We start from the raw sequence: 72,089 nt of genomic DNA, 5'->3' as shown, positions 1-72,089 counted from the left end.
ACCCAGCACCTCCACCAAGATGTTACGGGGAGGCAAACACAACAGGAAAACGTATTTACAGTATATTTACAAGGCGAGCAAGCGTCAACCATATGGCGGAGAGCGCGCGCCCGATCATCAGCGTCTTCTTCATCGATGTTGGCGTGAATCATATCGTGACAATACGTACAGGCTAGGGACGTCGCACCCCAAATCTAGAGCTGGCGTCACCGCGGCAGCTTGCGCAACAGTAATCTTTACAGGAAAACGTATGTGAGGAGTGCTACTGGGGAATGGACCATTGCTTACGGCGGTACGAGCCATTAATGATGGCAGTTTTCGACACGCTGTCCTGCATGTTGTGTGCGTGATAAAGACAGTATGCACTCTTCGCTTCACTTTGCTGAGTGCTTCTAGCCTCTGCCTTACGGGGCTATGAGCCATTGCATTTTTTGCCTGGTTACGAAGGTATGAGCCACTGATGATGATAGTTTTCTGTCGACGGACGCGACAAACATCCCGGGATCCCAGCCATAGACAGTTTTGCTGTAATAAGTTATCTAGTGAATTAATGTCTAAGTGAAATCGATGAAAGGCAGTGTCTTCCTTGGCGAGTTGGGGGTGACAATGGGGTGTATTAACCATATCATTTATTCTGAGAACCGCGGCGACACATCGAAAACGTTTTTCGACGTCCACTAGAGAATAACTGACCTTAGAAAGTTTTGTAGTCAGTTATCTTCTTCATTAACATCATCATCATTATACTCAACGCAATCATTATCATCATAGTCACCATATACCCAGTGATACCAGTTCATCATACGCAGGGGCACATACCCAATAACCAGGTCGTACTTACATCCCTGTAGTTCATACCCAGTGGCAATAATATTAATACTTTATAAACTTCTGGACGAGGCCATGAAAGACGCTAGAAAAACTTTAACAGGCCATACAACGCCTAAATTCCACCTCACAAATCGTTCGTAGCACTGTGGAAGCTGCAGAACTCCCTAGTCGATGGGAAGGCCGAATGCCCCTCGAGAGGTGTTCATCCGCGCAGCGTCGTTGGCTCCAAGCCATATTAATTCGCGGCACACCACAGGCATGCGCAAAAGCACTAGCATGTCGCGTATCGCTTTAACGTATCATGTACCCAGCATAAAGGTCGCAGTTTCGCTTCTAAGGCGAAGCATCGATTTCGACAGCAAATTAGTGGACAGCTATACGAAGTAAGGATAATAGTCTTACCGGCCCTATAAACTTGTAAACATAGGTAAACTAACTATATTAACTAGTATGGTGTCGCGCGTACACAAGCAAGCATGAACAAATCTCACTCGATGGCCGCGGAAGCTCACTGTCAAAACGCTAGAGTAAGGAAGCGTGGCAGCAGCAGCGAGCGAATTGACCTTCGTGCTGCCTCTCCCATCAACACGAACTAAGCCGCAATAACAGAGCGCACGGCTGACTCTGTCTCCGCCGCAGATGGCTTCCGAGACTGAGCCGCGATCGCCGACTCACCCTCACACGCTTTCACACGCACATACAGCATACGGCGCGCGGCGACGGTTTTATCGCCCTTGGACTTTATGCGCAACCTCACTGCGACGGCAGAGATGCGCTTGGAATGTCCATAGAATTACTATAGCAATCAAATAAAGTTGTCTAACTACGCCAATAATCAGACAGCAATACCCGCAACAACATTCCGCTGCGCAAGGAGTGTGCCTCATACCTCCGGCAGCGCTGCAAACGACTTGTGAGATGAAGCATACGAGTAGTTGAAATCGATGAAAGGCAATATCTTCCTGGGCGAGTTAGGGGGGAGAATGGGGTGTATGAACCGTATACATTGTGAGAACCACGCTGGAAAGACAACGTTTGATCAACGTCAAATAGAGATTAAATCTTTTTCCAAACTTTAATGTTTTAGTATTCTTAGGCTACATCCCATACTTTCCGGGGCTAACTACCTGTCTATGCGTTAATGCCTTAGCCTTCTTTTGGTACTTAAACGCACCTTCCGGGGCTAGCTATGTATGCATGTTTGTATCTCACCGTTTCCCGCCCACATGGGTCACAGGGTATTCTGTGGGCGAATGGGTAGCACATCGGGCTGCTGTGTTGATGTACCAGGGCACGAAACCAACCAATGGGCCAACCAGGGGGCATTGTAGGCCGCGCGCGCCCGCTGGGCCGCTGTATCTTGAAAGCCACCTGCGGCGGGTGCAGAGCCCGCCCTGAGGTGTGTTCTCGCGGCCTAGTTCGCATCGATGCGAGTGGCGGCACGAATGCCAATTCGCTCGAGGCTGCAACCGCGCTTACTCACTCCAGCGCTTTGACAGGGAGTTTCTGCGGTCATCGAGTCAGATGCGTTCATCTTTGCTCGTGCGCGCGTGAGACCATGCTTCTTAATTTAGTTAGTATATGGCTATGTTTGCAAGGTTATATGGCAGATAAAACTACTATGCTTACTTCGTATGGATGTCCACTAATTTGCTATCGCAATCGATGCTTCGCCTTTCTGGCGAAACTGCGACTTTGCTTTTGATACAAACCTGGGTCACATGTTATGTGCCAAGTTACCGAGTCTTGCCGCTGTATAATGAACGTCTTCGACGCCAAATTAGTTAACTATGTGTGTGCCAGTGATAATGTGAATTAAAATGACGAAAAACACCCCTAACTTTCTCCGGTGCTAAGCGGAATCGAATCCATGTCAGAAGGGTTCCTCAAGAACAGCCAACCGACGTATTAGCAGGCTGCTACACCAATGCATTGAGTATGTGCCGCTCTTCAATTAACCTCTCGCCAAAATGGTTAACTGAGTATGTCTCACTGAGTGTGCGGAAAGCCTGGGAACAATTATCAAAGTTCGCAGGCACCGGTTCGCCACGCTTCTCGTCTACGAGGCCGCGTGCGGACTTCTCGGCAGTGCCACTAGATGTCACAAAGAGCCCAGAAAGAAGCGTGAGAGAGGAACCCGGTTGCCGCATGACGCGTTTCTCAGCACGCGCACGCACCGGTGCGCCATTCATTTCGGAGGCCGCGCGCAGGCTTCCCGGCTGCCGCGCTAGATGGTGGCGAATGTTCTTAGAGAACCGCAAAAAAGGAGTCGTGCTGCAGTACACACCTCATATATTACTCGTTTCGATGGTGGCAATACGTTTTGTCCCTATATTGATTCAATGCTGGCGCATTACTGTCGAAAGTCATCTTGAGGTAGGTTCTGTAGCTATTTTATGTATGTTTGTATGGGACATTTATCCCGCTAACCTATGTCACTGTGTATTTCATGGTCGAATGGTTAGAGCATAGGACTGCTCTTCAGGGGAGACAAGGTTCGAAACCAACAGTCGGACCAACTTGAGTCACTTAGTATGTGGCAAGATGTACATATGTTGCACTCTTCAACGAAGCTCTTTCACGCCGACATGGGTTAATGTAGTTGCGTTACTAGGTATGCATCGCTCTTCGATGAAACTCTTTGACGCCGACTTGAAGCAGTGAGTACGGGCCACTCGGTCTGTGCTAGCCTTCAATGAGCTTCTTTCATACGGACTTGGTGTGTGGTAGTAGGTGTATGCCACTTCGCAATAAAAACAACATCGTTTCAATTTCTCCGATGCAGGGCGGCTTCGAAACCACATCACACGGGTTCCTCAACGACAGTAATACGATGTTTTATCAGGCTGCGCCGCAAGTACATTAGTAACGTACCGCTTTTAAATGAACATGTCGCCAACCTCGGTCCCTGTGTATGTGCCGCCGGTTGTGTGGGAAGCGGGGAAACAATTCTCGGCGTTCTCTCGCACCAGTGCGGCACGCTTCGCTTCTCGCAGGCCATTCGCGGACTTCTCAGCAGCGCCATTACATAGCGGAAAGTTTCCAGAAGGAAGCTTGAGAGAGGAGCCTGGTGACGTCGTGACGCCTTTCTCAGCGTTTGCATGCATCAGCGGGCGATGCATTGCGGAGGCCCAGAGCAGGCTTCACGGCCGTGCCGCAAGGTGTCGCCGAGTTTTCTTGAGGAAAAGTTGCTCTATATGCTACCACAGGTAGCAGAGTTACACGTAGGTCCGCAATATTATCTATCAAGCAGCCAAAGCTATGCGGCGAAGCTGCAGTTTCTTTTTGCAGGCGTGGCCTAGCGTATTCGATCGACCATGGGAGCTTTTCGGGAGCTTTTCCAGTGCTTGTGAACCGCGTTTCACCCTAATTGCATACAAAACGCATCTGAACAGCTGACCAGATAGCCTAATCACGAAAAAAAGACAAAAAAAAGACGCTGCTCTTCTCAGCGCACGGCGTTATATGCGGCGCAAATATTATGAGTTGTTGTTTGGACTCGATCGCACTTTGTGCATAAATGTGTTCGCAGATTATTCACCCGGGCACCATCCCCAAACGTTTGATCAGCTAATTTAGGGGCGAACTGAGTATTCTATATAATCTGGCTGTCACGGCTGTCACCCGTTCGTCGTTGGCGCGAAGTCGATCGACGCGGTATACTAGCCGGTTGATCGTTCAATACTCGAGCTAACACAGTGAAATAGTCAGTGTCGGGAGTAAACAAAAAAAAACAAGATATTTATCGGCTGATAAATGTACACAAATTATTAACATAAAATAATAAAAATAATGACACAAGAAAACTAAAACACTTGAACTTCATATAGCTGGATGACCACAAAGCAATAGGACGAGCAATTAACAGAAATGAAACCATTTCCGAAAACAAATGAACAGAAAAATGAAACAGGGCGCGGATCAAATATACTTGAATACACTTAACAGTAGTTCACTAAAATAAAGTTCAAAAGAAAAGAAAGTTCAAAAGAAAACAACGATGTCATACGCGTGGCCGGGCAGCAGCAGCAAGTTCATAAACCTTGAAGTCGGCGCGCAGAGCTTTCCCGAAGAATGCTGGTGCGCCGATCTTGCTGAGGTATATGCGATTGCTGGGCTGTATTTCCCGGGAGTCTAGATCTGACGACTTCCCTCAAGCAGGTTGAGCTAACTTGAGGTGAACTACCATGAGCTTCGTTGCAGACGTTGGTTTGTCGTGTCGTACCAACTAGTTACTCGGAGTTCCGACGCGGGTAGGCGGCCCAGGTGATACTGGACGGCACTAGCCCCCCGACGGCTTCTCAGCAGCTCTTAGGTTCAGCATCTAGACTAATTAGCAGGACCTAAAGCCTGCGCTTAAATAGCCTCTTCTTTCCCTAGTTCTCTATATCGAGGAACTGCAGGTATGCAGAGTTCACCCAATTATTTCGTAACTGCTCCCAAAAGTCTCGGCCAAGCCCCTTTTATTCAGGGGCGAGACACAGTTGATTACCCCCTCACTGTCCGAGGTCCGCCCCCCCCCCCCCCCCACTGCACCAAAAGACACACACGCGCACACTTAGGTCCGTTAATCGGCGTGTTGCTATTTCGAAACTATATGCCGCATCGTGAGACCACGACGTTTTTGACGCCCATTAATCGGTGTGTCGATGATTCGAAACTATGCCTCTCCGTGACACTGGCCAAATGCAGCTTTTATTCATCTCGACGATTACATTAGATCGCACTCCCACTAGCCTCAAGAAATGTGTTGATAATGTTATTTTATTGAGCCCGCATATCTACAAATAGTCCTGAGTGAAAGTCACATAAAAATGAGTCTAAGCTTCATCATAAAATACAGTTTATTTAAAACTTGATAAACGTTGGCCTTGGAGGTAAACAGATACCCATCAAACTAACATATGTTTTCTTTGATTAAAACTGTGTGGCATTCTGGTTTCATATCAACAGAGATAAATGAGCGAATCAAAGCAGCTCAGTCTTCTGGTCTAGCCTGTGGACGAAAAAGCGGTGATCTGCAACTCCAACATCTTTTAGGCAATAAAACGCCAATGCAATTTGCAGAAAGAAAAAAAAAGCTTGTGTTTTTATATAAAATACGATCACGGCACAACATAGCCAAATATTTTGATATAGCGAGCTGTATCAATGATAGTTCATGATCTCTTTCAAACAGAAAACTGTACTGAGCATTATGAGGTCTATAACTAGTTATGTTCCAAAGCTCTCAACATCCAAGTCTTCTAAGAACATTTTACTGCTGAATCAACGTCCCACTATTGTTATATAAACTTTCGTGCACCTTCAGATTTACCGTACAATGTACCCACCTACCAGCCGGCACTTGGTATCACAGCCACACTTCCAAGAAAGCAATTTTATCATGTGCCTTTTCACTTTCGGGTTTCCAAGAGTAACTGTCTGTGCGAGTGTAGCGAATTTTACAAAGTTTTCTCTCAGAGCAAATATATGGCTGCGCTGCCTAATAAAGCAAAACTGGCAAATCCCCTACCATATGTTACATGACGACACACCAGCCTATTTTGCCTCCTGCTCCAGATAAGGAATAGATGAAATATCATTACGTAGTAATAATATGTATTGTCTCCGCAAGCAACATCTGAAGCGGTGCATTATTAAGAAAAGGAAATGTGAGCTCGCTTTTTGACAACACTTCCGCGAAAGCAGTGTGGGGCATTCCATGCACAAAACCGGTAATTGCAGCTATTCCGGTAATTGCAGCTATGCTAAGAGTTCACAGTAATTTGCAAAAATGCAGATTTTCAGTAGGCTTTCATCTTCACCCTCTGAAGTTTTTGAGAGCACAGCTGTCAAAAGCACCTTGCTTTAATTGTGTCGAGTAATTTCATTAGAACCACACTAGATGTGATTGGTAGGTGATAAAAAATTAATCGCTTCAGGCAAAATGTGAAGAACTTTGAGTAATTTTACAAAAGGAAGAACAACAGTTATGCAGTAAGCTGTAACTGAGCAGGTTTAGCTTATTCTCTTATGTCCAAACACGATCCTAAAAACTAGCTACCCTTGCCTCTCCAACTTGCCAGAAGTTTGGCTATCCACAACACAAGCATGTTAAGCATCCAGGCCCAGTATGGCAAATAAGTGAAGTGCATGCACCCACTACAACAAGCAAGCATCAGTGCCCATGGCAGCAGCCTTCATTTGGGTCGTAAGAGAAATGAGAGGAGCTTCTATTCACTTTGAAATGAAATCTAAATTGTGTATAGCTTATACCAAGATAACACACAAGCGTTGTATCTGTATGAGAAAATCACAGTAATTCATGTTGATTGCAGGCCCAAACAACTTATCAATGAGACCCTGCAGAAGTAGGAAATAAAGGAGCTGGCCACACAGAGAAGATGAACAGAATTAGTAGACACCAGCTGGTTCAAAATTCAAGTAATCTTTATTTTTAAATTACCTACTGAAGATCCGTATCCTAAATTTTGAGCTGGATTGCTCTAACAGTCAATTATTAGCTGGCCAACGAATCATCGAGCAATATTATACATTTTAACAAAATTGATACTAGAACTGGAGACTGGCTTTTGTCATTTGGAATAAAGGCATTGAGAGGTGTAGGTGAGGCAGGATAGGGGCTAAACTAGCCACTATAGGCTGTTCACAAAGCAGAATCACTTGGTAAGTTTTCACTGCACTGGTCAGTGTACATAATAGGCTGCATTGCGGTCTACCGGCATGTCGTAGTAAGCCTGTCGTTGCGTACAATTGCCCTGATACAATAACCAGGTAATGAAAAAAAAAACACTTTTGTTGCTTACAATGGTGCATCAAGTGGAGAAATCATGCTCAGAAACAATGCGCTTGTAAAACAGCTAAATTCTTAGCATAGAAAAACCCAATATGTGCCTAACCTAGGGAAGGAAAAAGAAAAAAAAAACGAAGGAGGAAAGAATGAAAATATTGAATGGTGTCCATCTGCAAATATGTCAAAAAGTTGTAAAGAAATACTAGAACAAGAAACAGCTTGACGCTTTCGTGGTCAATATTGTACCTCTGCATGCTCAGAATAAGCTTAAGCTTCTTGGTTGAGTACGAGCTCTCGACATTGACAAATGTCCGTTGAACATGCTTGTACTTCCTCCATACGTTCATTGTATTCGTGCTCTCTGAAATCCTCAAATTATTGGTACTCCAGAAAAAATCTGTAAGCAGTTCTTTCCAATTGTGCCACGGCATCTGCAAAAACCAATGAGCGTGAGTCCCAAAGATATGAGCCGCTTACGCTGACATATTCCTCGTGAACAGTGGCCACTTCTGCCTAACACACTTTCTGCCCCCGAGCAACCTACAGCTCGCACTGCACCTTTCTCAAAAAGGTGTACTTAGGCACACGCTTCAACAGGCATGCGCAGCCACCTGAAGAAGACGTTTGCGAAACCATGAGCTGACATCTGTCCAGTGTGATCGCTTGTCCTCTACATTGACCCATAAGGAAGACAGCAAAGTTCACATCCCATGGTTCGAAAGTGTATTTGCTTAAAGACGCTCCGCCGGGGCATCATTTTTCACAATTCTAATGTACGACTCGCTTTAATTCATGTGGTCCTTTTGCGGGCATGTCCAGGCTATAATATGTTAGAAAACTTTGTGTTGTAACATGATGCGCACAGTAAATAGTAAGTTGCGTACTGCAGTGAAGATAAATGTAGTAATAACATGTCGAGCAGCTTTACGTAGGAATGATAACTTGCGTCAAGCTAATCGCGGGCAACATTTAAAAGCTCGGTTAACGCTGACTGTGGAAAGAGCATCATTGCCTCGTCACACTGCCAATTGCAACTCTTCGTGCAGATACGCTCGCAGAATCGAGTGCCATAAATCATCATGATCAGCCTATTTTTATGTTCACTGCAGGACGAACACCTCTCCCTGCGATCTCCACTTCCCCTGTCTTGCGCTAAATGATTCCAATTTCTGCCTGAAAATTTCCTAATTTCATCACCCCACCTAGTTTTCTGCGGTCCTCGACAGCGTTTCCCTTCTCTGGCACCCTTCTCTTCAGCAACAATGGGTACGAATTACAACAAATGATTGAGGACCTTAACCGAGAAAGTGTAAGAATGGGGTTAAAGATGAATATGCAGAAGGCAAAGCTAATGGTAAATATCCTGGCAAGAGAACAAGAATTTAGGATGGCCAGTCAGCCTCTAGAGTCTGTAAAGCCGTACGTTTATCTATGTTTGTTACTCACAATGGACCCTGATCACGAGAACGAAATTTAGAGAAGAATAAAATTGGGTTGGAGTGCTTACGGCAGGCATTGCCAAATCCTGATGGGAGCTTACCACTGTAGTTGTAAAGGAAAGTGTGTAATCTTTGCATTCTACCAGTGCTAACATATGGGGCAGAAAGTTGGAAGCTAAATAAGAAGCTGGAAGCAAGTTAAGGAGAGTACAAAGAGCGATGGAACGAAATGTGCTAGGCCAAACGTTAAGAAAAAGGAAGAGAGCGGTGGGGATCAGAAATGAAACGGAAGAAACCGATGTCCTAATTGGCATTAAGAGAAAAAAATGGAGCTGGGCAAGCCATGTAATGCGTAGGGTCGATAACCGATGGACTATTAGAGTTACAGAATACGTGCCACAAATGTTTAAGACTTAGAGATTGACTCCAACCAAATAAGAAAATTTACTAGCCCGACGTTTCGGAACCAATTCGGCTCCTTCTTCAGGGGGTATTCTTCGGAGGTGGCGGTGTGCCGCTTTTGAAAGGTCCGTCGTAACAAAGGAGAGGAAGCGGGAGAGAGCGTAAGGTGCGGAGACACTTGGCAGGGCGCCTGTTCTAGACAGACAAAATAGGTGGTGGGGGTGGGGGAAAGGGGGGGGGGGAGGGCTTCAGCGTCGCTGGTCGGCTGGGTTGACCGATGCTGGGCGCCCTTTAGTCGCGGGAATGCGTTGACGAGGGACAGGGGGGGGGGGGGGGGGGGCGGACGAGTTGTTTTGGTGTTGCTGACCTAGAGTGGGGGGTCCTTTCTTCCCTTCGTCGCGTCTGCAAGGCCATGAACATACAAAGAAGGAAGAATGCCCTTCACGCGGTTTATATTCCCCGCCGTGTTCTGAATATGCCAAGGCTCCAGTAGTAACCTTTTTTCGCCAGTTTGTCTCTGTTTGAAGGATTTGGGTTTCTTGGAAAGAAATCTTGTGGTCGGCATCTTCCGAATGTTCGGCGACGGCGCTGCGTATTCGGTTGAATGTTCTGACGTCGTTTTCATGTTGTCTGATTCTTTCTTTCAGATTTTTGGTTTCACCGATGTACGACGCCGGACAGTCGGCACAGCTGATTTTATAGACGACGGACGACGCCTTGAGCTTTTTCTTTTGGTGGACGGTCTTTTGGTTTAGGAATGAGGATATTCAATGTGTTCATCGGTTTATGCGCGACTTTTAGGCCTTCTTTTTTCAATATTCGGCTGAGAGCTTCGCTGGTACCTTTGACGTATGGGATGGACACTCGTTTCTGGTGGTCGCGCATAAACCGATGAACACTTTGTATATCCTCATTCCTAAACCAAAAGACCGTCCACCAAAAGAAAAAGCTCAAGGCGTCGTCTATAAAATCGGCTGTACCGACTGTCCGGCGTCGTACATCGGGGAAACCAAAAATCTAGAAGAAAGAATCAGACAACATGAAAACGACGTCAGAACATTCAACCGAATACGCAGCGCCGTCGCCGAACATTCCGAAGACGCCGACCACAAGATTTCTTTCCAAGAAACCCAAATCCTTCAAACAGAGACAAACTGGCGAAAAAGGCTACTACTGGAGTCTTGGCGCATACCGAACACGGTGGGTAATATAAACCGCGTGAAGGGCATTCTTCCTTCTTTGTATGTTCATGGCCTTGCAGACGCGACGAAGGGAAGAAAGGACCCCCCCGCTCTAGGTCAGCAACACCAAAACAACTTGTCCCCCCCCCCCCCCCCCGGCGCCCAGCATCGGTTAACCCAGCCGACCAGCGACGCCGAAGCCCCCCCACCCCACCCCCACCACCTATTTTGTCTGTCTAGAACAGGTGCCCTGCCAAGTGCCGCACCTTACGCTCTCTCCCACTTCCTCTCCTTTGTTACGACGGACCTTTTAAAAGCGGCACACCGCCACCTCCGAAGAACACCCCCTCAAGAAGCAGCCGAATTGGTTCCGAAACGTCGGGCTAGTAAATTTCCTTATTTGGTTGGGGTAAATCTCTAAGTCTTAATCAATTTTCCCAACCAGACAGGAAATTCTGTCGAAATGTTTAGCTTCAAGTCCCATAAATGTGCAAGTATATTCAGTTAGAGCCAGCTCTAGAAATCCATATGGCCAGTTTTTCTTCTCATGACAAGAACCACATTGAACAAAAATTCCTAGGCCGTTCCACTCCGTGAGGGTGGTTAACCAGCGAAGCTGAAACGTGCGGTCCCGGTGTTTATCACTGGGGTTAATCACGAGGGTTCATTAAAGTACTTCTCAATTATGAGGTTACACACACGTTCGCGTGGGACCGAAAAAACGACGTCACTGACGGTATGCCCGCAGTCCACCGTTGTCGCTTGCGTTCGACGTCTCGTGTTTGGTCGGTGTCCTGGTTAGCAGCATACGCCCACCCTTTGCCGCTCGCGATTCTTCAAAATTAAATTGGTTCAAAATTAAGTCTGCCCATTACGTAAGACAATGAAGTGTTCATATCCCCTTAAGCAATGGCTCATACCCCCGTAAACGCGGCCTCCCCATTACGACGAAAGAAGAGAAGTGAAATTCTACGCTGGAATGATGAGCGGCAAAGCAGCCACCAATGGAAGACGACGACGAACGCGGGAGCAGGGGCACGAGCGCGTGCCGAGTACGAGCGCAACCCGAGGAGCGCCAACGAGCCAACTGCGGAAGATAACGACGCTCGAGCCAGTTCACCTAGCCATATACGATTTCGCCTAGGCATATAAAGCTTCACTTCGAAAATCCGGCTCCATTCCAACCTGTGAACGTGTATGTACCGTGAAGCTATTGCCGACGTTAGAGACGCGCGACCGACGTTAGACGACGTTTGACAAGCTCCACCACCGCGAGCGACGTACGTCACAAGCGCACGTATGTGTGCGGAAGTGCAGCCTCATTCTCCTTGGCTTTTCGCCAAGCGCAAGTGCGTTACTTAACTAACTGAATTTTTCAAGGTAAATTCTGTCAGAAAATTTAAGGAGGGCCTACGCCCAAGCTTCGGATTGTAATTACAATATACGAGAATAACGGCATCGTCACGTGATGATATCGCCTGATGACGTAGTATGATGACGTCATCACGTCAAACGTGACGTCACGCGATGAAGTCTTCGCGAACTGACGATGTCACCTGATACGTCATGTGATGTCCCTTGGAGAAGCAGCACACTGTATGCTTCCCGCTTCTTTGCACAGTCTCCGGGATCGGCCCACATTTTTGTGTGAGCGAGAGCCGCGCTCGCGGACACCCATAATCTCTGCTAACTAGAGGCTAACAGCTTCGCTATAAAAAATGAAGGCTGCCAGAAATTTACATTCATGACGAAGCACCATACGTATTCCGATATATAACTTATGAGCTGCTTCATCGATTCCCGCCACCGATAGAGGTGTCGTAAGATCCCGAGATATAGCCCACCTAAAATAGAGTGAAAATATGAGGTGGGCTCACTTTCAGTGTGCACTAAAAGGTGTGCAGTAAGAAGGTGTGCAGGTGGGTTATTTTTCGGGGGCGGGGCATCTCTCGCGATATTATGGTGCCTACAAATGTGCCGTAACAACTTTTGAAACAAACGATACATGTACGAAGCAGTTTCAAAAACCGGTTTCATAGAGCTGCTCTATCACTGTACGTGGGAAAACGAGGTTGGCAAATCTTATTCACGGGTCATCCTCAGCGCACATGCACTTCTAACAAACGAGCACGTTTACTGCTTTTACGTCTAGCAGCACTGAGACACATCGCACATATACGTCTCTCACGATTTGCAGCTCGTGAACACACTTCCTAACAGCAAGCACACGAACGCTCGAATGAATCGGACGTGACGCGGTCACTACGCGAATCGCAGCCGGCAAAATGGCTCACACGCAGTAGCGCATGACGAATGACGGCGATAACAAGTCAATAAAGGTTATCGCTACTGATCGTGTCATTAATTCTGGAACTTGCAGAGGACTGGCGTTCACCAATAACACAAACACGTACTCGCACATACTTCCCTGCGATGAATCACCATACACAGAACACACAATTCGCGTGCGACGACCTGACATTTTTATTTCCGATGCATATTTAACATGTATCGTGCCTAAAATGCACGTAAATTGGATGGAGTTTTCGTTTCCAATGACACAGGAAGCACTGCACACGAAAGCACGCAGGCGACGGCTTCACATAGTTCTTCCGAAGCTCGCATAACACAACGCACTTCCGGCACTCCGTCTGTTTCCGTTGGCAGTGGAACGCACCATCTCATTCCGATGGAACCATGGAACTGCTATGGAACAACCATAGGCAAAGATGCTGCGAACATTTACAACGAACGCGAAAAGGGCCGAATTCGCTTTGAAATTGACTGGCGTTAACTAGTGTCGATGCAGTTTGCTGCAGCGGTGGTGTCGGGAAATATTTACAAAAATTACTCGCCATCCCGGCCCTGCGAAAGTGGTGGTCCAGCTAAGCTGTGGAGAACCACCACTACTGCTGAGGGGGTATTCTTTATAAATACAAAATCATTATATAGCCCATGAAGCGAAATATCGGCGTTAACATCGCATGGTGCGAAAACCCATGTGACCAAATAGTGACGTCAGGTTTGGCATGATGACAAAACGTGATTACGTCCTCATCTCAAACGTCGCGTGAAGAAGTCATCACACCAAAGGTTGCGTGATGACGCCAAATGTTAGGTGCAAACACGTCAAAAGTTACGTTACGTGATAACGGCATCGTCACGTTACGATATTACCTGATGACGTCATGTGATGACGCCATCACGTCACATGTAACGTCACGCGATGACGTCAACCTCAAGTGACGTCACCTGATGACGCGATGTGATGCCTCTTGGAGAAGCAGCACACTGTGCACTTCCCGCTACTTTGCACTGTCTCCGAGATCGGGCCATGATGACGAAACGTGAATACGCCATCACCTGAAACGTCGCGTGAAGACGTCATCACACCAAAGGTCGCATCATGATATCATCACGTCAACCATTACGTTCCGTGATAACGGGATCGTCACGTTACAATATGGCTTGATTACGTAATTTGATGACGTCATTACGTCAAACGTGACGTGACGCGATGACGTCTTCGTCAAGTGATTATGAGCAAAACGAGAACAAGGTCCACTTGTCGAAACGTAGGCTTCTGCTCTCGCCTTGTTCTCGTTTTGCTCATCGTCTTCAATTTCCATCTCCCGCATTCCCCGTGTTTTCCTTCAAGTGATTATGTCACCTGATAACGTCATGTGATGCCTCTTGGAGAAGCAGTACACGGTGCGCTTCATGCTTCTTTGCACAGTCCCCGGGATCAGCCCACATTTTTGTGTGAGCAAATGTCGCGCACGCGGGACAAGAAAAATGCCGACTAAATAGTGGCTCATGGCTTCGCGGTAAAAAGTGGCCCGAGCGCCAGCTTCTCCGCAGTCTACGGTTGCTTGGAACCCAAGTGATAGCGTTCTGCCAATACAGGCGAGAACGGCATTTGGAAAACAGACGTGCAACTATGCTACCTTTGCTAGCATATACAGTAACTCCATTAAGGAAGTGCGAAAGAAGAGTGCGGAGTGCAATACACGCCTCATACATAATTCGTTTCGACAGTGGCATACGTTGCGTCACTATATTATTTCAATGTTAAACGCATTACCGTCGACCGTCATTACGAGATGGGCCCTGCCGAATTTTCTATCGTCAGTTATCATCATCATTACCATAATCGCGCTTATTATCATCATCACACTCATTATCATCCTATACTCAATGACGCCAGTTGATCATAAGCAGTGGCACGTACCCAATAACCCAGTGGCTGTTATATCCCTGTTGATGCAACGCAGTGTCATGTACCTACATCCCTTAGGATGTAAGATGTGGGATGTAAGGGCCTTAGAGAGGCCCTTACATCCCAGAGGACCATTTACACTGGCACTCATACTAAGACTTGTGGATCGGCCCACGAAAAAGGCTAGAAAAAAGTCAGCAGGCGAGTCAATATCTCTTGGAAATCGATGAAAGGCAGTTTTCCTGGGCGAGTTGAGGGGGACGATTGGTTATAAGAACTGTATATTTTTTGTGAGCCCCGCTGGAGTGACAATCTTTGAGCGACGTCATCTAGACCTTGAATTTTGCCTTCCAAACTTTTATTGCGATAGCAATTATATGGACACTCCAAAGCAGATTTCTGACGTCGGCGTCGCCGTCGTCGTCGCCGTGACGTTCCGTATGACGTCAATGGAGATGAAATCGTCGCGGCGCGCCGCCGAACACTGTATGTGCGAGTGAAAGGGCGCGAGGGACGCGCGCTTTCACGGGGAGCGAACCCACGGCGGAGAACAAACGCGCGTTCTGCGCCGTGCTCCCTTAAGGATTGCAGAAGTAGGCGTCTCTTTCCTCCTTTAAAATCACCATATATGTAGAGCAAACGCGCCTTCTTCCGATGCGCGAAAGGCCGTGGGGGGGAGGGGAAGGGAGGCGACGTTTAGCTGCGGCACCAAGTGCCTACTTATATCAGAGGCTCCGGAAACAGTCACCAACGCCGCACGCATTTTGTGCGAACGCGGACAAAACGCCGACGGCGTCGACAACAGTTCTGCGTGTTGCCGGTGCTGCTGCATGTCCAAGTTTATACAGCTGATAAAGCTACTATCATTACTCCGTATAGCTCTCTACAAATTTGCTATCGCAATTGATGCTTCGTCTTTCAGGTGAAACTGCGAAAACTTTTTTTCGTGACTTAGAATCATCATTACCATTATTGTCGCCGTCGTCATCATCATACTCATTACATACTAGTCATACGGAGTGGCACATGCCCAGTAACCCAGTGGCAAAATATATCGCAGCGGATCATACCAAGTGGCACTAATATTTAAATTTCACAATCATCGGAATCGGCCCACGAAGGAGGCTAGAAAGAGGTTAGCAACAGTGTTACCATTTTTAGCGATTTCGTCACTATATTTAGCGATTTTATGGTCTGTTTAGCGAGAAAATTCTCTGTTTAGCGATATGATGAAACATTTAGTGACTTGAAAGTTATGAAAGTTGCGTTGAATATTGCTATCTAGAATGTACTTTATTACTGGAAATCTATTAACCGAGAAGGGCTTAACAGCGTGTGGGCTCCGTAACCATGATGAAGCAACCGTTGACTTCACATCAGTAGTCGTCCGCTGCTCCCAATTATTTTGACAATATAGACGTTTTTTTGTTACCTTGCAAACGAATGTTAATGGGCTTTAACGGCACGGATTGTGCCGTATCACTGGATACGTTCAAGTTGTAAATGCTCGCAAGCGCAGCGGTGCAATCAATTAGGCAATCTTACCAGAACTTATTTCAATAACCTTTATTGCGAGAAATAGAATGCAGCAGCTGAATTATGAAATCGACTGCAGAAAGGCGTGCCCACCGGAACGACTGGGCTTGTGAGCGCGAATCTGAGCGAAGTAACCCGCTTCCTTGTCTCACGGCTTTCACACAAATCAAAGCTGCACGGAACTTTCTGGTTGATCAAAGGGCGGAAGCGTTGTATTGACCGATATAAAGATCACGTAATTGCAATCGCCTTATTAACAACACACGGCTGAGCACGTTTCGAAGAATTGAAGCTTTCCTTTCATTAAGAACTAGAAAATTTGCTCGGGCCATGTCTAGAATGTGCGTTTTCATACTAGGAGCATCAGTTAGGCGGTGCTTTCTTAGCGTGCTTTAAATTTTACAGTCTGAAGATGAGCGCAGAATTTCAGCAGCTTCAATTATTACATTGTAAATATAATCGTAAAGTAAGAGCCCTGTACACCATGCCGGTAAAGTTAATTTTTACTGCTCATGAACGTGCAGGACATGACACAAACGTGAAACGCTACGGTAGATAATTTACGGAAAGTTAGCTCATGGTATAGTGTTCCGAAACGCCTATGGTATTTAAAATTCATTAAACTGTCTTAGCAACAATTTTAGCAAGTTGAAGCAAAATTTAGCGGTAATTCTGCGACTTTTATGTCCCGTTTTAACGGCATGCTTCATAAACATTTGGCTACACTGGTTAGAAACAGGCAAAACACATACAGAGAAGTGGTGGTAACTCCCCAAAGAAGACATTGGCTTGAGAAAGCTTCAGCTGCATCCAAGAAATATGCAGGGTTTGTGTCGAGGACTACGTCGGCGGGAATATTACTCCAGTTGACCGCGTTTTGCGAAAGGAAAGAAATAAGATTAAATTTTGTTGACGCGCGTGCCCGGCACGCGCGTCAACAGATATGCGGAGTGCTAGAATGGTGAAGTCGTTGTACTTGGTGTGCTATAAAGTAATTTATGAAAAAGGGGAATTCTATAACTGAAATAATTTTATATCTGAAATATTCATGAAGGATATTTGCATGTTAGGAAGACCACTATTATTTTGTGCAGACTTGGAGGAAAGGCTAGTTTCTCATGTAAAAGTATACCAGCATCATGGCTAACGTTATCGAAGTAACCTTGATAATGAGAAAGACAGCAACTGTTAATAGAAGTGACATATTTTATGTTCCACAGTGGTGGTAATGTGAACACGCTGCTAATTCACTTCAACGTGGATCATAACTGCAGAAAGTCGCGCCTGGTACGCAGTAGTCGTTTTTCAGTTCAGCGCCTGCGCTGCTTTTTCAAATACATCAATTAAATTAGAATATGTCACAACATATGGTCCCCACAACGAATTCGATAGCAGAAGCCGCGCTGGAGGCGACACCAATACCGTGTGCATTATTCTCAACGTAGTGAGTGGCTAAAACTGCCCGCCGCTCTCGCATAAATTGTGTTATCGTTGATTGCTTATATACGCAGCTAAACGGCTTATGTTTTTGCAGATGGGTGAACGACAGTGACCTACTTCAACTGCCGCTTGGCACATATGGCTGGAAAAACACTAGCCGGCGGTTAAAGATAGCACATTTGACTTCCTCCACTCGAGCCGAGCTGGATAGTTCAAGAGAGGCAGTCCACTATCTTTTCTAGAAAATACATAGACTATCAAAAATTTTATAACTATTTTCTTTGTGAACCGAAGTAGGTTATCGCCGAAGCTGCTGCCGCTGATTAACATAAGAACAGTGAAAGTGCCACAAATAGCTTTGCAAGTATATAACGAGTATGAGCATGGGGTCGCCTATCTACATAGTTTGAGCCACTAGCCTGGTCCCTATGTTCTCGCTTATGTGGAAGGTCCTGCTGGGTAGTCAGAAAAACGATTTCTCTGGTGGTGCAACGTAGAGAGCACCATTAAATTATTTGCCGTCAATGCTTCCATTGCTCCGGACGGAGACATGCAGGATTGTCACCGGTTAACTGAGGCAAGTTTAGCGACGGGAAGCTCACGCATGTAGAATGTGCTAAGGAGTCGTGAAGTAATTATCAAACCGATTTCACGCGTTTGAGTGTTGATGCATGAGCGAGCGGAACATACACGCTGGCGTATGCTGCCAGAACCAACGCCAATTCAAGGCGATGGCAAGTGCATGCCCCAAAAGATACAACTCAAAAGATGCTAGTTCATCTTCAACAGAATGATGATGCCATCTGTCACCACGTACCATGTGTTTCCATGCCACCGTTCCGTTGCAATGACATAACGAACTGCCTCTGTGTGACCATAGGATATGCCGGTTGTGCCCTCATCCCTCGGTATCGTGAACCAATCAAAACAAGACGACTGAAATAACATCTGAACTTTGCTGCCGAGGTGAGCTAAAGCGTAGAGAAACTATATACAATACCATTAACTTTCTGTGAAAAAAAGCAAATACGTGAAAAACGGCTACCCCTTTGGCTTGAAGTGGGCCAAAGCCCGCCATGTCCGGAGATGGCGTAATTTCTGTTGCATATGTAAGCTTGTGGGAGTCCTCGACAAAAACCGCTGCAGCGGTAAAGCATTTTGTGATTCGAGATCAATCAACGTTGTCGAGCAGTAGTAGGTTAGAGTTTCCCAGCACGGATTAGGGTGAGCCGCAGAATGGCAGCAATCAAGCCGTTCGGCTTGCGTCGAGCTCTGACTCAAGCAAACGCTTTAATCAAAATGAAATTCACCCTACTGACAACCGTGTGCTCCGGCTACCATTTTACTTCGATACGTTGCATTTTGGTGTCGCACTTAACGGATTTGACTTCTCGGGCATTTTTATGGCGGCTTCCGTCTTTCCTCATCTCAGTTGAGCGGCCGCGGTAAATCAGAGCTGCTGGCACGGCAGCTCAGTTGGCTTGCAGCAATCAATCCTCTGCTCTACATCCTACAGATTGCGGCCACTCTGCTGCTGATACCATCAGAGTGCGGTGAACCGCGCCGGCAAGCCATAATCAGCGCCATGCCGGCGACACCCCGTCAGGCCTTTGCACGTACCGACTGCACAAATGGGATTCCAAATAAAGGATAATTAACTTTGGCCTTCTACACAAGCAATAATCAATGTTTGCCACCCCCCCCCTTCCAATTTCGAAAGCGGGCACTTTCGGCTGCACGCTGGAAAGTATAACAAAACTACAGCTGAAGCTAACTTTTCGTTAACACAGCGGCCGCGTAAGTAATGCTTTTCTTGAGGTATTTTTTGCCTCCTCGAGATGCGCTGCAACGGACGACGCGCGGGATCCGCCATGCACGCTCGCCTTGTAGAGAAGGTGTGCTGCTGGGCAGTTCCCACCCTAACAAATGAAAGTTGCACTACTTGCAACATGCCGAGCTCATCATGCTCGTATTTCGTGGAAAGGGGAAAAGGTTCACGAAAAGTGCAATGTGCGACAAATTTTTTTACGCTTCTTGGTCAGTTATTGACCCTTTTCGCGGAGCAGTTTGTTCTAGAGAAACGAGATGGCGCTTACGGCGGCGCGCCATACGTTGCCTCAGCGACAGCGCACGAATACGAAACCATTACCGCTTCTACCTTGCTTCTATGCGATCAGCTGTCTGAAATGCTACTGAGTATTCACTAAGGCACTGTGCTCCATTCATGCTGGTTTTTATAATCTGGATTGAAGACGCGTGCAGTAGTTGGGTGCAAAAATAGTGACTGGCATATTAAGGAATGTAATGAATAAGTGTGCCAAGTTCGCGGACCGCTGCTGTAACTGTCCGTTCGTGTTTCCGGCGCTTCGATATGTACGGCTTTTCTCAAGGATACACAAATTTGCTCATCCTCCAGCGTTGTATCGCTAACCTTCAAAGTAAGGGCTTCAGCCCCGGTACGTCGGCAAGACTAAGCACTGCTCCTTAAACAATGATAAAGGGAGTAGCGCTGCTCCCTTTGATAGTAGGAGGTTTCGCGCACAGTATCTATACCCATCTACCACAACGGGCACGGGAACTTACGCCCACTCTTTCGCCAATGTGTTAGGAATAAGCGAATGGGCGCACACTTGAATATCTGTGCACTCTATACACACAATAAATGACGGGCTACACCGATAGCGCCCGAATGGCCGAAGCTGACTGTTTTGTGACAGTCCACGAAAGTAAGCGAGTTACTAGCGATAATACATCTTCGCTACAACGTATTACAGTGTACAGAACAGCTACATTTAAAGCCTTGTGCACAGCAAGAACAAAGGTAACGAAACTGAGCACAAACGCGAGCGATTAGGCAGAAAATAATCAGATAGTGACCGCATGAGAAACTTTACTGAGTCAGAAATATGACAAGCCACTGTTTCAATATATTTGCCAAATAAAGAATGGAGAGCAAAACACTAATCCTGATTCATTTCATGAGCGGAAAGTTTGGAATTATTATTTAGCCCAGCTTTTAGAGTAAGCCCCGTGTACGCTGCTCGCGCCGTTTGGACGTAGCTGAATCATCACCGAAAGCTCTTTTGCATGTTCACTGAAGCTGTGGCCAAAGCTTCGTGTCCTCCACCCAGTCACCGTCTTCAATATCTCCCGAAACACAGGTTTGCTAAGCCGCACCGGCGTCATACAGATCCATTGTAAACACGGAGGCAACGGAGGCAAGCAATGAACGCGTCACCACGTGATCAAACATGGTAGTGCCCATGGGTTCGCCGCGAAAAGGGTCAATAAAGCTTGCAAATTATGACTGAGCTATCGTTTCCCCCTATTTTCATGCGTCATAAGAGGTTCCTACATGGTTTCAGCGTTGTCATCTGTGAACTAAACAAGACACTTTGTTTATATTTAGCAGAAATAAAGGGCGTGTTATGGGTGATATGCAGGTAAACTTCAAAGACACGGGACCAAATATGACATTTGCAGTAAATTACGCATGCATGCGATCTGGAGCTTTGTGAATGTGTTTTACGAACAAAGCAGAATTTATTCCGCTGCTCTAGAACTGTGAACTCCACCGATATATCTAGCAGAAATGAGTCGAGGTAGAGAGGAAGGGAGGGAGTAAGAACACCATGGTAAATGTTATGGCGCTTAACATGCGTATTGATAAGTTCCTGCCTTTTTAAAAATTTCCAACAAGAAGTGCTGCAAAGGACAACATGCGGACAATCTTTCAAACAGACCAGTCATATATATGGGCAGCTTTTGATGCAAAAGCATCACATGGCCCATTGTGCGAAAAGGCCGGCGTCGTCTGCAGCAGCAAAACGACACCTAAACAACCATTGGCTGCAACGCCACGTCACAAGCGCGCCTCGACCGAGCAGAGCAGGCGAATCTGAACGCCTGCTGCCGCCTTAGCGTGCTATGTGTTGCTTGAGGGGAGAGGCCATCGCCGAAATGCCACGACATCAGCGCACCTGGATGGAGCAGATACGGTGACGCGACGCAGGACGTCTTCGATATGCAGCGAAGTGTGGCTTGAAAAGGCGAAGCGGAGCGGCGTCGAGTGTCGATGATGAGCCACGAGGAACATAGTGAACATTTAGCACGGAAACGCGAAGTGCAGATGCGTCGCTCCGATGCAGTGAGAGAGCAGCGGATCTACTAAACTGAATGACATACCCTACAGAAAAACTCTAAAACATTACTCGCAGCACAAAACTCGAAGGGCAGCTCAGCGGCGTTCAAATGGACGTTAATACCTTTGATTTCACAACTCATAAAAAGTACTTAGGTGTCCTGGGATTTTCAAAGTATGGGGTATAATTGCAGGAAACTGAAAGTTTTATTGCAGCTGTTCGAAACAACCAGCGTCGCTGGAAATTGGGTTGTTATTAGACATCTGCTTTTTTTGTGAATATTACAAGTGATTTATGTTGATTGTACTTTGTTGTGTGTAATTTCGACAATACTATTACCTAAACTAGCGATACATTTCTGTTGTCCACTTAAACAGCCAGTACAGTCATTTGGGTAATTATTAAAATTGGTTGTAGCAAGTGACAATTTTTTATGTGCGCTGTACTGCTGCTACTCAGCGGGATCAGGGACCTCTGTCAGGCACTCATTGCCTTTTGTCCCTGTATCATCTTCAGATTTTGTATAGTTCCTAGAAATAAAGGCAAATTCGGATAAGCTTTCAGGCCCCCACGTCTCACCATGTGTGATGGATAAATTGGTCTATGTCAGTTAAATGCAAAAAATAACTGACCGCCGCATTTCACCCAATTTTGATGAAATTAAACTTCATATTCTGCAGTCACGCTTTCGTTCTGCCAGAGACAGAAAATATCCTCACCAGCAGCAGCAGCTAATATGTATCCAGTGCACGACGAAGGTCTCTCCCAGCGATCTCCAATTACCCCTGTCTTGTGCTAGCTTATTTCAACAAAAAATATGGGAAGTCGTATCTCCCTGACAAGTTTATTACAGTCCAAACAACAAGTAAAAATGTTTCAAAGGAAGCGGTTGAATGCATTGGCTAGACGAATGACACAAATATAAAAAGTAGCCCTTAATTTCTGAATTCTCTCTTTATTTTCTGTATTACTCCTGGTTGGCTCAGAGCTGGCTATCCGCCCCCCACCAATTTTCCTATTTACATGTGTTACTCAGAAGCCGTGCCTAATTTACTCTCAAACCCCATTTAAATCTTTTGTGTGTGTGTGTGTGTGTGTGTGTGTGTGTGTGTGTGTGTGTGTGTGTGTGTGTGTGTGTGTGTGTGTGTGTGTGTGTGTGTGTGTGTGTGTGTGGTGTGTGTGTGTGTGTGTGTGTGTGTGTGTGTGTGTGTGTGTGTGTGTGTGTGTGTGTGTGTGTGTGTGTGTGTGTGTGTGTGTGTGTGTGTGTGTGTGTGTGTGTGTGTGTGTGTGTGTGTGTGTGTGTGTGTGTGTGTGTGTGTGTGTGTGTGTGTGTGTGTGTGCTCCACTAATTATTTTGGTAGTCTTTTTATTTTTCTTCTCTCTTGCTCAGCTTCCGACAGAATGTGTAAGCATGTTGTTTTATTTCCAGTTTATATTGATACGGGTAGCCGAACGCGGATTGCTAGAAATCTGCTTCTTTTGCCCGGTTTCCTTTCGACCCCCCCCCCCCCACTATATTTTCGAATACGGAATGAATTTCTTCATCTTCCGTCTTTCTTATAAAACCGTAGACATTAGATTGGCAGCGCCAACTTATACGCCAAATTTTTTATTGCCTGTTTTTATCTCCACTGCTTGTAAGGACAAAACACCAGTACTCTCACCTGTTCCCTTTTCTATCACAAAAACAAACCATCATTTTCCTTCTTCCCTATCTTTTCCAGCACCTTTAAAACACTTGCTTTTGAAACGAAGAACACCTGTACTTCAGTCGCCCTACTCTATGCACCGGCTTCCTCGCCTCCGCCTGCGCGGTTACGTCCGCGCAGGCGGAGGCGACGAAGCCGGTTGGTAGAGTAGGGGACGCTGCTACAGAAAACAGTTGCAGCTCCAGCAAAGCCAAGTCCTTTTGTCAAAACGTTAGCTCCGGCGACACCCTTGTTCAACTACTCTTGATCACGTTAACACCTAACCAAAGTGCGATACACGACAGCAGTGCTGAAAGTTCAGCTCACGTAATAGTTCTCGAAGATAGTGCTAGACACTGAGCATTTGGAAAGTCCGGTTGTTTTGCAAATGCACCAATACTCTTCATGATCAAAATTGCCATAATCGTGGATATGCAGCACGCCCGTGCACAGCCGTTACATCCAGAATTGTTGTCAGTCTCGCTGAACACCCGCAATGTATCCTCACAAAAGCAACAGTACCAAGTCCAGGCAGCATGCATTGAATGTCTCTGGCCAGAGTCAGGCTATGTCTGGCTTTCGTAACAGGGTTGAAAGGAAAACCTTACATTCCATGCACTACACGTATGACACTCAATGCTAAACGCTACTCAGCGAGGCTTCTGCACTCTCAGTTATAAACACCCTCTATAGTGACGCGGAGGCGGAAAACGTTTAAACCTGCCTAAAGCATTGAATTGATAATACACACTCGGGGCGTCTTGTAGGAAAGCGAAGAATCTATATATTCTAAATGAAAGGAGCAAGAAATGGCAGCCGAACCTGGGACCCGGTACACAGCCACATGATGTCTCTCCGCTCTTGCTTTTCCTTACTTCATGCTTTCTGAATATGGTAGATTTGCATTATGCCTAATGATTTACCGCCACCCATACGTCACATACTAAATACCATATTGCCCAAATGTGCCACAATTTGTTGCAGTGCACTAGATAACTGCAACACCGCACAGCCACCGCTTATTTCTCGACAACCTCTACAAATTCTTTCCGCCAAGTCCTTAATGCGCTCTGTTGCAACAAAATCTAAACGTGTGCGGCTAACTAGACACGCTGCCGACACCGAAGTGCACGCAGCACAAAAGTAAACGCACAATTTATTAGAGCGCAGACATGGTAGCAGGAGAGCGAGTGCTAAAGTTGCTTGTCAAAAAACTGTTGCGTCTCTACAGCCGTAGTTGGCTGCCGAAGATTCGCTACAATCAAGAAAACAGAAACATATTAGTAGATAGTAGTCCAGGCGTAGGAGCAAATACTGGCGAGGCGTTCATTCCTTGAGGCGCGCTCGTGCCAGAGCGCCAGCGCCTTACCGCGCGCACTTCAGCGCTGTCGTTTCCTGGTGACATATCAATCCTTCCTCCCTTAGACAAAGACTCCGTAGCTGTCTGGAGGCCGCCTAACTTCTGGTGGTCGCAGTTGTCGGGTGGTTTCTTCTTGTGACGTCGAGGTCAATGTTTGATAGGAAGTGTTCGCTTGCGTATCGAGTGAGTCCGGTACCAGCGCCGCAGCAGCACTTGTTTCCTCTTGCATTGTGTCCGAGAATTCGTCTGCTGTGCTCCAGTCTGTCAGAGCTTGGGTTGCTTGCCTGGTCTGACTCGTTTTTTTATGTGACTGAGGTGACGACTAACCTTTCCGAGGACGCTTTTTGTAAGCCAGGATTGTGGTACGTCGAATAGTAAATCGCCTGGAGGCCATGGCTAGTCGGTGAGTTCTGGTAATCGCAATCGGCTCAGCGCATCTGCGTTTGCATGGTTCTTGCCACTCCTGTAGACAATGCTGTAGTCAACGCAAATAACTTGATGCACTATCTGGTCATTCGTGGTGAGAGGACTTGAGCCGTTGGTTTCTCCGGGCCCAGTATACCGAGCATCGGTTGATGGTCAGTAACGAAAGTTACCTTTCGTCCCGCAATATATTTGTGGAACATGAGCTGCAAACACTACAGCAAGGCCTTCTCTGTCCAACTGTGCATAGTTTCGTTCCGCCGGCCCTAGTGTCCTAAATGCAAAAGCAATCGGTGCCTCTCTATTCTGGCCATCACGTTGAGACAGAAAAGCCCCTATGCCGTATGGTGAAGCGTCACAAGAGACAAGAAGCTTCTTCCGTTCGTCGTAGTGGGCCCAGTACGGTCTGACTAAGAAGCAATCTCTTAATTTCGTGAAAAGCTTCTTGATGCTGGATTTCCCACCACCACGTGGCGTCCTTCTTCAGGAGTTGGTAAAGACACAGCTCTGGCAATTGGTGCCCTGTATCTCAGGAATCTGTCGTAGAAAGCCAGCATTCCGAGAAATGACTGTAGTGCTTGCTTGCAGTTTGATGCTGGAGCCTCCGTAATATAGTCAAGAGTTCGACGGAATACCGTCTGGTCAGGTAAAAGCATAGTTATTTGTGAAGCAGGTCACTGACCAAGGTCAAAAAGCCTCCGTAATAGCTCGAACTTTCTCTTCAGAGGTGTGAACTCCTGTTTCGTCAATTCCGTGTTCCAGAAAAAAACTTGTCACACTGCAAAGCAGCACTTGTTTTTCTAGAGGTGCAGATTGTACTTGCGCAGCCTCTGAAGGACTTCTTCCAATCTGTCGGCATGTTCCGCGGCGTCCTTTCCACTGATAATTACGCCATCTAAGTGCGCACAAACGCCTGTGATGCCAGACAGCATGGTCTCCATGAAGCGTTGAAGAATGGCTGGTGCTGCAGAGATTCCAAAAGGTAACCGTTTGACCTTGTAGAATTGTTTCAGCGTGTTCAGGGCCAATATTTCGGCGGTCTCCGGTGTTATGTGAAGTTGCTGGTAAGCCTGTGCTAATCCAGTGTGCTGAGGACCTTGCCACCCCTTAAGTGGCTGAGAACCTCATCTGTTGTGGGAAGTGGGTAATCTGCCTACTTCGATACCTGATTCACTGTACAACGGTAGTCGCCGCATATTCGGAACGCGCCGTTCTTCTTTCGAACGAGTACGATAGGTGTTGCCCAATGTGAATGCTGGGCAAGCTCGATTATGCCTTGATTTTGCAGTCTATCCAGTTCAGCCTCTACAGCTGACCGCAGCGCGAAGGGAACCGGCCATGCTTTTATAAGCTTTGGCTTTGCTCCTACCACAAGTTGAATTTGTACCGTGGGACCGACGTGTCCTGAGATGTTGTCGTCGAACACAGACTGATACTTGTCCAGAAGCTTAGAAACGAGTTCGTCGTCTGATACGTCATCAATGCCTGTTATCTGTATACCCAGTTGAGGAAACCAATTTCGTCCGAGGAGGTTACACCCTGCTCCCTCGATAACGACAAGCGGTAACGTAAACGTCGTCTTGTCTCTGTACATTACTTCCAGTGTTGCACAACAGCGAACTCGAAGGGTCTGACCTGACCTTGTGCATAGGAGAATGTTGTTCGTCTGAAGCCGTGGTGGGTCATGTGACCAGTGTCTTTGAACGTTGCCTCACTTATGAGAGAGCAGGCTGCACTTGAGTCGACTTCGAAATCCAAGGGCTTGCCATGTATGCCTAGCTGAATGATGATCTTCTGCGTGCTGAACGTGTTTGGCTTAAATTGTGACCTCTTGCGTTATGTTACGAGACCTCTTGCGACAAATGGCAACGTCGGAAACATCCTGCCGCACCCTTTGCTGGACTGCTTCAGCCGCTCTCCATCCCGACCGAACCATTCTTCCGTGTTGGTTTGGACCTTCTCGGTCCTTTTCCTTAGTCACGATCCGGCAACAAGTGGGTCGCCGTTGCTATCGATTATGCGACCAGGTATGCAATCACTCGAGGGCTCCCCACCAGCACTGCTACTGACGTTGCCGATTTCTTGCTCCACGATGTTATTTTGCACCATGGCGCCCCTAGCCAATTGCTCACAGATCAATGCCTCGCATTTTTATCACGAGTAATCGACGATCTCTTGCGCTCCTCCTCAACGCAGCACAAGTTGACCACTGCCTACCATCCCCAAACAAATGGCCTCACCGAGGGACTAAATCGTACCCTCACGGACATGCTCTCAATGTATGTTTCATCTGACCACCGTGACTGGGACCTGGCGTTACCGTACGTGACCTTCGCGTACAATTCATCGCGTCACGATACCGCAGGTTATTCACCCTTTTATATGCTCTTTGACCGTGAACCGACGTTACCAATGGACACCCTACTACCGGCTGCTGCCACGCCGCCTATCGAATATGCACGTGATGCCATCGCTCGTGCCGATCACGCGCGTCAGATCGCCCGCTCCAGGCTGTTGGCCTCGCAAACAACCCAGAAGCGCATCTATGACAGCCGGCATCACGACGTTCGCTTCTCACCCGGTGCCTTAGTTCTCCTGTGGTGTCCATTCCGTCGTGTTGGCCTATCCGAAAAGTTGTTATCTCGATACACGGCTCCTTACCGAATCGTCCGCCAGGTCACGGACGTCACCTACGAGATTGTTCCCGTCTCTCCGACTTTACCGCCTGCGATCGCTCCCAGTCACATAGTTCACGTCACCAGACTGAAAGCCTACCGCCCTCCTCCTAACGACAATGTCTGAAGTGCGCCGAGACGGCGTTTCTACCGCCGGGGGTAATGCTACGAGAGAGGCATTCAGCCTGGGGCACACGACGAAGAAGACGGTTCTCTCTGGTGCTGGTGGCTGTCCACCATCTTGGCTACTGTGTCTCTCCCATACTGTAAATACAGTGTCAATAGTCCCGTCTTGTGTCCTCTTACGTAACAATATCATTAGGAGGAGGAGGGAAAAAATAAAGGAAAGGCAGGGAGGTTAACCAGATGCACGTCCGGTTTGCCGCCCTACATGGGGGAAGGGGTTTAAAGGGATGAAAAGAAAGAAAGGAGAGAGAGGGCAGAACGTACACTCAGTATGAACATGTGCGGTTGTCCAACACTTCACAATCAGTCACTGAGGCCAGTCGACTTCATGAACTGTAACAATGCCCGCGTTGCTTTGTAAGACGCGTGGGGCCATGCTCCAAGAATCTTTGACTCTGAAAACAGGCTGCTGTCTAATCTGTTTAACAAACTCCGAAGAATGTCGCGTTCGATGTCATGAAGATGACAAAAACACAACACTTGTTCGATCGCCTCCTCACAGTTGCAGGAATCATAGATTGGAGGGTCGGACATGCCCATAAGGAATGAGTACGCTTTCGTTAAAGCCACCTTTAACCAGAGGCGGCAAAGTAAAGTTGCATCACGGCGGGGGAAGTTCGATGAAATCTGGAGCCTCAGTGTAGGATCCAGCCGGTGGAGATGACAGTTCGAGAAAATCGGGGTGCTCCATGAAGTTTCAGTCTTGATTTGAGCGAGTAAACGAAGACCCCTCGCAGCGTCTGACCTTGATAAGGGTATAGGAACTGTCAGGGTGTTCTTATCCCTTACAAAAATGAGTTTAGACTGTCTGTAGAATGTCTATAGACTACATGTAGACAACTTTGCCTCTTTATAAATTTGTTCTTTTGTTGATAAATCATCTATAGGCTGTCTATAGACAAAAATTGATAGAATTTTTATTTCTTTTTGTCTACTCACATTCTATAGACAGTCTACAGAAAAAAGTCGATAAGGTGTTTGTTCTTTCTTGTCTACTTCCTCTCTATAGACTATCTATAGAAACAAGTTGATACAGTCCCTATTTATTTTTGTTCATCCATTGTCCGGTCTCGCCGCCATTAAAAAGCTGCAAGCGACAGTTACCCAAGTCGCGCACTTGGTGCGAAGAGTGACTAACAAAAAGCACGGCCTGAAAGAGCAGGACACAATCAGATTGATAGAAGCCCTGATAATCAGCAGAGTCACTTACGGCACCCCGTACCTCGGTCCCAAGAACAGCGAGAGAGACAAATTGAACATCCTAATACGAAAGACCTACAAGCTGGCACTGGGGCTTCCACCGACAACATCGACGGAGAAGCTACTCAGCCTGGGCATCCACAATACTTGGGAGGAACTAGCAGAGGCCCACAAGACGAGCCAGATAGAGCGACTCAAGCTCACCAGCACGGGCAGGGACACTCTAATAAGACTGGGCTACTCAGTCGAATATGAGTCGAGAAAACAGCGGGTTCCTCTGCCCCTGAGGGAGAAGATCACGGTGGCCAGCATCCCGAGAAACATGCACCCTGAATACAACAAAGAAAGGAGGCGAGCGAGAGTGCAAGCTCTACGTAAGGCCTACGAAGGATCAAAACAAGAAGTCAGATACACCGACGCGGCAAAGTACAAGAACAGAGCGACCCACGCTATCAGCGTGATGAACGGCCAAGGACAAGAGGTAGCAGCAGCCTCGGTAAGCACTTCAGACATCGACTGCGCGGAAGAAACGGCGATAGCCCTGGCAGCCACTACGGGCAAGCGAGAGGAAGATCACATCACAGTCATCACGGACTCGCAAACAGCATGCAGAAATTACCAAAAGGGCCGCATTTCGAAACAAGCCCTGAGCATCCTCGAAAAACTAGACAATCTTCAAGAACTGTACATTGTCTGGGCCCCGGGACACGAGTCCCTGGCGGGTAATGAAGCGGCTAACGCTGCTGCCCGAGATCACATTCTCCGGGCTATCCCACCGGGTTCACGAGCACCGGCAGACCAACATGATAGCGTCCCGAAAAGATACTCCGATATCCTGAGTCATTACAGACTGGGCAGGAGGATCTACCCACCCCCGCATCCCAAGCTAACAAGAGAAGAGGCAGTGATCTTCCGCAAACTACAGACCGGCACATTCCCGCACGGCACCCTGCTACACGCCATGTATCCTACGAGCTATACTCACAGATGCGCCTTCCGCTCTGCGCCCAATACTATCTACCACATGATATGGGAATGTCAACAAAATCCATCGACACCACCCATCACCGGACCAACCGTCGAGCAGTGGGAGGCCCAGCTGACAAGCCCGAGCCCTGAAGACCAGCATCGCCTGGTGAGCAGGGCCAAGATATCGGCTCAGGCCCACGACATCCTGGACTAAGGACGCCGCCCACCTCGGACGATTTTAGCGTCTGCTCATTTCCCTAAATAAAGTTTATTCCTCCTCCATCCATTGTCAATAGACTGTCTATAGACAAAAGTTAATAAGATTCTTATTTCTTTCTGTCTACTACCATTCTATAGTCGGTCTACAGAAAAAAGTCGATAAGATGTCTGTTTATTTTTATCTACTTCCTATCTACAGACTATCTATAGAAAAAAGTCGATACAGTCTCTATTTATTCTTGTCCATTCATTGTCTATAGACTTTCCATAGACAATAGTTAATAAGATTTTTGTTTCTTTTTGTCTACTCCCATTCTATAGTCTGTCTACAGAAAAAATTCGATAAGATGTTTGTTCACTTTTGTCTACTTCCTCTCTATAGACAACCTATAGACAAAAATTCGATACGGTCTCTATTTATTCTTCTTAATTCATTGTCTATAGACAAAAAATAATAACATTTTTTTTCTTTTTGTGTACTTCCATTTTATAGTCGGCCTACAGAAAGAAGTCCATAATTTGTTTCTTATTGCGATCTTCCGCTCTATAGACTACGTATAGAGCAAAGTCGATACCGCGTCTATTTATACTTGTTCATTCTGTGTCTCAGGACTGTCTATAGGCGACAGTCGATAAGGTGCAGATTATTTTTGTATACGCCCGGTTTACAGATTTTCTATAGGCGAAAGTTGAAAAGGTGTCTACTTCGTTTATCTATTCCCCGCCTATAAATTTAGTCTTGACAAAAGTCGTTAAATCGTGTTTTTTTTGTCTATATTAGCGGTCTATACACCGTTTATATGCAAAAGTTTTTCTGTTTGCTATTTCTTTAGCCGATTGCCAGTTTATGGAATGTCTACAGAGAAAAGCAATAAAGGTCACCATGGCATCTCTGTCATTGAATTACGCAGTGCTTAATTATTATTTTACCAGATAATTAGGTGTTTAAGAGTCTGCTCGCCGAGTTTCATCCAGTATTGCACTGGTTTTTAACATGTCACCTCTGAGCCCGGCACCTTAGTTAGTCGGGAATGCATCCCCGACGATAATTTTTCCTTGTGAACCACACGGAGGCGGAATATATATGTGATTGAAATTATTCTTTAATGGTTTCCTATATCCCCCCTCCCCCCCTATGAAGGCTATAGGGTGGGACATCACCAAAGATCATGTTAACTCGAGCGAACAGACCGTATACCGATTGCGGTGAGCTGTGAGATGAACTAAAGGACAGCCGATATTGTAAAAGTCTTATTGCTTCAGGTTTACTTGCCGTCTATAGAGAAAAGTCGTTAAACTCGGCCCAACCCGTGTACGCTGTAACCAAGTGGAGGTACAGGCGGATAATAGGAGCTACGTTTGATATAAGCCACTGGGATTGTATATACTGCTGATATTTCTTTAAAGCCTTTTTGCAGACTTTATTATAGACATGGTTTATATACTTCCGCATTTGTTCACCACATTATATGACCTCCGTAGTCGCTCTCGGCAATCCCAAGACAGTCTTTACAGTTGTTTTTCATAGCATTACTTTTGCGGCAGTAAAATAAAGAAAACAAACTGCCGATCCAATCATGTAAATACAGGTTATGAATGCCAGTTTTAGCAAGAAGCGGATTACAAACAGGCATCATGCTAACATCACAGAGACTTGTAATATGTATAGCTGACAGCGCAGAATTAGCTAGTGTGCGATGAACCGATGTCGCGCATGTGGTGTGCGCCTTATGTGTCGTCTGATTCTTAGATACACTTTAGGTTCTCCCCATATCTAGGCTGCATCACTAATATCGGGTGGTTTTTCGCAGACTGATATCCCGCGCTCTAAATTCATTAAAGCTTCTCGTTCACTTACAATGTGCACCAGATACTCTGAGCCCACCCAGTCCTTTCCAGGCGCTATATGCCTGTGCGGCCGAGCATATGCGTACGTCATTAGTGTATTGATTGCTTTGACATATCACCGGAACAGACAAATGTGCCCTAACATGTGCGCATGTAAACCATTTGGCGGTACGTTGGAAGCTATGCTAGAAATGCACTGCATTACTCATCGTCGTTGGCCATAATGCTAGCGCCTGACGTGCGTGCTAACGGTTTTTACAAACACTGCGTTCATCCAAGTGTGCGCTCTTGCTCCACGCGATAGCCCACAGCGTTTGTAATACAGCACGCCAAGGCATTTCCTTCTTCCATGAAAAGAACTGAAAAATGGAAGGTAAAAGCAACCGGTTTCGCGCGCATGGAACGCAGAGAGAGAGAGAGAGCGACAATTTAAAAAAATAAAAAAAATAAAAGGGCAAACGCGCTCGGGTTTCTCGGAGCACGCACGCCGTCGGCGGCCTCAGCGCCTGCGCATGCGCAGCAGCAGCAACGGCGGCGCGCCATCTCTCCGCGTCGATTTGAATTCCCAACGGCTGCGGCAGGCAAGTCAACGCTTGTTGCTGCTGGTGAGCTGCCTGCACCTTTGTGTCTGTGTATTCGTCTCGACTTTGTGGCATCACACGTCAACTACACCGAACGGTAAGTTTTAACGAAGATGTTTTCAGTCACTAGCTCATTACTAGGTGAGCGTATTTCGTAGCGCGAACCGGCTGCATGTAATGTAGGCGACTTGGGCGTAGTGTCGACTTGTCGTTTGGTTTGTAAACGCACTCGGGTTCTCGAATCTACTATAGGGAATGTTTAACGGTAAGCGATCACTCGCGCTTGTTCATTTTGCCGTCATTGTCAAGGTCCGTGAAAAAGGAAATACACCATGTTTAACGTGGATACTGAGCAGAAATAAGCGCGGATTGTGTGTTAAGCGGCGTACTGTGGGCAGGTCTCGTTTTGTGGCGCTCGATCGGCGGCCATAAACGCTGCGCTGCGTGTCTAATAAAACTCATCTAAAGCGCTTTATGTATATACCTCGAAATTGTGCTAGAGTGACGAATTGTCTAAATAAGACGTACAGTTGAATAAATGCTAGCGTACTCAGATGAAAGGCCGTGTTTGCGGGTCATTCACCAGCAGCGTGTGCTGCCGTTTTCGTAAGTCAAAAGTAGGAGTATTTATGGGGCTCCTGGTAACCAGTATAATATATATATATATATATATATATATATATATATATATAACCACAAAAGCTTTCAAAGCACGAAACTCGCCATAAGCCCACTCAATCGCAGCTTCGCAACTTAACCGAAAAAATTGGAGAACAATAAATTAGTGGCTCGGGGAAGCACCCTTTACACGTTTGAAACAGAAGCCATTGGTTTGAGGAGAGTCTGAAGATTTTCTGTGCTGTGCTCGCGTTGCCATGAATTACGAACTTGGCCAAGCCCTTGTCAGCTTTATTAAACAAGTGCTTCAATTCAGCTGAATCTAATAGTGCATTTCAAGTGACTGACGTGTTATTCGTTATAATTACAATTGTGCACTGGCAGTAATTTGGCAAGCATTAAACCACAATATTTTTATTGCCCCTAAACTGCGGGTGTCATAGACTGCCACAGAATTTTCATGAGAACAGCCAGGGAAAGCTTGGAAAAACATCAGGGAAATTGAAAATGTCAACATAGTATGCTGTCTTGTTATTTCCATACAATGTTTTCAGAGAATCGCTGTCTTAAACATATTTTTGAAGCATTTCACCTCCCAAAAAATTACAAATTGGAACGATTTTCTGAAAAAGAAATGAAAGTGAAGCATGCTGACATGGGCATTTCTTACTCAATCTTTTTGCATTACGTAAGTGTCCTGAACCTCGAAACTCTAGAAAAAATACTTATGTTATAGAGAGCCTTCAATTATTTTCTGTGATAGCATTCATTGTAATGACAGTTTCAGTTTTGTTTCCCAGGAGGTGCATATGTGTAGTGCCACAACACAGAAAGTGCTCACGGGGTATTTCTGATGCTCATGTGGTATACCTAACTTGCAACCGTGTCAGCATTCCCAAAAGATATGATTATCTATAGGAAACTAAGTGACCATATCGACACAATCAATCCATCTGCCTTCTATTGAAGTTATGGCCAATGATGTATCAGTTAAGAGTAGGAGAAAGACATTTAAATGTGTATTAAGGAAAATAAATTACAATATTTGGCATGATACGTTAAATACTCCAGTCACTCTTCTGAGCATATCATTCCGCGCGGGTATATTTAATTACCAGCCAAAAATGTAAGCAGTCCAACTGGGTAGCCTAGTTTCAGCAATTAATATAGAGGTCATTTGGGTTAATTAAGTACATTAATGTGTCATATGGCCTTGTCATAAAATGTAACATACTGTTGCTGGCACCAGCAGCAATTGTAACAGTTTAATTGTTCATCATACGGTAGAGTGAAACATTATGCGATGGTACTGTTTTGTATTGACAAGCAGCCATTAGGCATAGTTAAACCATATTAAGGATTGACTTGAGTGGTTTGAGCGAATATATTAAGCTGCTTAATGAACATACAGAAAATACACATATGTTATTTTGCCTCACATTGTATCTACATATTCGCAGCATGAACCTGCAGCACCTTCGGAACGGCTTACACGAAGGTCAAGGCCAGCCTGGCAACCATGCTTGCCAAGGGGAAGCAGCTGTAAATATGTAAATATTCTCTTTTGAAGATAGCATAAGACATGCATTTTAATAAATTAATGTATTATATCGTTGAATAAAAACAGTTAATTCCATATCGGTGCACTTGTTTTCTTTGTTGCACTGCATGAGTATGCACTAGTAGAATTGCTTGAAATATTTGTTTCTGCAACATATGAGAGTGCAGCTGGTTCAGGATCATTAATAATCTATTAACATGAATGCATAAATGCAGATGGGAAGCAACAGGTGCACATGCATAATATACGTTCAAAATTTTGTTGCTGCCATATATAAACAAAAATTTTAACTAACTTGCAGATAGTAGATTTCATTCAAGCGAATGCATTGCATGCGACTAAACTTTCTTCAATGTGCAATTACACAAATGCTCATGCAGTTTTGCATAATGATTCACGGCTGCATACATTTTAGATTTTTGACTACTTCCATCTGCATGCATGCTTTTCTATGTACAGTTCCCTATGTATGTTCCCATATGCATACTGGGTACAATAAATTTTTGTAGACATTTCCAATAAACTGCTTATTAGCAAACCCCAGCAGCGAGTGTTTATAGAATAACATTGCCTGCCGAAACATAGTTGGCAAAATGTGGTGTATTATCTAGTATATATGGTGTCCCAGTAATTTTAGCCAAGCTGGTCAATGAAAATGAAAGGTTGAAAACACGGTGCAAGATATATGATCATAAAAAGACCTACAGGTCAGACCTCTGAATTCACGACCGAATGCACGCCATAGGTCTTAAAATCGGATCTTATTGCAGCGTCTTTTCTTAATATTATTTTTCATTGAACAGCTTCACTAAATTGAAGTTAGCTGGGACACCCTGTAAAATTGTAAGGCTGAAGTCTATAGATGAGCTATAGACTGATCTACAGGAACTCTCTGTAGGCAGACTGTACCACATTCTACAAAAAGTGTAAGGCCATAAGTCCATATACAGACTATATACTGGTCTATAGGAATAGTTTATAGTGTATAGACATTTCATAGACATGTCTACAAAAGTAAAACTATATAAACCTATACACTTTTGTCTATAGACACTCTGCACATATTTGTCTACAAAAGTGAATTTTCATTGATCTATGGACCGTCTATAGTCAGTATATAAACTCAGACATTTTGTAGACTAGTCTATAAAAAGTGTATGGCCATAAGTTTATAGACTGTCTATAGACTGGTCTATAGGAATAGTCTATAGATAGTCTATAGGCATTTTATAGACTTATTTCTACAAAAACAGAGCTATATAAGCCTATAGACATTTGTCTATAAACATTCTACAGACATTTGTCTACAAAAGTGAAATTTTATTGATCTATAGACAGTCTATAGTCAGTCTATAGAGTCAGTCATTTTGTAGACTAGTCTACAATTAGTGTATGGCCATAAGTCCATAGACTGTCTGTAGACTAGTCTAAAGAAATGTCTACAAAAAGTCTGTTGACTTCATAGACAAATGTCTACACACTTTATATAGACTTTCTACAAAAATTTTCGTAAGGGATGGGCTGACCGGGTGGCATCATGAGCAAGGTCATTACCGACGATGCCACAGTGCCCCGGCAGCCATTCAAGGATAATGTCATGTCTGTACATGAGGGCTTGTTGGAGGACCTCTCTGGTCTCAAACACCAGTTCTTCATGGGTCTTGCGTCGTAATGCTGACTGCAGACTCTGACCGTCAAAAAGCTTTTGGGCTGCCTTCCCAAAAAAAGTGACCCACTTTCGAGGTGGTGCTTCTACGATGTAATTAACAGCAGCACGTAGGGCGGCAAGTGTTCAAAATAGCAGTCGTTATGTGGGACACTTTGAACTTCCTTGTGACTTGTAAACCCGGGATGATAAAAGCGGCGGGATAAAATATTCACATCGCATCCGCGCCGTACACGCTCTCATGCACACTCACAAATAGCAGAAGACTCAAGGAGTAACACACACTACGAAGTCTGTCAGAAAAGTATCCGACCTTACTTTTTTTGCGAACACTTGATGGATATGAAACAAGCGCGCTTGCATCAGCCGACCCTGAACATTCGTGCACATGCGCGAATTTTTTCCCGCCTGCAGATGGCGTCAGTCGCTGACGTTTGAGTGAGGTAGTGCGCAGTGCGCTCGTCGGTTTTTACAGCGTAAGCTGCTATGGGCTCATTCCAATAGCCGTTCCTGTACGCGATGTCGCCGCCACCGCGGTTGGGTAACCCGACCCTCCACCAGTATGGTGGCGCCATCTAGTTAAGGTGCCTGCAAACGCAGCGCGCGCAGGCGCAGACGACGAGATGCGATTCAGACGAGGCGCGCAATCAGCGCGATTCCGATGCGAGATGTGCGCCACGCATTCTGAATACCTCTTCCAGCGGCCGTGCCTCTTCGGTACACGTTACGGCGTCTCCTCACAAGGTACGAACCGCCCCTGAAGAAGCGAATCGTAGAGCTACATCCGCGGCTAATACCAGGCATCATCGGGCTCAGCAGATCGCTGTGCAGAGAGCATTACAAGCCGCAGCTCGCAGTCGACGCCGGGCGGACAGTTCAGATCGTTCTCGCCAACACGAGGCGAAGAAACTTTGTCGCGAAGACCCTAGTGTGCATGGTGCCGAAATTGGAGCTACTCTTGAGCCGCTCCACCAGCTTACGCTGTGACTGTGCTGCGTGTGCCGAGCAGGCCTCTTTTTATTGCAAGGAAAATGACGGAGCGACTGGAGCTGCGTTACTGCATCAAATTTTGCCAGAAACTGGGTGACAGCCAAGTGGAAACCATTCGGAAGATTCAGATGGCTTTCGGTGACGATGCTATGAGCAGCACACATATTAAGGAGTGGTACAGCCGGTTTAAAGACGGCCGCACATCGGTGGAGAGCAAGCCACTCTCCGGTCGAACATCAACATGCCGAAATAACCAGGTAATTGCCGAAGTGAACGCTGTGGTGATGTGGGACCGTCGTGTGACTATCCGAAAAATTGCGGAAGAGGTGGGCATCATCACTTTTTCTGCACATTCCATTATGACCAAAGATTTGGCCATGAAGAGAGTTGCGGCGACCTTCGTGCGAAGCTGCTCACGGTGGAGCAAAGATAACTTCGTATTGAAGTCTCACAGGACATGCTGGATTCCACAAACAGAGACCCCGAATTCATCAACACCATAATCACTGGTGACGAGTCTTGGGTGTACGGGTACGACCCAGAAACCAAATCCCAGTTGTTACACTGGAAGGATTCCGCGTCACCAAGACCAAAGAAGGCCCGCCAAGTGCGCAGCAACGGCAAAGTGATGCTGACTGCTTTCTTTGACTCCCGCGGTGTGGTACACCACGAGTACGCACCACAGGGTCAAACAATCGCCAAAGAATACTACAGAGATGTCCTCCGTCGCCTACGTGATGCTCTGCGGCGCAAGAGACCGGAGTTGTGGTCAACAGATAATTGGCGCATCCATCATGGTAATGCTCCTGCACAATCCTCGCACTTGATTCAGACTTTTTCGGCGAAACACCAGACTCCTGTAGTTCAACAGGCTCCTTACTCTCTTGATATGGCCCCCTGCGACTTCTGGCTGTTTCGCAAATTTAAGAGGCCATTGAAAGAAGCGCGATTTCAGACAAGAGATGACATTATGGCTGTAACGACTCCTGAACTAAACTCTGTTCCGAAAGAGGCCTTCTCGGAATGCTTCCAACAATGGCAGCACCGCTGGTAGAAGTGTGTGGCGTCCCAAGGACACTACTTTGAGGGTGATTAGGTTTCCAACGCTCAAGTTATGCCAGTTTTTATTTTCTTCGGCCAAAGGTTGGATACTTTTCTAACAGACCTCGTAAACGCGGTTCGGATGGCCTACTAGAGGACCATTTCACTGGATCTCGAGGCGAATAGCGTGTTAGAGTATACCGTACACTGTATTACTCACTTGTACAGTGACGAAGATTTAAGATCTCGAGCAGGCCCAGTCCACAAACCGAATCCCGCATCCTCACGCTGTGAGGACGGGCAGCAGTGAGAGGGCGCCACTCAAATTTCTCGGGGTTATTACATTCATGCGCTTTTTTATTGCAGCACACACAGCCTTGTGGCGGTCAATCAGTTTTTACCAAGAGTTGTCGCACATCTGTTATCACAGGAGAAATAACAAGACAAGATAAATATGACGCCAAGAAAAGCAAAAATAAATTACCTGTTTGGTACTGTTGAACAGTATTTTTAATTAAAGATGTGGTCTAAACTAAGGAAATACTTGATATCATTAAATAGAACAAGTGAAAGTAAAAGAAATGAAAGTAAAAGAAATAACTGGGCTGTCAGGGTGAGTCGACTAAGAAACCTGGGAGTTGATCATGCTTATCGTATATTTACGCCTCATAATTTCAAAAATAAGATCATAGATTCAAGCACTAAGTATCGCGTAGGATTACCGGTTGGCTTCGTTATTTTTTGTATTCGAAAGAGTTATGCTAAATATCAAGCCACTCGGTTGCCCTATGCTTTTCGTTCGAGAAACCTTGGAATCGTTCGATCATTCGAAAAGTGGGAGTCCTGAAAGATTCAGGTTACTGTCTTGAGGTAGCACAGTGGGAGAGGGAGGGGGAACATTGGACAAACAGCTCTGAGCGCCACCTTCGACGCCGTGTGTTTTCACCAGGCTCACGGTGGTGTACTGAACGTGTTTAAGAGCTGGACTTTTGAGTTGTCCTCGCGAATGATGTCTGCAGCTTTTTCCGCGATCATGTACACTGCTGCATTAAGATTTGCTGACACTATGTCGGGCATGACAGACGCGTCCACCACTCGCAGTCCTCTCACGCCTCCACGAACCCTGCGAGAAACACATGAGAAACACTTGAGCACAAAAAACCAAAGTGTCGGGCTGTGCTAATTGATCACTGATTCGAACAGAGAAACACCGCGAGCAAAATACTAAGAACAAAGAAAGAACAGCACTCTATCCTGTCGTTTTCACTGCCCTTCACCATTAGCCAACGATGTTGATACGTTACCGTATTAGTACAGACCACGACGGCACCGTGTGTAGCGCCGCTACGTTGATCGGTGCTATGTCAAAAATCAATTAGCAATCTCAAGGCACAGTAAACAGTCACGCGTCTTAGACAATTCTTCATCGTAGACAACCACCAATAGGCTAACTTTTTTCAACCACCGAAAAATTTAGGTGAGGACGAGAGTGTAAACGTGTCACCTTGGTTCGAGCTTTTTATCGTAAAGACTGCTGCGTATGTTAATGCGTAATTTCGCATGTTGAACGAAGTGCTCTATACACCAAATTTTGTGAAGTTTTTTTTTGCCGCAGCACCTTAAGTACGTTTGCCAAACTTTAAAAAGAATTACAGCTTTAAATGTAACTTTTCTAAGGGACTAATAAGAGGATGACCATATAAGTTGACATTTCTCACCTCTCTCTACCAGTGGAACCTCAGAAAATTGGTTCGTGCAGCAATCCGCAAGCCAAGAAATATTACTCGTAGTTGGTTTTGATTTATTGCCAATATATTATGCAGATCGCTTTTATTTTATTTTCGGGTAATTTCCAATACTTAGCACTACAGACCTTGAAAGCTTCCCTATAACCTGGTCAGTACTTCTCTCGAAAACGCAATAAAAAAATAACAGCTCAAAAATGCAGAACAGTCATTTTGAGAAACATTACCGCAGCAGTCATAGCACGATGACTGTCGATGGTAATGCGATTAGCATTCGATCAACGCTCCGACACGCATAATTTCTACCGTTACATTTAACATCTGCAGTGGTCATTCGGAGACTTTCGTTGCTTCGGCTATATGCTACATACTCCGGTATCGTCCCATTTTGTCATGGCACTCGCTTTCCAAGGTCGCCAATGAGCACGCGAGCATGACGAAAACTGCATGACGCCAACGCAGTGACCCCAACCGAATGATAAAGTCAAAATGACGTCGATTAAACACCAAAGGCGGTATGACAGAGACAGCATGACGACGGCGGCATGACGACTGTCGGGAGACGAAGCTGGAATGACAACAATGCGAGGTCCACGACGGCGCCACGAGCACAGACGTGCTGGCCAGAGCTATGAGGCATCATGGACCACTGAGTCGGCGTTGTAGACGTGACGACGACGGTAAAACGAGCATCAGATCACGAAGCTGCAATGACGACGACGGAACGATCACCACGGCATCACGACCACGAGCGCATGCCTAGTCGCCCAAAGTAACAGACAATTTTAGCCTGTAAGAGACCGCATTAAAATCAGTTTTCTGTCTCCACGCTTACAGCTAGCGTAAAAAAGCTGAAGCATAATTCGCCCCAGTTTCTTGCTTTCTTCCAATCATTCACAGCGCCTTTCTTGAGGTTTGTTTTCCTTTGCAATGGCAAAGTGTGGTGGTGCGAAGCAAACGATTACAGAAATGTACACATCGAATGCACGCGCAATGGCTCCCGCCCGGTGGATGTGTGTTTATTTGGGTTTGTTTTTTTCGCTCATAATCCCTGAAACGGTATATATCAACAACTAGCTCAAGCAAAAGCTCCTGCGGCACCACTCTGCCTTTTCAACCTTGTCTGGGCCACGGCGGCCGCATTTCGATGAGGGCGAAATGCGAAAACACCCTTGCAGTTAGATTTATGTGCACGCTAACGAACCCCAGGTAGTCCAAATTATTCTGGAGTCCCCCACTACGGCGTGCCTCATAATGAGATCGTGGTTGTGGCATGTTAAACCCCATAATTTCAACCCTGTCCGTACAAGGAAGGTGAAACGCATCTCAGGATACACCCGGTTTGATTTTACTTGCATTCAGAATAGTGACATGTGTACTCGTTTATCGTTGTCTCGAGGCCTGCATTTCACCCGCTAACAACTTAACGTTATCGCTCAGGGCAAAACGCGTGGGGATGATTTGGAAATTACTCGAATTGCTTGAAGTTATCGTTGATTCTATCTGTTATGTGCGTTCTCGCCGAGCTTTGTATAATGAGACTGTGTGCGCGACACGAATTGTGTAGTAGTTTCTAGAGGGCACGCGGTCACCAGCGATTACCCTCTAACTTTCGACGAGCCATTTAAAAAAGCACAAGCGTTTGACCCGCAGATCAAGTTTGCAGCGGTCGCCGACTCTGTTCGCCGCTATTGCTGTGCTTTGAATGTCGTTTGCTTTCAGGGGCACAAGTTCGCCTAATATAAAGTTGGTTTCCTCATTCACAGTTTCGCTACTGTGTTCTTGACCATTACTACAACGTGAGAATAAGATTCTGTGCTGCGTTTGCACAAGTGTCCACTTCACATGCGTTTTTGGCATGTCAGTGAAAGACAACGTAGAAAAATTGAACGATAAGCTTTAGCGAATATCAACGCGACTACCAATCATACACAGTACGCTACGAAACGCCATTACTGCAAAATTTTGCACTGACAAGAAGCACTGAATAAACTGAATATTTCTTGCAACCAATTCACCTTATACAATGAAAGAAGGAAATACACTCATCAAAGTAACTTAGCAAGTATGTAAAGACGGGCCGCGTCTTTTTACATTCCAGGTTGCGCGGCTCTTAACGCCAATCATAAATGGCTCAAAGCACTCGTTTACATTTGCAGTTGCACTGCATTTCTCTTCAGGCTGTGTATAATTTTGTGGCGCTATATCAACAAAATTACGTTGGCCTATTTACAGTACCATCCCTAATAAACGATGATCAATCAGTGATAGTAAAATAGCGACTATGCTGAATACATCTCGACCACTTTTTCAAAGCACATTCAGCCTTCAAAGAAATGTTGTGCAATTTAAATAAACAATGGCCCTTAGAGTTTCTTCTCCCACCCATGTATGTTAAGCAGTGCAGCACTTAGTTTACAGTTCTCCGAATCCTAGCTCAGCCAGGATAATCACACGTTTGACAAGCTAATAAAATGTTTCGGAACCAGTTTAAAATCACTTCTTACGCACGCATTTTGTAGGTGTCCTACAATTCCCATAAATACGCGCCTGAGACGCGAATCGCTACCTATTGTCGCGCACTAACCTCAGACGGGGATCGACGACGGCGTTGGGACCCGATCCCATCGGATTGGTGCAGCACTGGTGCCACCCGGTATGCGACAGATGCCTCGCCATGCATTTCAGGTAATCCCTGCTCCACATGGTGTAACTCTTGCACGGCGGAAATGGGATGCCCCAAAGCTTTGTGCCCAGATCGGCGAAGGGTTTAGTGCGCAGGATTCGAATGCACTGGAGCATTGCTGAAATTGATAAATCAGATAAACCACCTTTTGAGAACGCTTTGCGAGAAAAAACTTTGCAACCGACACATCGCAAGTAAGTAGCTTCATGCCACAGTTCCACAAGCTCTACCAGTCTGCATTCCTTTGTGCTGCTGATTTGTATTGTCCCCACCCGGGGGTATTAGTTATAATGTATTCTGAATAACAATAGTACACATATTCCCTTTCAGTCACGATGTCTCCATATGGACAGACGACTTTTTTTGCTATCTCTATCATCGAAAAGCGAAAGAGTCACGATACACACTGGTAAGACTAATATTTCAGACACAAATAAACGTAATGAGCGCCATCTGATATGAAGCAGCGAAACACTACTTAAGAAAAGATGTTTCAAGATAAACGCCTCCACGTTGTATGGGAGTAAGGAGAGTCGGCGTTCAAATTTCTCGTTTTACCGCAGCCTCAATCGTTCAGAACAGTTTAAAACCCCTGTTTTATGCAAGGAAAGAGCTACTTTTTATGAAAAACAGGTACTCAGTGCTCAGGGTTCTGTTAATGATTAGTTTTGCCTCTGTTTTGATCCACGTATCCATACGGAGACAATGTTACTTACTCACTCTTTCTTAAGCACGCCTGCGACCCGTACGCACCACGCCAAAATTTAAAACTTGGGACACTTTTACGGACTTAGCGCACCATCTAGTTCACTGTCACAGAATTCATTTCTTTGTTTTTTGAGTAATTTTATTTTTGAGCGATGGCAATTTTTAAACATGGAACAAACATCGCCGTACGCACTGTTTGATCGCGAAAATGGTAGACGCTCTCATTACCGGACCATCGAGCAATGACGTCGATTTGGTGATTATGTGGCATCCTCGACTGGTTGTCTGGATGTCAGTGACGCCTACCTTGATTCCAGATCAATAGAATTTCGTTCGGGCGAAACAGATCCGATGAATCAGCCCGGACTGTTGTTTTTGAAATTCATAATTTTGTATCTGCTGCGATTTAACATTGTTTATTTTAATGTCCTTTCTCAACAGCTCATTTTAAGACACCATTCTTGCTATAAACTAGTTGCGATCATTTTTGAGTGAGGTACGATGCGAACGACCACTGGCCTCAGTAAGTCCAGTCGCTGTTTCCGCAGCGGTTCAAGTACGAGCAGTATGTGGCGAAAACCAGGGTCCGCTGCCAGAACTGCGATGTTTTCCTTTCGTTGCAGCTCAGCACTTTTTCTTCCGATATCACAACCTGTGCACCCGTGAATGCACCGCTCGCACAACCTTGAATAATTAATTTCTCAGCTTTCGGCAAACTGCCAAAGCGTTCTTGCGAAAAAAAATTATTCAGTCAAGATATGAGGACGCGACGGAATTAGCATAATAATTGTCCTAGCGAGTTGAATTTCTTTCTTCGTACTCTCGACACCAAAAACATCAATACCTGCAAGTTGAAAATATTTCCCTGAAAAGTATCATCATTCGTGGCTGAACGGGATATGTTAGTGTGCGAAAATGCCCTTGAATCTTTATGATAATGTAAGATGCGATGCACACGGACACTTGATTACGTGACAGAGCAAAGCAAAATTACCACAAAATACCACTCAGAACAGGCAGGTTCAACCGAACAAAATTAAATAACATAGGCAGAGAAGCACAGCGCTCGGCAGCTAAAGCAAAAAAATGCAGATTATGAAAATAGACAAAGGAATATACGAGTATGAAACGTAGTACGCAATATAAACCCTAATTTCTCGCAACACTTTTTAGTATACTCGTGCAATCGTTCCAATTTTAAGCTACATTTTAATTCTATACGTAACGTTTTCCAAAAACTAAACCAAAACTTGTTATTCTACGGCAAATATCCAGATATTCGTAACGAAAATATTTACGTTCCACGCAATCCCTGTATTATGCCCTGTGACTACAAGGCTCGGTACTCCCAAAGGACAGCTGTTTCTGATGCGGCTATGCGTCAGTGTGACTGTTTTACAATTACGCGATTACAAAGTTGAAACACATCTAGATACCGTTCTTATTTTGCAGTCTAATCAACGAGTCACATGAATCGAATTTCTCTTTAGGGAGTATAACCTGCTCTTATGTAAAGAAGATGAGGCCAAAAGGCGCATTGCAAATGACTGCAATGCCTAAAGAATGTGCTAGAACAAATTATATTTTCATCATCAAGAAAGCTGGCAAAGCAATAAACAGGCTCCATTTATGCGTTTTAAATTACAACCTTTACAGGAAATTGTTCATCTAATGCAATGTGTACATACTGTGGTGCTGGCAGTCTTAAGTAGCAAATATTGTTTAGCACAAAGAACCACGTCCTGCATGCGTGTGTCCTTAACAAGGAGTTAAGAACGGCCTAATTCATCATTTTACATTGCGGGTGATTCTCTTACAAGCAAACAATCGATTCACATGATGTAATGTATAACTTCCCCTTGAGGAATCTTATAAGGCGACCCATGTGCAGAAAGAACGATGTCGTCTGTGAGTTCACTGAATGTTAGGTAACATATCAGAAATATTATTTACACATTAGAAAGTGTCCATCACTAACGAGCCCTAACATGCATCGCATATAACTAAAATCCGATATCCTCAGTACATTCTAGTGAAGCTAGAAGTCGACCTCCCAAAGTGCTAATCATATGGTTAAAAATCAGTGCACATAGTTGGCTTTCACTTCAAGTTCCATGAAGCGGCAGCGTTCGTTGAGTGACAATGACCAATTCGGTTTTTTATTGTCCATATTTCCGGTAAACTTAACAGATTGTGGTATTAGGGAACTCATCCATTTAAGCTCTAGACGCACATATACTTCCCTCAATCTTACAGTAAATTACATAAAATGTGGCCAGGTGTTAATAGCAAAAAAGAAAATTCACAGGTATTGTAAACAAATTGCAAGAGCCCACACCTTCAGCAGCGATTTCGATGTCAGCTGGGTGCGAGTAGTACCGAGGGTCAAGGATAGGAGGATCACGGTAGTCTCTGCTGCGCAGCTTTATAACACCTCGGCTCTTGAGACGGTTGAGGAGAGGAGCCAGCTGAAAAGCGTTACGGCCACGGTACGGCTTGTAGAATTCGTCATATATCTACGAAGATAAGAAAAAACGCGTGTTAGCGCTCACGCTTTGGGAGTGGCACCACATTTGCCACCGTTAGTAAAATACAGCAAACAATGTGGACAAAAATACAAGCAGCGTGAGAATCAATGGCAGAGTGCAACTTTTTCAGCCGCCGATAATATTATATTATCTGTACTGAACTATAAATATGCCTTTGTCAGCAGAGACTGGTTGCCACGTCCATCTAGCTTGATTGGCTAGGAACACGTGCAAGCGACTTTCGTGAACCAGACGCGCCCCGTTGACGAGGCTGTATTTCTCGGCCTCTTCAATTTCTAAGAATAAGGGCCATTAGTTTTCACATCGTTGCTGTCTTCTCGATGCATCGACGAAATATTTCAGGTCATACCTTAAAGTTTTGTTTCTGAGCATGACTGCGTTTTCACTAATCTGCTTCCCGTACAGGGGAGGAGGGGGTAAGCATAGCCATTTGTTGTGCGGTTCATGGATAGCAATATTGAAAGTGTGACATTCGTCCATGTTCACTCCATATAAACGCTAAGCTTAAGGCTTGTTCAGCCGTAACATTTCCCCGCACTGACATGTGCTTCGTGAGTTTTACCTGTGCATGCTACCAGATTCCTGTTTTCTACCCTTTCTCGTAGCGTCTTATTAAAACAATTCTTACCTCTTTTATTACCCCCTTGTTCATTGAAACAAGGTCGTGATTTCACGTTTAGATCGCACAGGCTTTAATTATATATGTGGACTGTTGAACAACGTCACGTGCCATGCTATGCGGCACGTTACTTCTATCTTCATAATAGGTGAATAAAGTTTACTTTTCAGAACACTACATACCAGCAAAGCGTTCTTCTCTCGAGTTCTATTTAAGAGTGCATTTGTCAGTACACAATGCATAATGTTCCGAAGCACATGTAAAGCAACCAATATAGATTCAGGAGATTCTGCCCCTGCGTCTGCAACGAATGCTTATCATCTGCTGTGGCTATTAAAAGGCTAGAGACTGACTCGAACACCGAGGGCCCACTCGAACCTGATCCTCCTTCTCTTTTCTCTACGAGCACCCATCCTTTTATTATAGCACTTGTTTTTCTAGATTCTCCCGGCCCGAAGAAACAGATTTCAGCTCTAGTGGGTACAGTTTTTGCACAGGCCTTGTTAAATTCCCGTCCTGAGTCTGAACTGGGCAGACTCGTACCAATCTGCCACGCCCAGGATAGAGCTCAGTTATTCTTCCGAGTGGCCAAACACATCGTGAGGCATTGAGTTCCTCGACGATCACTGTGTCGAGAACTTGAGTTCGGCCTAGTTGGTGCTTACTGCATGACATGTTGACCGCTAATCAAGGACAAAGACAGAAAAGGAGAAACACAAAACGACGACACGGGCGGTAACTTGCAACTTATTTATTCACAGAAACACGTAGGAATATACAGACAAATATGAAATGCATAGAACGCATCACCAAGTTTACTCATCAGCCTAGCGGGGCAACCACTTATCAAAAACCTATCTCTGATTCAAGCAGCCTAATGGAAGTATCGCTAACACACTGCAGTCTTGGCCTTTCTTTCTTATATGATATGCCTCCATCAGTTCGCGTGCCGTGTGGTCCTGGCTTCTCCCCAGAAGCTCCATCTTCTTGAAACGGGATTTACAGGGGCAGTCTTTGCAATGCGCAGGCAAATGCGCCAATTCGCCTCTCTTAAACTGTTGTTTATGTTCCCTGGCTCCATCACTCAGGCACCGCCCCATCTGCCCTAAGTAATACTTGCCACACATCAGGGGGATTTCATACACAACTGTACATTGCATTTCCAATATGACTGGGCATGATTCTTGCCACAGCCTTGCCTTTTTGGTTCTCTGGAGGTGCGAGGGCAGAGTCGCGCCAACTTAGGCGCTGAAAAAACAAGGGGGACGCCATACCTGCCAGCCACCTTCCTTAGGTTGTGAGTGAGGTGATGATTAGAAAGTACCACTTCAGGTCTTGCGGTCATAGTGGTCGTCCTCACGCTTGCTTTACTCCTGTAACCTTTTACCTTCTACAGGAGGTATTCAAGCACTGACGTTACCATCAAGTCAGGGAACCCTGCTGTCTTAAGACGGTAAATCTGATTCCCAAAACAATCTGCATCGTGTGCACGACAGATTTCCAGAGTGCCGATTTTAAACAGAGCATAGAAACTCCCCATTCTACAATCGTTAACTCGAAGGAGTCATATGCCACCAAGCCTTCCTGTGCCCGATGAATACAGTGGACGCACGCACGGCCTTTACCCGCCGTGGTTGCTAAGTGGCTATGGTGTTGCGCTGCTAAGCACGATGTCGCGGGATCGAATCCCGGCCACGGCGGCCGCATTTCGATGGGGGCGAAATACAAAAACAAAAATACAAGGATTTAGGTGCACGTTAAAGAACCCCAGGTGGTCGAAATTTTCCGGAGTACCCCACTACGGCGTGCCTCATAATCAGATCGTGGTTTTGACGCGTAAAACCCCATAACTTAATTAATTAATTAACGCACAGCCATTACCAAAGGAAATGTTGAGGTCTAAAATACGCAGGGAATTCTCAAGTGGAAGTTCGTGAATAAAAAAAGACCTTTACTGAGTTGTCTAAAAATCGTTCAAATGCTGCCAAAAGTAGTCAAGGTACCTTGCTCGTTAAAGACAATTAAGATATCATCCACGTATCTAAAAGCTCTCAAAATGCTTAAAAACGCATGAGCCCCAAATGTCTCATCAAGCGCCGTGTCAATTTTAGCTAAAAACATGTTGCACAATTATGGCACAATGCACGACACGATGCAGATTCCACGTTTCTGCAGAAAGAGCCTATCGGTCAAAACTAATAGAAGTGATAATAAGTTAAGTTTCTAAAATTGTTAAAAAATCGTCTCGTCGTTTCATGTTTCTCTTTCTCTCTCTTCGTCGTTGATTAGCGGTCAAAATGTCATGCGATCACTATGTCGTCGCTGTTGGGTTATGATGGAGCGAAGGAATTTCGAGTAGCTACTCTTCCTGCCAACGAAACCACAGGTGTTTGAGAAGTTTGTTCCGATATCGTAGTCTTTTATTGAGGTCTTCTTGGCTTGTCTGCGAAATGCGGCTCTGCTATTCATCGCCGCCGTTCTGCTAACAAAGATTTTCCGACTAACAGATTGGCTGCATAGATCGGAACAAGTTCTCTTGCGTCCGTGTAAGTCTAGGTCAGTGGTCTAGAAATAATTACGGCCTCCACTTCCACCAGTAATGATGTTAGCTCTTCGATATAGAGCTAGAGCTTGTGTTTTCAGTGTGGCAACGTGAGAGTCTTCAGCGGTTCAACTCGACATTTGGCTGCTGTGAGCGTAGCAATGGAGTCGCCTTGCAGGTTGGTTGCCTTCAGATATGCGCATGCACGATACGCTCTCAAACTAGCATTCACAAAAATGTGGAGTTCCGTCGTATCCGCGATTCCTCGGGGACTGCTTACGCAATGTGGAATTCTAATCGAGCTACGCTGTAGGACTTCCATGCGTCCTTCCCTCCAAGGAGTACTAATTTCCTTGGTTAACTGTTCGTCCCACGAAACGTTCCGAACCCACAATTTTTTTAATGAAAGTTTCGCGGTCACTGTGAAGGGTGAAAGTACTCAAATAGGATCAAAGATCCTGGATGCCGCCTTTAAGAAATACTGTTTTGTATTTGTGTTTCGACTCAGATTAAACTTCAGATTAAACTCAAAATTATTATTTGCATCACACTGCATGCCTAATGCAACCGTAATATCGCTAGTACGTCCATCTATCGGCTTCTCCTTTGTTAGTAAATGTTGTCGCAATGTTTCGTTATTACTTCTCCACTTTCGGAGGTTCTTTCCGGTGTCATTCATGATTCTCTTCGTCCTTTCGTAAACGTCAAGGCCTTCTTTGTATGTATCTACTTCAATAAGCAAGTCATCAACGTAAAATGACTTCTTCAGACTCGCCGCCAGCTTCTCGTTTTCAGTACCAACGTTGTCTAGGTGGTTATGAATAGTACCCATCAACAATAATGGCTTTGACGTTGACCCAAAAAGCACGCGCGCCATGCGCCATTCGACGACACTATAGCATTCTCAAATTGAAAAGCGTCTCTGTCTGGTTATTGTATTTCAATCTGCAGGAACGCTTTTTCGGTGTCTGAGTTTAGGGTGATTAAAAGCCATCGAAAACAAAGTAGTACACGCAGAAGCTCTGGATTTAGGTTGACTGCCTTTTCCAGACAGTCGTTGAGTGAAAGTAGCCCTGGGGCATGTGAACATGCATCGACCACAACCCCTAGTTTGGCGGTTAATGACTCTTCTTCGATGACCTCCTGATGTGTCATGTAGTAAACTGGATGGTGATCGTAAACATTCTTGGGCACAACTTCTGCGTGACCATGCGACATATACTATCGTATGACTGTATCGTGGCGTTCAAGTAAGCTTCGTGTCGTGACAGTCTACTCACAAGCTTCTGTAGACGGTTGACGGCAATGTCGCGATTGCCACCGATGAGGTGTCTGCGATCTTCCTTCCACGCCAACGCAACAGCGTACCTGCCATTGGACGTTCGGCTGGTCTTTCGAAAGTGATCTAGGAACTTGGTTGCAGACGATTCAAAGGTGTCCTCAATGCCCATTCCTTCCAGTTTCCAGAAAGATTGCAAAATCTGCAAAGTCCTTTGATCTTCAACTTCCGTGATGTCCACCCGCAGAACATAAACCATCAAGCTAGTGCTGTTATCGAGAAAGGCTCTCTGACGAACTGGTCCTTGCAGCATCCATCCGAAACAGGTGTTGACTGCAGTCAGCCCTTGAACTTCCGTGATGCGAACCTCACCCGTCAAAATGGTCCACAGATAGTCAAATCATATCAACACACTAAGTCCGGGCTCCTCATTAACTAGAATCAACATTCGGCCATCAGCCAAAAACTTATTTCCCGATTGCAGCTGGTGCACGAAACGGCTGTCAGTTGACGGTGCAGTGATGTCGTCGCAGATCACTGGAACGACAACTGCTAGTACGAGGCAAAAACTTGATGCCGTGTTGACTGCGTAACGGCACTTCAACTACTTTGCGACGTTCAGTTTGAGAAGGAGTGCGCTACTAAACGTGTTAAACGCTATCTTTGTCCCTCCAACGACCATGAGGCTCATCTTCATTACTACGTCTTCTTTGATGAAGGACCTCTGACTTCCACCATCCAAAATGATTATGACACAGCGGTGCTTGTTGTTGTGGACGATCAAAGCACAAAAAGAATGCAGATATACTTCGTAGCACGTGCTGTTCACGCTCTTCCCACTACTCGATAGCTCTCTGGAGCTTGACATTTATGTTTCTGGGGAAACGAATACTCCTGTGCAGCTTCCTCATGCCTCTGGATCGACACGGGTTTTCCGGTACGAGGGATCGCACATGCTTCCTCGAGTGACAGACGAAACAGTCCGCTTTCTTTAAAAATGCATTATGTGAAACAGAGGCTGTGGCACCTTTTACAATCGTTTCAGCGCATTCACAGTGTTTTACGCATGGCGTCATGGACTGCTCACGACTTTCCAACTCAACACGAACGAATGCCAGTGGTTCCTTCAGATTGACATCTGAGGAAGCCGCTGCTGAAGCTGATTTTGATACAACTTGAGTGTCGTCTGATGAGTTCCTCCTCAATGCTTCACTTCGCTGCTCTCGAGTAAACGCAATAACCATATAGTTTGGTTGAGCTTTTGGCAGTATGTCGATAAGCATCGCCGAGAAACTCAACGTAGGCACGTTGAGAGAATTCAGACAACGAATGTGCAGCTGCGTAGCATCATACATTGTCTGAGGCCTCGCACGCCGGTACCTAGTTTAACTTGGCCAACGTTTCTGAGGGCAGCTAGGTGATGCTGCTCGATTCTGCTTCTGTCACCAGAGAGCTCCTTGAGTATATCGACAGCATCATCATAACAAGTCTCAGATGTGGGCAATCCCTCAATTGCCACCACGGCTTCTCCAGCGAGATACTGCCGTGAGAAAAAAAATATTCGTTGTTGATGAGGAGTGCTGCCGCGAAAACATCGGCTCCCGATATCATCAATGATTTCACGAGGTTATTCACCCCAAATCAAAGTGGATTGCGTACCAACGAAGGCAGCAAGTTACACGGATTCCGTGGATACCGGATTTATTTCGGTTGGTAGACTCGTTCTCAACATTTTCTGCATTTGAATTTTCAACCTCGGCGTGCAAAGGCGGGTAGCCCTAGGCCTAACACCGCAAGTCACTCATTACCGCCATGAAAATCGTCACCGGTGAAACGATATCGCCTGAAGACGCGAATGACCCGGGCTGGATCACGGCATATAACCGCAAACCAAGCAAGGGCAAGGCCAGTCAACCCCAAGGAGCAAGTTCGTCAAGTACACGTGGCAGACGAAGGGACGGCGATCGCACCACCGGACCGAAGAGCGCATACCAGCGCCTCGTCGCTACCTCGAGACTCCCTCAGCTACCGAGGGACACGTTCCGTATCATCGTGAGACCCCGAGACGGTCTCAACATGGGCAAATCCACACCAGTGCAGGTTGAGCAACCCCTGGCAATCCCGGCAGCCCTGGCTCCTCCATCTGCCCCAACGTAATTTGAGAATATCTTCATCATCTGCACCCCCGGCGAATGTAACGCAAGAGCATGCGCCACGGTGCAACAGATTCGCATGAAAGATACTACGTATCGGGTCGCTGTATACCCGGCACCGCCCGATTATACATCCAAAGGCGTAGTCCGAGGCATTGACCTCGAGCTCAACGACTCCCATCTCCGAGACCTGATCGTCACGAAACGCAACCCCAACGCCTTGGAGGTGAAGAGAATCAAAAACACCACAGACGTGGCAATCCTTTTCCAAGGAATGCAAGTACCAAGTTACATCTACTGCGGAGCAAGCATTGTTCGATGCACGCTCTTTCGCAGACACACGGAATGTCTGGCCTAACACCAGCACCACGTGGTGCCGGAAGTATGGCCTCAAAACGCCACCAGAAGATTGCCAGTGTACCCCTCACTGCACCCTGTGCGGCGGACCACACCCCACCACCGACAAGAACTGCCAACGCAAGTTTCAAGTCCCTTACATCATGCGAAAGAGACGACGCTGCAAACGCAACCGACGCGGCCGCTCCCGAGGACCGAGCGGCGCCAGTCGCCGCGACTCGAGCGCCACCTCAGGAATTTCCGTAGTGACCACAAGGACTCGCTCGGTCACGCCGACACCCGAGCGCCGCAGCGCCCTCCGCAGCAGCCGCTCCTGCTCCAGGGGACGACGCAACAGCCGCTCTCGCTCCAGTGGGCGCCCTACATCCGGCCACACCGAATTGACGTGGGCCGACCTAGTACAAGGGAGACAACACCGGCAAAAACAACGGGACGCCTCATCTACCAAAGAGGTAACGCGTTCCTCATTGCCCGAGCATGAGAGCGAGATAGTCACATCCCTACGACAGGAACTAGCGGGTCTCCAAGCCACCATAGAAGTGCTTACAGAGCAGCTTAATGACGCGAAACAGCAGATTCAAAACCTTAAAGCTCCCAAACAAGCACCACCCCAAGAGACAAACGTAATAGTAAGCACAGCCAAACGCAAACCCCCTCCACTCCCAGAGACGGAAGAATAGAGTAATGCACGGAAAGACACTCTTGGCGAAATTCTTCGCCTCACGCGAGAGAACCTAGAAAGTATTCGTACTCTAACGAATCGTGTAGAGGTGGGCGAAAACAATGTCGTCCTAAAAAATTAAAAACTAAGCTAGTCAGCCACAACAGATGGACACGACGGGGCACCCTTCCGCACCAATAAATCCTCCGCAAAACCAACATGGCAAACACGACACAGGATACCTTATAAATTTGGTATTGGAATTGCGCTAGCTACGCGAAACGCAAATCCCAGCTGCAACAGTACCTCAAAATTCAACCCAAAAAGACGCACGTAATACTATTACAAGAAACCCTATGCGAAACCCTCATGCTCTCAGGGTACAATCCCGTCTCCCAAAGAGGAGGGGACGCCAGGAGAGGCATCGCCACGCTTGTTAATAGAACATTCGCGCACATCATTCACGACGTCCTACCGAAAAACAGTCGTATCGAGGCGATCCTAATCGAGCTCGTACCTAACCGACTCTTAAAACAAAGCGTTTTTGTACTAAACGTCTACAGCTCCCCCGCGCACTACAAACAATCCTTCCACGCGATCCTTACTAAAGCCACATCATTGGCAAGAACCTCACCACTCGTTATCGCAGGTTACTTCAACGCCCCCCACCCGTCGTGGGGTTACCCTACAATCAAGCCTAGCGGCAACAACCTCTCGCGCGCAATAGACGACCTGTCCTGGTGACGGACCACACCCTGGTGACGGACCACAGGTTCCCCACCAGATTGGGTACGTCGACGTGATTCGATACTACGCCGGACCTCACGTTACTTCGAAATGTAGCAAACTACACGAAGACGAACACGCAAGAGAACCTGGGCAGCGACCACTTACGTCGTCATACGCACAGAAATACCAAACACGACGGCCCCACCCCGATTGTTCACCCTCACAGACGGGGATACCTTCCGTAAGCTACGGAAGGAATACACGAACACGTACGGCTTCTTCGCGGAACTTCTCTCTCCGATAAAGGGCGACCTAACCAGAGCAACGAAAACCATACAAACGGAGCTGGAGGTCCCAAGGGTTGACCCTCACCTCGCATACTTACTCGAGGCCAAGGCCTCGATACTTGCGCGATGGAGAAAGCAACGTCTCAACAGACGCCTGCGCAAACGCATCGCGATCTAGGATTGCCAGATTGGGCTATTAATAGCCAAATTGGGCTACTTTTTACGCGGCTTGGCGTCGAAAATTCCGAGTTGGCTACATGGCTATATTTGGGCTATTATTTGTATTAAGAACTTCCGGGTCTCGGTGACCACGTCAGCACTGACAAAATTTGTGAACGCCGGTTTATGAAAACCCAAAGCTCATTGCTCCTAAAAAGTTATGTAGGCAGTCTCGAAGGCTGTGTTTTTAGGCATTGTCGGCACTGAGTGGATGGCGTTAAGTCATCGCTGCCGTGTCTTTCCAGACTAAGCTCTCTTTTTGCTTTGGTTTCGGCGCCATCTGCTGCCGCTTCACGTGTGGTTCGATCAGTGAGAAAACCGTTCTCAAAACTAAGCATGGGCACGTGGGCGAAATACAGCCGTGCATATAAGAAGGAACGGGAGAAGGACGCCGCTTTCAAAGGTAAATTTTACTTTATGCGCATATTTGGTTTTAAAAGCGTCTTGTGGTGCGTTGTTCCCGAATGGAGTAACAAAGTCGGCAAATTTCTTACTCTATTACAAAATGCCCGAAATTCATTCCGCATTCGAAGGCAACTCTTGCATCGGCAAAGCATATAAAGCCATTCAAAAGTTTAAATATTGCAGTTGAGAATGAGGATGTTTTAAGGTAGGGTCAAGGTGTTGCGTGAGGCTCCCACATGATCACGAACTTCGGCACAGGCACGAGAGCACTGTCACACTTCGTACTTGCGGTGGACGCACTTTGTACTTGCTCGTCGTCTGTCGTTATCTCAAGATCGGTAGCCACGCCACGGTGCGCGTGGAGGACCGCTGCCGTTCCGTCCCCTCTTGCCTTTCTAGTCTTTGGAAACACACAGATATTGCCGGCCCACCGACTTTATTAACGAAAGCATAATCGAATGCGCTATAAGATATTTATTGCGTTTCCTTTTTGCATAAGCACGAACGCACGTGCGCCATTTTCACTTAGTGTGACGTAGTGACGGTAACGGAGGGTGCGCCAGCCTGGTCGAGCCGAGTGTGTTCGCGAAGAACGAGTTATCAGAGTGCGCGGGCTCATTTCTTTTAGTGTTGCCTGCCCCGGCGGGCTGACCACCCGTAAAATGAGTATTTTTGGAACCTGAGAATGCTTTCACTAGGTTTAACAAAAGTGGTTGTCTATGATAAAATAACAGGTAAATGAGCAAGAGGTATTTCCTTTTATTGCGATAGAAATTATATGGACACTCCAAGCGCATTTCTACCGTGGTCGTCGCTGTGAGGTTGCGTCTAAAGTTCAAACACGGTAACATCGTCACCGCGCGCGTATGTGTTCCCTATTGGAATTACATTTCTTTATTTTTTTCAAGTCCCACTGAAGGTAACGTACACAGCCCCCCTCGGAAATTTGGCAACACACGCATTCGTGCCTGCATTCCCAGAAACTTACGCACACGTTTTCAGATTGCACGAATCTTGCCAGGGAATCCCTGTTTAAAAATTGCACAGTTCAACGCTTCGATACTAATGGCACCTGGGTTATTGCCAGTGCCGTAATCCAGGTGGCAATTGAAATTGTAAACTTTAATTCACCTCTTCTGCTACGGGCCAGCAGGTCGTTCCGTTTTTGCACTATTGCAGTCACAACTGTCCCTTCTTCGCACGAGGAAAATGCAAGAAGGTTTCAAGTTATCTCCAGAGTCCAGTGTGTCTCTAAGCGGCAGCATTTGCTAACTCAGCGTCAAGCTGTTTTCGAGTAAAAAATACAAAATTGAGAAAGAGAGAGAGCGGGATAGGAATAACATGCTAATTTTATGAATCAAGCTTAGGAAAGGCAACACTATTCTAAAATGCATTGAGCTCAGGCCGCCTCTTGGGCACTCGATCGTGACCAGCCGAAGCTGATCCTAGAGGCTGGAGCTGGGAGTATTTTGCCCGACACTTATAAAAAAATGCCTCGAGTAAAGCGAGGCGTCAACTAAAGTTAGCTCACAATGTGGCTCAGTAAATACTCATAGCGTCATGAATCAATCGGAAACGAAATCCTTCAGCTCGTTGTAACAATAAGTGGTGTCCAAATCCATGTCTGTGTGGCAGCTCTCAATAGAAGTATTTACGCAGATCTTGAGGCCACTGTTGTGCTGGATGCATGCGGCGGAAGTAATTTTGGAGTCGGAAATACGCGGTAAACCATCTGCACCATCTATAAGACACCTGCAGAACATCATCAAACTTTTGGCTATGTTTTTGGCTACTTTTGGGTCACAAAAAAATTGAGTCTGGCTATCTTTGGGCTACATTTTGAGATCATTTGGCTATTTTTGTTGGGGCCATCTGGCAACCCTAGACTCGGCTCGTCGCAGTCGCTACCGTACAGTCGCCGCGCGGCCACCGCTCCTACAGGCGCACGTCCACCGTAGCCTGGCAACAGCCACAGCTGGCCGCGCCCTCTGTATGACGTCACCCCCCCCCCCGCGCTCCATAAATGTAATAACCGGGAGAATAGACGTTTTCACGAGGGCGCTTCCGATGGTCGGGCGTCGAGAGTATGTGTCAGTGTTGCTTGTTTGGCCTGGACTGTGAACTTACCTTGCGCTTGCGTTGAGGAGTGGAAACTTTCCTTCGATGTTTCTGTTTATTTTTGCCACGAATGGCTTACGCTCGTAAATAATTGCAAATACTCATCAAAAGGCTACAGGCCAGCACTGTGCACTTTATGGGTGCACAAACAACCAGCGGAAAATAACGATATTGGGGAGTGTAGTGTGTCCACAATACAGCACGCCGCGAGACCACTGCCGATGTGGTATGTTCACGCTTCACCGGCTTCCTGCATCAGCTGAGGACTTAGCATTTCAGTATAATATGAACCAATGCACACATCAGTTAAATAACGCATTTTTGTAAGCCCTTATTGGCACATTTCCCAATAGGTTGCGAAAATTGTCAGCCCTTCGATGCAATATTTTCTCGTATATAGTGGAAAGAGGCTACATTTGCTATTCTTTCAAACACGACTTCATTCCAATGCTTAATACGGGGATCACACGGCGTACTTGTGATCGTGATCGAGCCCGATCTAGATCAAATTTCTCGGTCGCGATTGGCTTCTTTGCTCAATCTGCAGAAGGGAGCCAGTTGCGGTCGAACATTCCAATCCAGATCGGGCTCGGTTGCTATCAAAAGTGGCCGTGTGACATTGGTATGCGACAAATTGAAGCATTCTGCAAGAGAACTAGTCGGTAAATACACTTCTCAACAATCTGGAAAAATCGTGTCCTGTGGAAGATGTATGCAGCCCCTGTGTCCACCAAACCATTGTCTCTGCGTTCACACGCACCCTGCGCGGCCCTGCCCATAAAGGTAATTTCGAAATCTAGCACCTGGGTTGTATCAATTGTGCTGGCATCTATGATCACTGTCGCGCGTCGGTTCGCTGCAGGTACCGTGCTGCTCGTGCGCCAGGCTTGTGCTTTGACATTTGGTTATAAGCACCTTGCGCTGCACAAGAGTCAATAAATTTTGCATTCTTGAACTGTTGAGTAGCGTCGAAATCGTATGAGGTAACCACCGCAAATCTACCAATCGCTGACACTCGTCAGCGGGCCGCCAGTGCCTGGTTCTAAGCATTGCCCGACAGCTACGTACGCGCCTGCTTTCGCTAAATGAGGTAACCCTCAACCGCGAAACGTAATGGTGATCAGATTCAATCGACGACAGTCACATGTGCCTAGCAATAAGAATGAAAAATACCGCTGATTAGCACGCCAGGTGTCGACGAAGTAGACGCGGCTTCCGCCGGTACCGACGAGGAAACGCCACATCCACTGGTCAGGCTTGCTGTTGCCATTGTACTTCACTCTGAGCGCTCACGCGAGCACATGAAAATATAACAAGTCAAGCGGCACAAGACAAGCGAAGCGGCAGACAACAATCGAAATAATGCTCAGCGAAGATCACATAACCGAAGTAGTAACCGAAGTGCGGCCGGCCTGCTCTCGCAAGGCTCACAGTCCAAAATGGCGGCATAACATATTCTGACGCTAGACGTCGCCCGTGTCGGGAAACGGCGCTACTCAAACGCCGGTTTGTGAAAAGGTCTATTAGCGGCGAGAATTTGGAGTGGCGCCCTCTACGAGTGACGTCACGGCCACGACGGCGGTCGCTCGGCTGCTGCGCGCGCTCGTTCCCTTCGTGCATGCTTGGGGTATTAGTGGCTCGAGCCGTACCAATTGAAGGATGCGCCTAATTCTTTTTACTGTCATGCCTGAGGGCCAGTTTTTTCTTCAAAACCGCGAGTCGTGAAAATGTTCGGCGTGAATATCTCAAGCTATGTAGCATTGAAGGGGTCTACTGGTTTTGCAATGCGTATATGCGCAGTGTCTGTCCCTAAACCTTGTGCAAAAAGAATGTCTGCAATTTCAACACACGAAGTTGTGTATGATGCTCCGCAAAACACTTAACATTGTCTTAGTGTTTAGCTATGGGAGACATTGCATTTTACAAGGAAGAAAAATCTTGGTATTGGTATTTGATTTAAATATTACAAATGCATGTTAAAATAAAACTGCACAGCAAATCTTCTATGATGATTCTTAGTACTATGGTGATTTGTTCTGGTCAAATATGGCAACTTTATTATTGCATAAAAGGAAGAGTTAGGCGCGCATTTTGCATGAAAACGTTTGCTAATACTTTCACCGTTCTCTGAAACAGGCACCCAAAAAATGCATTGCTCATGGCTGTTAATTAACACGACGGCGCGTCACGTATAGTATGTATATACTTCACGAATACCATAACAGCAATCACCTGAAAGAACAGTTTCGTGGTTAAGATCGAGAGCATATCAATTGCACGCGAGAAAATGTTTCATAGTGACCCTCAGTTGCCTTTATCGACATCATGGCACAGCCCTTACACAACTAAATCTACCGACTGTGGTTATGGCGACGCACACATTATTCGCGAAACCCATCAATTCACTACAACTTCGAATTGAAACCATGAAGCAGTTTTTTAAGTGCCAATTGCAATGCCTAAGGTATACTCGAGGCTATATAGCGCAGCGTAGGCTGCGCTGAAGAGGAACATTCAAACGCGTTCTGCCTCACCATGTCTCGATCCTGCGTTGTTTAACTACAACGAACTGAGAACTATTCGCTTCGTGAGTACATAAAAGAGAACCTCCCATACCCGCCTCATAGAGAAGACACCACAAGCCTCAAATGAATTCACTTTATTTTTGACCTACATAGCGGAATAATGATATCTTCAATAGGCCCCATACTGCTAATGAATGAGGCTTCGGCTTCTTTCTAGCTGCAGCCATACGGTCCAAAAGGCATATTTCACTAAAGAATTTGGGCCGAGCGGCCTGTGCCAGTTCGCCAAACAGATTCGCGATGTCTGTTCCTCAAGAAACAAGCAGCAGTAAATTGCACAAGTGAGTTGAACGTGTAGCACGGAACAGTGAATAAATATTGGTAAATTCTATTGCGTATTCTGCAAATAACTATAAGCCTCAATTAGCTTCACTTCAAATTAACGCCACTTAAAATTAACCGCTGAAGAATGTCCTAATTTTCAGTAGCAGTTGAAGAAACAAGTGGTGCTGGTTGAATCTGAACTACAGTGTCAGGTCCTCGTGTTACTGCCGAGCGTTTCTGTGAAGAAATGAAAAATTAGATATTATACCATGAGCTACCCGTCATAAGCAAATACGTTTTAATGGGTTAAAATTAAGGTGTAGCAGTCATATGTAGCAGACATAGTGGCATGCTCGTTGCACCACTGCAGGTTGCACATAGAATCCTAACTGGATTCTTATGTGCTATGTTTATGCGTTTATGATGTTATTAGCCACGTGCTATTTATGGCTTTTTATTAGTCTCTCAATCTGCAAAGTCTAGATCCGCGCATTAAAAGCACGCAATGGACTGGTCTGAGCTCCTTCGGCTGGCACTGCAGCGTTGCCCTTGAGAAATAAATTGTCGTCTAGGAAATAAGCTGTTTGAATAAGTTTGCGCGAATGAAGACGTCGTAAAAATGTATTTGAGATGACCGGCATAAGTATACAAGCACAGGGAACGAGAGCGAACAAAGGGAAACACTACAGAAGGCGCCCGGAAAGCGTCCGAACGGCAGCAGACGACAGGCGCGAGTCCGAGCCCTGACGTCACGCAAGCGTAGGGTGCCTCGATGCTAACGCCCCGGTTCAGGGTGGTGCCATCCTTTGACCGCTCCCGCGCCGCCGCTTTCTCGCTGCGACGCCATCTTGAATCACAGCGAGCGGTTGCGATTGCTTGGTGCCGGTGCTTAGTTCTAGACACAGTGCGCACGGATGCTTCGCTGACGCTTCTACTTGCTGGACAGTGTTCAGCCGCATGAATGACAAGCTTGTCAAGTGCATCGAGTCGACATGACGGGCTGTTGTGTTCCCAAGTGCACCGGATCGACGCTTAAACGGCTTCGTTGTTTACGCTTCCCCCGGGACCCAGAGCGAAGGAAGAGATGGGAAGCCCAAGTGAAGCGGTATCACTGGAAGGCAACGGATAGCTCCTACATTTGCGAGGTAAATGTCAAGAAAGTGTCAAGAAGTGCCGACACTTCTTGACAAAATAAAAAACACGCTGCGATAGATCTATCGCACCGTGTTTTTCATTTAAATAAGAAAGTATTCTCTGATCCTCGCTCACGTACCTACGTTCGCTCACAAACTAAGCACTGCACCGATGCTGTTTGAGTAGCCTATGGTTTGCGAGCGCGCGTCGCATAGGCTTTTGCCGTTTTGATCGGCGCAGTCTATGCGAGTAGTACCCTTATTTTAAGGACTGACGAAGATGCTTCGCCGCGAAATAGTCTTAAATTAGCTACAAATCGTCATGTAAACCACCTATTTTACTTTATCACGAGTAGCACACATCGTGTGTGTCCCTTGTTTCTTTTTGTTTTTTGTTTTTCCCAGTTTCTTTTTTCGCTACTGGTTATTTCGGACTAAAGAGCGCAGTGCTTCTTTGGGGAGAGCGGCTGTTGTATACGTGGCAAGCGAAGCATTGTGATTTTCTCTGATTTCTCAGCAGATATCTTGCGGATCTCAGGTTGTTACGTTATATAGCTGATTTTTTGGACGAATATATTTGTAGCGTGGTGCTCGTAAGCCGATGGTCATTCGTGCTCATTCCCGATCGTAGTGGGTACTGTGACGGTCTTTAAATGCCTGTGCACGGTATGCCCAGGTGTAGTAGAGTTAAGGGGCATCACGGGACCAAAATGTTTCGGCGCTTTCTGGCATGGTGTCTGCTTTAGCCTGCGCATTTCTTCGAAACGTGTGAAGCGAGGTAATACAGCATTACTTCTGCGAAAACTTATTTTTAAGCACTGCATGCAATGGGTTCTCTGTATTTACAAGGGAACTTTTCATATCAATAATCACTTTTGTTGTTTTACTTGTACTTATAAACACTTTGAAGAGGACCAGTACGAGGGAAATCGACAGGATGGGCGCCGTCTGGTAAAGTCAACAGCCTTACATCATCATGGACTATATTTTCGAAGTGAAAAACATTGCTAATCTGTATTTGACTGTCTTAGTTTCATTCACGGTTTTTGTACGTGATATGTATGCAGTGTTGTTTATTTTTTCAATGTAGTTATCAGTGTTCTAATGGTTATTTATGAAATGTTCTGTACTCGCCATCGATGTGTTTGGCTGATGCGACGAATTCGATGGTAGCTGATGTCTTCTGGCTGGATATCTTGAATAATATTACCAGCGGTTGCGTTTTCTTGCTTGTATTCTTGTTTTCGATTTATATTGTGTGTAATAAGGTTGATGTACTCACTTGAATTCCCCCCCCCCCATGTAATGATTAAATGTAAAAAAACTCTCCCTATCCCGCATTGTGTGTCGAGCCTACCTTGCGAATTTTTTTTTATCTCGTCTTTCAACATAACCTTCAGGCGCCACACAGTACATATAATTTTTCATGTACATATCTCTTTCGTGATTGAATGTACTAGACATTACTAAGTAAATGTATTTTGTGCATCGTTTGGTTTCTTGTGTGTACTAGGCAAGATTGACACAGACAAGTTACGTTACATGTTTCTCTACAGCACTAACTAAACCTTATTTTCACATCGCAGTTATTTTTACACCAGCTTAATCCTGTCAGCACACAGTTTTCTGGGCAAAAACAGCAAAATTCGCGTAGATATCGTGAATTAATTGCAACGAACGCGAAGAGCACGCGTAACGCAAGGGAAACTAACCGCCGTGCGCGAGTGGCTGGCTACGGTAAAGGAGGTGTGACGTGTAAACCAAAATACAACAGCGAAAAAGAAAAACTTCCACACAACCTTACTGTCCCGACGTGGGAGCCGCCTGCGTCATCCTAAGGGTTGATCTTCAGGACCTGAATAAAGTTTATCATACATACCATACAGGGGGTCGCAAACCTTATATACCAAGCATCGAAGCGCAAAAAATAGTGCGTATTTCAAACATACACACGGCATACTAAATGTGATTGAATTAGGCAACTTGGGGCATGTTCCCGGCGCCATACATTTACGTCTTCGACCTTCGACGAGTTAACGGCAGATGCGATACCGATAAAAAAAATCCTCATCAAGGCAAAGCACTTGGAAGCGCGCCGCGAGTAACACTATTTATGAACGCAAGCGTAGCTGAGTCTGAGCTCGTGTGATTCAATATGGCGGCGCCAGCGGGGTTGTCTCCACCCTGAACGGCGGCGCTGGCATCGAGGCACCCTAACGCAAGCGGCGCTCGCAGCGCCCCTGTAGGTCGTTCTAGGGGCTAATAGAAGGGGAAAGCTCGCGTCGCCGCAGCCATAGTTGAGGCTGCAGTATGCATGGATGGTGAGAAGTCGGCCAGCCTGAAGGAGACCAGTGATTGTCGTAGAAATGACGTGAAGAGGAGACAATGCGCTGAAGAGACTCCAGAGGAGCGTGTCCAATGGTTGGCGCGCTCCTCCATTGCTTTACGAATCATAGAAGCGAATTCATTGATGTGAAAAATACAGTTTTACCCGTTGATTGACCACAACGTCTCTGTTTTCTTAGTCTAGTGGGAAACCACTAAGTTTAATAACAGCATGTCTAACTACAAGCGAAGCCTAAGCGCAGCCGGGGGTCTGTAGCTATCGCTACTCGACTAGGTTTAACCAGAGCTAAACCACAGCCAATTTTCTAAAGTGGCTGTGTCCAGAGACAAAGGCTGCAAGAAAGAAAGCGCTTAGAGGTGCATGAATACAGATAAACGAGCCCACAGACTTCGAATGGTTCACCATGTATCAACAAAAAGTTCCACACTATACTTATGCAGGACCTCTGCAAGAAACTTTGAATGGATTTTTAACTATATTACGCCATTTGATAACTAGGATTGCGCAAGTGTTCAGAGTCACCTTCACTTCTTGTTGCACTTAGTGTCATTAGGTTGTATTTTCTCCCACATGAGAAAGAAGACGAAGGAAAAAGTTGCGCAATAGCACAATGGTTAGAGCGTCCGGTTCCGAATTATGCATTGCCTAAATAGCGAGGCATTGATCTCCAGTGGCAGTGGTTAGCAGAGGTTTTCTTTTGTTCGTCATATGGCGAAGGTGAAGCTGACCCTAAGGTTGCCTTGCTATGAAACGATATAACAATATCGAGCTGACAGACGCCGACAATAAAAGAATTAGTGAACACGGACGTATGAGCACAGCGAGTGCTGTTTCGGGCTCCTAACCGCTATCACAATACGAAAAGAAATGCTAGTCGGGCATTACGCCTGCTTCCTAGCTTATACTCAGGAAACACCCTCAAATATTAACCTCTGGCCTGCAGTGCCCACTTATTGTGAACAATCTTCACGGTTATCAAAACTAATCACTACGCGTTGCGTCCTCCCTTTTAACAAAGTTAGCTTAAGAGACTTAGCTCAGACTTTCATTGGTTTTGTCCCTAGATCCTGCGCCACGCAAGCAATTCAGCAAAAGAAGTCCAACACTTACTTCCTGGCGTAGTCCCAAGTCCAACAAGAAGCGCTCAGCCTCAATGTTCGCAGCGGAAACGCTGTTCAAGACGACCTCGATGTCCGGGTAGTCGTAGGGGGCAAACGATGTATTCACGAATCCAACGGCCTCCATAGCGGCAGGTAGTGTGAGAGCACCTGCACTTTACAATATGTGTTAGAGGTGCTGAAAAGCTAGCCGCCAATGCATAATGACATGCATTCTTGTTTATCTTTATCCGGTGACCGCATTTCACTGACTAACAATTGTGAAAGGTCACTTAGCGCAACACAGGCCTATTTGTATCGCCAGTTTCTCGAACATTATTGATTGTCCTATCTGTGGCCCGATGTTGTCGCCGAGCATTGTGTAAGCACTTCCTTGGCATGACGCGAATTCTAGTTGTAGAGTTCTGGAAGTGTGCACATTCTACAACTTACGCGAGCACAAGCGATTACGCTGGAAGATTCATTGAGTCATGTATAAATAACCCACGGGTCTGATCCACAGATCGGATTTTCTACGATTACCAACTGGGCTCGCCGCTATCGTTGTGCTTTTCCGGTAACGTTTTTTTCTTTCGCCCAATAAAAAGTTCCTTTCGAGACTCACAGTTATCGCTACGGTGTTCTTCACCGCCACTAATACGTGTAATCTGGTGGAGGTGTTTTTGTGTTCATGTACCGACGCCCCCGAAGGCAACACCAGCGTCGCCCCAGACTATCGAGCAAGCCGCAGGCTACAAAACGTGCCCCCGGAGCATGGACGTCTACCAGAGACGACCAGGAAAATCGTGACTAAGTCAACTACAACCATGAATGACCGAGCACCGCCTGTAGCCATCAAGCTTCAACATCCCAGGGAATCTTCTATCTTACGCGGAGCTTCATCTGACGACCCCGAAACCTCGCTCGAGACATTCGGAAGGGTTTCAACTTTCAACAACTGGAACTCTGAGAAAAACCTCCGCCATGTGTGCTTTTCCTTGGATGACGCCGCGATGACATGGTTTGAGAACCAAGAGTCCACACTTGCGACGTGCGACCTCTTCTGCAGCAACTTCCTTATGAGACACAGTAGTTTTGTATTAAAAGAAAGGACCGAAGTTCTACTGGAAGCCCGAGTGCAGCTATCTAACGTGAACATTGCAATCTTTACGGAAGAGGTGACCCGAAGTTTTCGTCACGCCGACCCGGAAATGACCGAGGAGAAGAAATTTCGCCTATTCATGCGTGATGTGAAGCGAGAATGTTTCGGCGAAGACCGTCGAAGAGTTTTTTTTATATGCCATCAACATCAAGAAAACACTCGAAATTCATAACAGGCAATGCAACCGCCGCAAGCTCACGACAAACTACGCCGATGTTCAATCACTGGGCACCAACGACCTGGGCGAGACCATCAGAGCGCTCGTTCGGGAGAAGCTTCGCAACCTCATATAGCTTCAATTATCGATATAGCACGCGAGGAGATTCCCCTGAGCAACCGCAGCATTAGCTGGAACGGATGAGCTACGCCACTCCAGCCTGCCGTCACATACCCCTTCCGCGGCCACGCCAGGCCTCGCCGAAATTCCGTCGCCAGCCGCCGCCGCCAGCCCACCCGCCTGTCCGCCCGCGCAACACCCCGAGGAAGACAGACGTATGGCGCGCCCCCGAATACCACTCGCTTTGCTATCACTGCGGTAAGCGGGTACGTCTACCGCTGATGCCCAAACCGCGAGATCCGTCAACGCACCACTTCGAACGCAAGACGAACGAACACGTAAGATCGCCGACTACATCGCAGCCACTCAACAGAGACACCTATGGCCGCCCCGTTCGCCGTAGCCAGGACGCTATAAGTAACTGCATCACTGACAATACATTGGCCCATCGCGCGGCAAGTCTGTCAGCCCTTATCCGTAAAATTTAAACCAGCAACCGATGGAGGTGCGGTTGCTCTCTGTGGAAGAGCCGAAGATCCTCCGCCGCCGACGACGACGACATCGCAAGACCCATATCGACGAGGTAGCAACGAAACGCCACCAACCAGACGAAGACTCGTTGTAATATATATGAGACCAATACAAGACTTGACAACACGTAACAACAGCGGGAGAATACGACGCAGCCGTGCCCCGATGCCGCCACCTAACCTCAATGCAAGACAAAGAACCACCTATCTCGAAGTGCTTCTCGACGGTCACGAAGTTAGCGCCGTTGTAGACACAGGAGCCGACTATTTTGTCATCAATGGACCCTTTGCCTAAATGTTGAAGGAAGTCCGGTCTGCATGGGATGGCCCTCCAATCCAGGCAGCTGGAGGACACCTAATAAGGCCGGCTGAAATTTGCACATGAAGAGCCACGGTCGACAACCAGTCTTGCACTCCAAGAATCGTGACCCTGCAGCACTGATCGCAGGACGGAATCCTGTGGATGGACTTCCTAACCCAACACGACGCAGTCATTCACTTGAAATAGAAGTCGATAACGCTGCCAACAGGCCAAGTGCTACCACAGGATAGGGCTCCCGGTTACCATGCCTAGAAAATAGAAGGCGTCATCGAGGGCGACGAACGTCTGCTGTTCGACCGGGGAAATTTGCGTCGCCCGAGGAATCGCTCGACTGCACGAAGGGAAAGCGAAGGCGCTGCTGAAAGGCTTTGCCAAGGCGTAGGAACACCTAAACAAGGGAACGACGATCGCACACATTGAAGACATTGTGGAAACTTCCAAAGCATTTGTCCTCCCGGATTCTGCTGCATATACTTCGACTGTCATAGCTCACGACTAGCCTTCAACATCACTCCAAGCATTCCGATGCGTAAACAGGAACAGATTCGCAGTGTTCTGGTACAAAAACTGCTTTTCTGCGTCATTCAAAATTCGACAAACAATAATTGCAAATCATCGCAAATTAACTCAAGAATGAGTTCGACCATTCCATCAAAACCAGTACCCAGTTTTAGCACGAGAACGGGAGGCGATAAAGCAACAAGTTGATGAACTGCTGCATGATGAAATCATCCAGACGCCGAAGAGTCCGTGTGCATCTCCTGTGATATTAGTGAAGAAGAAAGATAGCACTCCGCATCTTTTCGTCGATTATCTTCGCCTGAAAAAAAAATCACAAATCACACCCTCCCACGGATACATGACGCGTTGTGCCGGCTATCAAACGGTGAGTATTCTTCGTTGATTTTTCGATGTGTATTTTCATTGAGTAGCCCACTACGGGCTACTGGCAAATCGAAGTTGCCGAGAAGGATCCAGAAAAGTTCGATGCACAGATCTGACTCGATGACCACGAATACTCGCTGTCATAACGCTGGCATGATGAAGAGCGGTAGAAGCGCTGAGCGAATGGCCTTTCGTGCTGCCTCTGACTTTAATGCGAACTATAGGAGTCAAGTGCAGAAAAAGCCTCCAAACCTCGGCGAAGCTAGCCTTTATACCCACCACATATTACCTCCTATCTAGGAGGCAATCTTAATGAGTCCGACTGAGTGGCGGTACTCATCGGTGTGCTATTGGGCAGGCGGTCAATGTGTCGGCATCGTTGCTGAAAAGCCCGTTCGATTATAGTGGCCACCTTGATGAATTCTTCTATCCTGATTGTTGGGTTTCATACCAGACCTGCAAACAATTGTTCTTTAATTTCTCGTATCAGATGGCGCACTTTCTTAGTCTCGGGCATATCGGGGTCCGCTCGGCGAAATAAACAAGTCATATGCTCAGCATACATAGCGACGCTTTTGTTGGGTTTCTGAAAGCGCGCTTGCATAAGCTGTTGTGTTTAATCCCGCCGATCGAAAGAGGAGAACGTATCCAGGAGCTGGCGTCGTTCCACGTTTGGAAGCACGCTTCCCGGTTCTGGAACCACGTGCGCGCGTTGTCTTCTAGTGCGAAATAAGCGTGCAGAAGTGTAAGAGCGAAGCTGTTTAAGCCAGCCACCATTTGTGGTTCGTATCAAGAAACTATCATCATGAGCAATGAAGAAATAAATAAAAGATAATAAACTTCGTCCCGAGATGGCATTTGAACCCGCGTACCCACGATCCCAAGGAGAGCGTCGTAACCACTATGTCATACAGCCACGCTTGCAGAACTCGCATTCAGGCGAACCATACGAGGTCTCTTAGAAAAGTATCCGACGTATTTTTTTTTTGCGAACACCTGATGGATATGAAACAAGCGCACTTGCATCAGCCGACCTTGAGCCTTCGTGCGAATGGCCGAATTTTTTTCCCGCGTGCCGATATCGTCAGTCGCTGGGACACAGCGTCTGAGTGAGGTAGTGCGCTGTGCTCTCGTCGGTTTTTTGATTGCAAGGAAAATGGCAGAGTGACTGGAGCAGCGCTACTGCATCAAATTTTGCCAGAAACTGGGCGACAGCCAAGTGTAAACCATTCGGAAGATTCAGACGGCTTTCGGTGACGATGCTATGAGCAGCACGCAGATTAAGGAGTGACATAACCGGTTTAAAGACGGCCGCACATCGGTGGAGAGCGAGCCATGCTCCGGTCGGCCATCAACATGCCGAAATGACGAGGTTATTGCCGAAGTGAACGCTGTGGTGATGCGGGACCGTCGTGTTACTACCCGAGAAATTGCGGACGAGGTGGGCATCAGAACTTTCTGCACATTCCATTATGACCGCAGATTTGGCCACGAAGAGATTTGCGGCGAAATTCGTGCCGAAGCTGCTCATGGTGGAGCAAAAGCAACTTCGTGTTGAAGTCTCACAGGACATGCAGGATTCCACAATCAGTGACCCCGACTTCATGAACACCAAAATCACTGGTGACGAGTCTTGAGCGTAAGGGTACGACCCGGAAACAAAACCCAGTCGTCACAGTGGAAGCATTCCACGTCACCAAGACCAAAGAAGCTCCGACAAGTGCGCAGCAATGTCAAAGTGGTGCTGACTTCTTTGACTCCCGCGGTGTGGTACACCACGAGTACGCACCACAGGGTCAAACAATCACCAAAGAATACTACAGAGATGTCCTCCGTCGCCTACGTGATGCTGTGCGGCGCAAGAGACCGGAGTTGTGGTGAACAGGAAATTGGCGCATCCATCACGACAATGCTCCTGCACATTTCTCGCACTTGATTCCGACCTTTTTGGCGAAAAACCAGACTCCTGTAGTTCAGCAGGCTCCTTATACTCTCCTGATATGGCCCCCTGCGACTTCTGGCTGTTTACCAAAATCAAGAGGCCATTGAAAAAGGCGCGATTTCGAACAAATGAGGACATTATGGCTGCAGCGACAGCTGAGCTACACTCCATTCCGAAAGATGCCTTCTCGGAATGCTTCCAACAATGGCAGCACGGCTGGGACAAGTATGTGGAGTCCCGAGGAGACTACTTTGAGGGTGATTAGGTTTTCAACGCTCCAGTTATGCCAGTTATTTTATTCGGCCAAAGCTCGGATTCATTTCTAACTGATGATGATGATGATCATGATCACGCCTCAATCAATGGCGCAACCCACTGTGGGGGATAGGCCACGAACCGGGTGATATTATGATCGAAATTTAAGATTAATAAGTTTATAAATACATTAGAAATAAAAGTTAAAGAAAAATAGGTGAATAATTAAAGATGGGAAGCGAAACGATAATAAAAGAATTAGGTAGTCTATACTGAGTTAGTCAGCCTTGCCTAGATAGGACTAGTAATATGAACTTAATAATAAATTAAACACAGTAAAGGATAGACTTACATCTTGAATAATAATATTAATAATAATATAATTGTGATTTTGTGATATTACTTTTTGAATTTGTTAAATCTATAATTTATTGAAGGATAAGAAAATCAATCATGGAAAAATGGGAAAAATAATAAGGCAATCTTTTTGTGTCAAAAAGAAAATTATAAATGGCTCGGCAAACATTCCCGTGGCCATGTCCTAACACCGTGGCTCCAAGTGAGAGTATAACTGAACTGCTTAATGCCAGTCCTAGATTGCGAAGTGGGATTTCCAAACATCGTTGTCGATGATTTGAAAACCGCCGACACGATAATAAAAAGTGATCGATGTATTCTGGTTCATTGCAGAAGTAGCATAATGGGGATGCCGCCAGACCACATCTGTGCAAGTAAAAATTTAGTTGTAGAATACGGCAACGCAGCCTTGTAAATGTTACTTCGAATTGCCGGTTAGGACACCACTGTCGGTTCCAATAATAATTTAGATGTATACAATCTGTAGACTTTTGATAATGTGAGGCTTTTCTTGTCTTCGGTCAAAGAAAACTGCCTATATCTGGCTGCAGTGATATGCGCAGTTGCCTAACTGACTGATTGCGTTAGAGCGTCGTCATCTTCGACCACAGCTGGCGTGTTCGCACGCGCTCGTGCCAATGCTCTGCGATGTGAAAAAGAGGTTTTGCGCGCTATGCTCAGGAGATATAGGAAAAATGAGGGCGAGAGAGAGAGAGAGACACGCATTCACAGAGCGGGTCTGCTGGAACGCGTCGGCGGCATTGCAACGCGGTGTCGGTGTTGCAAGCTGTGCTATGCCACGTGCAGTGACAGCCGTAAGTCCGAGACACGCGAAAAAATATTATCATCATCATGAGTAATAAGA

At 46.3% G+C, this 72,089-nt stretch overlaps 1 protein-coding gene across 1 annotated transcript; it reads right to left on the bottom strand.

Moving 5' to 3' along the window:
- Positions 1 to 39,387: 39,387 nt before the first annotated feature.
- LOC119458487 (L-sorbose 1-dehydrogenase) lies at positions 39,388 to 65,695 on the bottom strand. The gene is made up of 4 exons (XM_037720328.2): positions 65,508 to 65,695; positions 46,489 to 46,666; positions 43,344 to 43,560; positions 39,388 to 40,134 (listed from the first exon to the last, which is right to left on the bottom strand). The coding sequence occupies exons 1-4, from the start codon at positions 65,640 to 65,642 to the stop codon at positions 39,963 to 39,965; spliced, it is 702 nt and encodes a 233-aa protein (XP_037576256.1). The 5' UTR covers positions 65,643 to 65,695; the 3' UTR covers positions 39,388 to 39,962.
- Between the last annotated feature and the right edge of the window lie 6,394 nt (positions 65,696 to 72,089).

The sequence above is a fragment of the Dermacentor silvarum genome, chromosome 7, assembly GCF_013339745.2.
Source record: "Dermacentor silvarum isolate Dsil-2018 chromosome 7, BIME_Dsil_1.4, whole genome shotgun sequence".
In the NCBI taxonomy this organism is placed as follows: domain Eukaryota; kingdom Metazoa; phylum Arthropoda; class Arachnida; order Ixodida; family Ixodidae; genus Dermacentor; species Dermacentor silvarum.
This window is presented reverse-complemented; position numbering and strand designations above follow the sequence as displayed.

Bases quoted from the DNA above. Each gene is read 5' to 3' on its own strand.
- LOC119458487 (XM_037720328.2), bottom strand. From the start codon at position 65,642: ATGGAGGCCGTTGGATTCGTGAATACATCGTTTGCCCCCTACGACTAC. The intron at 43,561-46,488 runs GTGTGGGCTCTT...TATCAATTTCAG, and splicing joins CATCGAAATCGCTGCTGAAG to CAATGCTCCAGTGCATTCGA. The intron at 40,135-43,343 runs GTTAGTGCGCGA...TGTTTCTCGCAG, and splicing joins GTCGTCGATCCCCGTCTGAG to GGTTCGTGGAGGCGTGAGAG.